Source organism: Macaca nemestrina, chromosome X, assembly GCF_043159975.1.
Source record: "Macaca nemestrina isolate mMacNem1 chromosome X, mMacNem.hap1, whole genome shotgun sequence".
NCBI lineage: Eukaryota > Metazoa > Chordata > Mammalia > Primates > Cercopithecidae > Macaca > Macaca nemestrina.
Genome location: NC_092145.1, coordinates 19,257,284 through 19,329,372, shown reverse-complemented (window position 1 = coordinate 19,329,372; position 72,089 = coordinate 19,257,284). Strand labels below are relative to the sequence as shown.

Genomic DNA, 72,089 nt, shown 5'->3' with positions numbered 1-72,089 from the left:
CAGTAGTGGGAATTTTAATTTTCCAGGGTGTTTATTTGTAATATAATAAGGGCTTCAATGAGCTAAGAGAAGCCATCTGTTTGGAAAATGTTGAACATCAAATTAAATAAGATAGTTAGGCTTATGTACCAGAACCATTAGTTTACCTTCTGTGTGGATTTAAATCACTTGTACCGGGGCTAAATTTTTATGTACAGGTTTGTTATAGGAATTAGAAATGACAGGATTTTATAATTGTATTTACTGTAGTTGTATGTAGTATATACTTAATGTCATCAAGTTTCTGTTATTATTCTGTTTGTTTAATGTACTTTGCAATATACTAGTTTTAAGAAATTAGTCAAAATGATAAATACTTTTATCAGAGTAAATTCTAGTGACACTTCTAACACCATGCTTAAACTAATGAAATATCATAAAAGCATTTAGTTGTGATGTCTCATCGTTTTTACAAGAGTAGGTAAAATTGCTAACCACATATTTTTTAAACAGTATCAGTAAAATTTATGATTGTAACAGAGTGAGTAGTTTTACATAAAAAGTGCAGTTTGTTTTTTATAATGATAAAGTACCTAAAAACCAATACAATTTAAAAGTATTTTTTAGCTTCAAAGTGTATCCTTCTGAACTCATAAATACTAGGAATTAGAGATTTTTCAAGGGTCTCATTGGAATGTTTGTATAATCAGACAACAGTTGCCCTGAAAAACATTAAATCTGGGGATTTCAGATACTGGGGCCATTTTGCCTCTGCCTTTTATTTTATTTTATTCTATTCTATTTTATTTTATTTTATTTTATTTATTTGAGGCAAGAGTCTTGCTCTGTCACACAGGCTGGAGTGCAGTGGTGCAATGTTGGCTCACTGCAACCTACACCTCTGGGGTTCAAGCTATACTCATGCCTCAGTCTTCCCAGTAGCTGGGATTACAGACGTGCACCACCACGCCTGGCTAATTTTTGTATTTTTAGTAGAGACGCGGTTTCACCATGTTGGCCAGGCTGGTCTTGAACTCCTGACCTCAAGTGATCTACCCGCCTCAGCCTCCCAAAGTGCTGGGATTATAGGTGTGAGCCACCGCACATGGCCCCCTGCCCATTATTTTTATTTCAGAAAGTTTTCGGACTGGAACTGTGACTGAAATACAGTTTGTTGTTGTAAAATCCAGTAATTATTAAATATTCAATAAAGTACTGTATGAACAACTCATTTTTTTCTCTCTCCAAGTCTGAAGCAAAATTTACAGTTTGTTGTTACTGCTTCATTGCCTCAGGCAGTTGGATTGGAGACCTGAGAGGCGAGCCGGACCATCCCGGATGCGCCATGAGCGAGTTGTCATCATCAAGAATATGTTTCATCCTATGGATTTTGAGGTAGGAAGTGGTGTGCTTACTGATATAAATGCTGATAGGCTTTCTTTCTCTCAAGGGAGCCTGGAGCTTGCTTGCCCCATCTTTGTTATGTCACCTCCTACGTGTTTGTGCAGTGAGTAGTAAAGGAAGATGGAGCCAAGAAGCTACTTAAGTCTTTTGATTTCCCTTCCCTTTGTTTAGCCCAGTATTGTTTTAAAGTATATCTCAGATAAGACTGTTTAATAACCATACTGCGCCCCAAACAGCAGCTACTTGGTATGAGAAACCATTGAAACATATCATCATTAAAAGATTTATGGGAACTGCTTGTGGATTTTGAGTGCAGGCCAACAAGTATGGGCTGATTTTGGTGGGGAGTACCAGCTTCACAATTGTAAATGCAAACTTCAGCTTGGTACTAAAAGTTACAATGCTTAATGTCCGTGGAAAAGTCCAAGAACAGCAAGTAAAAGTGAATAAGTACATCTGTTATATATCAACTTTTTAAAATGATTTAAAAAGAATAAAGTGAATGGAACTGTCCTTCCTCCCCTCAAAAAAGTGAATAGAGGAGGAGCAAAGAACAAGGAGTTCTAAGGAATATTGTCCTCAAAGTACCTTGTGTTACTTTCTGCCTCTATTCTTATCTCTGTCTACTGGTGTAGACTGATTTTATTGTTAGTGGAGAAACAACTCTTTATTCTCTCCCTGGTTCTGAAATTAGTGATAGCAAGTTATACAGAAAGCAGATTATACAGATAGCAAATTATACAGAGAAAAATGTTCATAATGTAAACTTCCAGGTTTACAAATGATCTAGTTGTCATCAGTGCCCATTCCTGACCCTTTTGTGCATTTAAGCAGTCAAAATGATAATATAATTGTAGCTCCCTTAGCGAGGGCTCCACAACGGACAGTTCAGCTCTATCTCAATGAATAGTGTTGTGATTACTGTGTACCTATGGAGTTTGGGCATCTTTTGAGGTCATTGGAAAGATACGTGTGGTTTATTTATGAGATTGATTGATTGATGTCTCTTCTGACCAGAAATCTGGAAGAATTTTGAAATATAACAGTTTACAGTTGCAGTGATAATGAAATATGGTTTAAAAACACATGCACACCAGTTGCATTTTGAAATACTGTTTTTGCCAGCAATAACTTTAAAATAAACGCATAGAATTACAAAACCATTAGCTGGGCATGGTGGCGCATGCCTATAATCCCAGCTACTCAGAAGGCTGATTCAGGAGAACCACTTGAACCTGGTAGGCGGAGGTTACGGTAAAATTGCGCCACTGCACTCCAGCCTGGGCAACAGAGCGAGACTCCATCTCAAAAAAAAAAGAACCAAAAACAAAACAAAACCAGATCATAGTCATTAAAGCAGCATATAAAATAAATGCATAGATTGATCACAATAGTTAGTCTGCTAAATACAACTCCGAGATTTCTATTATTTATTACATTTTATCCCCCTGCTAAATAAGTGATTTGTTGAACAGAAAATCAAACACCGCATGTTCTCACTCATCGGTGGGAATTGAACAATGAGAACACTTGGACACAGGAAGGGGAACATCACACACCGGGGCCTGTTGTGGGGTCGGGGGAAGGGGGAGGGATAGCATTAGGAGATATGCCTAATGTAAATGACGAGTTGATGGGTGCAGCACAGCAACGTGGCACATGTATACATATGTAACAAACCTGCACGTTGTGCACATGTACGCTAGAACATAAAGTATAATAATAATGAAAAAAATAAGTGATTTATTAGGTGGCATATTTATTTCTGTGACTTGAGGTCTTTGATTCACACATTTCATACTCCTGCCACTCGAGTGTGAATGTAAATGCAAACCTAATTCAAAGTATCTGGAACCTCTGCAAGTAGAAATCTGTTGTGTAATTTTATCTATTCTTGTTTCTGCCTCCTGCCTTGCTCATTGAAATACCTTATTTGAGTCTAAGGATCACCCTGGGCAGACTTAGCTTTTCCTAGCTTAACAAATATTCTTTCCCCAAGACCACATTTACTCTACCTTGACCCCTATATATTCCCTCCAGTGAATATTCTTAAAGATAGAAGTTTCATGCTTGCAAATTCCTGATTTTTTTTTTAATCTTCTTGGTTTAGTATAAACATTACTTTGGAGTTACAGAGCCTTTATGCTACTCTATTTTGTTGCCTTCATAGCATTTATTATTATCTGAAGTAATTTTGACTCGTCTACTAGAATGTGAGCTCCATGACACCCAGTATTTTGTCTACCTTGTTTGCTGCTGTATTCTCAGTACATAGAATTGTGCCTGGCACACAGTTGGCCCTTAATATTTATGTGATGAAGAATTGAAAGAATTATTAAATGAAACCCTTGTTATTTACAAGCCAGAGTCTTTTCATTCATCCGGTGGATAAAACATTTTCTCTTCAGCATCTTTGCAAATGAAAGCAAATTTTCTTTTTAGATGGCTTATGCCACAAAGGATGGTAGGACATTGTTTTGGCAGTGGTGGAATTAGTTCACAAAGAAATGCTTGGTGATGCTATCCTTGTTTGCCCACCTTCATGGTCTCACATGGTCCAACTAGCTTGCCGAAAGCGTGTCAGCAAGAAGAGTGACAATCTTGCTTTTGTTCACTGTCTCTGAGCACCTGAACCTCAGTGTAGACCTGTGCTGTCAGATATGGTAGCCTTGTGTGGTTAAATGTAAATTAATTAAAATGAAATAAAATTCAGTTCATCACTTGTACTAGGCACATGTAGCTAGTAGCTACCATGTTGGATAATGCAGATATACAACATTTTCATCATCACAGAACCTTCTATTGGACAACACTGGTATAGACATTGTATAACTTTTGACAGAAGTGTCCAACAGGAAAACCTGCTTTTATTGCATGTTTTTTTTGGGGGGGAGGTGTTTGATTTGACTGAAGACTCCATATGAGCCTAAAGAACACACAGCAGCGTTGAGCTTTTTACTGGAAAACAAAAACTGAATTGTCAGGTTATCCTGAAGTATCTGAAAGGAGTCAGATTTTGGGTGGAGGGGTATATTTTGATTCCAAACAGTTAGAAGCAACATACCTAAGAATACTGTCTGATATCAGGGTAAATAGTGAAGGCTAGCTAACATTTTTAATGTAACTTCAGAGGGTCTTCAGTATTTAATTCAAATCCATATTTTAAAATGCATTGCCTGGCAAATTTGAATACCAAGACATGAAGAGTCAAAACTCAGATGCATTAGCCGGGCGTGGTAGCACGCACCTGTAATCCCAGCTACTCAGGAGGCTGAGGCACGAGGATCACTCAGGAGGCTGAGGCACGAGGATCACTTGAATCCGGGAGGCAGAGGCTGCAGTGAGCCAAGATCGCGCCACTGCCCCTCCAGCCTGGGCGACAGAGTAAGACTCTGTCTTCAAAATAAAAAAAAAAAAAAAAAAGAAAGCAAAGCAGTGAGACATTGGTATAGAAATAAAGGTGATGCCTACCCCCACCATGGAGTCACACTTCAATTTAAAAGTTGTTACACATGTTGAAACAGTTTTTTTAAAATATAATCCTGATTTTCCTTGGTGAATAAAAGAGAGGTATTAGCAACAGTTTGTCAAATTCTTAAAAAGATTTTCTTGAATATTGACTTTGTACAAAAGTCTGTGCTATTTTCTGTGAGGTATCTGAAACTCAATAAAACAAAGTTCCTGCCTTCTGAAAGCACTCACTCTAATAGGAGTTAACCACACACACACACACACACACACACACACACACCCACACACCCCAAAAGCCATAACTTTTAGTCTCTACTCCTATTCTTCTCAGGTCTGATAATTTTGTATACAGCAGATTGGCTGCTTCTCCAAAACTGGGATTTATAAGTGGGGAAATCCAGAGTTCTGCCAACTGTAGTTTTAGAAGCCTCAGATTTATGCAAATAAGTACGATTTTATATTTTTTATTTTAAATCAGATTTCAGTAACTCCCTGCCAGCTTATTTTTGCTTTTTGAAGAACCTTATGGGAGGAAAGCCACAATTCTCTATAGTTCCTCTAGCTGATGAGAAAAATGAAAGCGTGTAAGAAAGATAGATGCACTTAAATGTTTCCTAGAAAGTATAAGTCACCTTCAATAGAAATTTATAGATAGGATATTTTCATTTATATTTGTATGTAGTTGAAATTCAAGCTGATAATGTAGCTTTTCCTGAGCCCCTTTTATGCATTGGTGCTTTGAGAGAGAGTTGTTAATTCCCAGAGGGAATCTTAAATCATTTTGTTGTTGTAGGGAGATTTCCACCTGAACTCTAGGCTACCAGAAACAGCAGTATTTGAATGTTCTTAATAGAGTCATAGTTACAAGAAAGCAACAGCTAAGAATGTATTTTATTGCATGCTTAATAACAGCTCCTTATTTGTATGGTTCTATTACAGTGTGGTAGGAGACAAGACAAACAGTAATCCTTATAATGTTTACTCTGTGAGTTCAAATAGCATCTTGGAAGCACAAAAATCAATCTTAGGACACTTAGTCAATAAAAGGGATGTATTACTCTCTCTCTCCATTACAATATTTCTGTAAATAGGAATGTATCGAAAACACAAAGCAAAGGGTTCTCATCAGCGTGATGTTGATGCCCATGCAGAACATAGGAATTAGCAGTCTGACTGAATATGCACCACAGGACTTCCGCCTTCTTCTCCTGCTCTGCCACTGTAGGCCCCTTCTGCTGCCTGCCATACTTGTCCATTTCCTTTGTTTAAAGCAGGGCAAACCTATAGGAGTAGCAGTGGATTTAGTAGTCTAATTTTATTTGATTTTGAGTTTTAAAAAAATTTTATAGACTGAAAAACACAGCTCACCTTAAGCGAAACCTTTTTGTGTCTGTTGATTTATCAGAACAAGAAGTTGGATTCTCAGGATTTATAGTTAAAGAAGGGAGCACACCCATTTTCATCATGCGTATTTTTCAGGATGATCCGTTGGTGCTGAATGAGATCAGAGAAGACCTTCGAGTAGAGTGTTCGAAGTTTGGACAAATTAGGAAGCTCCTTCTCTTTGATGTAAGTTCATGGCTTGGACATACAGATCCTGAAGCAGTCATTCCTCCACCTTATAAGTTCTTCCCAGATGTTAGTATACCCCTGGATTTTAGATTAATGTTTTTATAGAGTAGTCCACTATCTTGTGATAATCATCTATTAGCAATAATGAGATGAACATGGATTACAAGCCAAGGATTTGATGGATTTGGTATGCCTTGCTTATTTTCCGTCATCATTACCCTAAAGTACATGATCAGGTGAAAGAGGGTACAAGAAAAATGTTTGAGATCTCTGGTTCCCTATTAGTCACATATTCTCCTCTTTGTGAATTGTTCTCATCCTCCATATTTGGAACAATCAGGGAAAATATTCTCCTGTGTATTTCCTCTTCTCACCCTCTTTTTACTTCCAAAATTGACACCCAGTAATTAAGAGTCACCATTTATTGCTTGTGTATTACAAGCTACTTTACATGTTATCTTACTTAATTCTCAAAACCGTTTGAGGCAGGTTAGCACTGTTATACCCATTTTACAGATGGGGAAGCTAACACTTTAGAAATTGAGCACCTGGCCCAAGGTTGTTCATCTGGTAACTGACAGAGCCAGGATTTAATCCCAGGGCAATATGACTTCAGAGTTTACACTCTTAACAATTATACTGTCCTGCTTCTCATTAGACAGGGATGTCAGTAGAAACATTTCCAAGGACATTGTGCTTGGTTCTTGCTAGGTAAGATTAAGGTAAAGAAGCAGCTGACTGCATGTGACTGGCTGGGATAAAAGGGAAGAAAGACTTCATACATAAAGTCTTTTACTTCAGAGTATCAGAGAGAACACTACTACTTACCTACTTTGTGAAATGTATGTGTTTTATTTTTAATCTTACCGTTCATTCCTTTTTTTTCTTTCTTGTCTTTCTAGAGGCACCCAGATGGTGTGGCCTCTGTGTCCTTTCGGGATCCAGAGGAAGCTGATTATTGTATTCAAACTCTGGATGGAAGATGGTTTGGTGGCCGTCAAATCACTGCCCAGGCATGGGATGGGACTACAGATTATCAGGTAAATTCTGCAGCTTGTCAGGGACACACACATTGTTTCATTACCAACAAATACTGATCCTTCAGATCTAAATTTTGGGTTTGGTTTAACCTATTTAATGTAACAATGCTTCTTTTCTTTTTATTTATTTATATGTTTTAATTTTTTACTCTTCCTCTTTATTATTTACAGTGCTTCTTTTAAATAATATTTTGCATTCAGAAGATAAAGAACTATTTGAGTTTTTCAGTTTATAAGTCTGAAAGTTTGAGGCTTGTTCAGAATAGTGATAAGAAAAGAACACATTCAACCAAATGTTACTCTTCCTTTGTATGCTGTGAAGTATGGACAGAGCTCAAATATTAACTTTTTAAGAGATGAGACATTTCTGCAGTACTGTGATATTTGGCCTTTATTCAAGTGATCTTATTTAAGGTCAACTCTAGTAAATCAAGATGTAAAGTTTTGAAAACTGAAGACAGGGAATTGCTTTCCTAAGAAGAGATGCTTTATAAAATTAAGGTTGTTTCATCAATATTAGATATGTTCAGAAAAGTAACCTTTTGCCTAAAACTTATTTTAATGGCAGTCTCCATTTATCCACAGGTGGAGGAAACCTCAAGAGAAAGGGAGGAAAGGCTGAGAGGATGGGAGGCTTTCCTCAATGCTCCGGAGGCCAACAGAGGCCTTAGGCGTTCAGATTCTGTCTCTGCTTCCGAAAGGGCAGGGCCTTCTAGAGCAAGGCATTTTTCAGAGCACCCCAGCACATCTAAAATGAATGCTCAAGAAACTGCAACTGGAATGGCGTTTGAAGAACCTATAGATGAGAAGAAGTTTGAAAAGACAGAAGATGGGGGAGAATTTGAAGAAGGTGCTTTTGAAAACAATGCTAAAGAAAGTAGCCCCGAAAAAGAAGCCGAAGAAGGCGTCCCTGCAAAAGAATCTGAAGAGGGCTGCCCCCAAAAAGAGTCTGAAGAAGGCAATCCCGTAAGAGGATCTGAAGAGGGTAGTCCTAAAAAAGAGTCTAAAAAGAAGGCACTCAAAAATGATTGTGAAGAGAATGGCCTCGCAAAGGAATCTGAAGATGACCCCAACAAGGAATCTGAAGAGGAGGCTGGCCCCACAAAAGAGTCCGAAGAAGATGACTCAGAGAAAGAGTCTGACGAAGACTGCTCTGAAAAACAGTCTGAAGATGGCTCCGAAAGAGAATTTGAAGAAAATGGTCTCGAGAAAGATTTGGACGAGGAAGGCTCTGAAAAAGAGCTTCATGAAAATGTTCTTGACAACGAGTTAGAGGAAAATGACTCCGAAAACTCTGAATTTGAAGATGACGGCTCTGAAAAAGTGTTAGATGAGGAAGGCTCTGAGAGAGAGTTTGACGAAGATTCAGATGAAAAGGAAGAAGAGGAGGATACATATGAAAAAGTATTTGATGATGAGTCCGATGAGAAAGAGGATGAAGAATATGCAGATGAAAAGGGGCTTGAAGCTGCTGGTAAAAAGGAGGAAGAAGGTGATGCAGATGAAAAGCTGTTTGAAGAGTCAGATGAAAAGGAAGATGAAGATGCAGACGGAAAGGAAGTTGAAGATGCTGACGAAAAGTTGTTCGAAGATGATGATTCCAATGAGAAGTTGTTTGATGAGGAGGAAGATTCCAATGAGAAGTTGTTTGATGATTCTGATGAGAGGGGGACTTTGGGTGGTTTTGGGAGTGTTGAAGAAGGGCCCCTATCCACTGGCAGCAGCTTTATTCTCAGTAGCGATGATGATGATGATATTTAATCCCTTAAACTTGCTTTTTAGGGAGAGTCCTCCATCTACATTTGCCTGTGCTCCAGGGTAATTACTAGTAGTGTTACATGAACATGTGCATAGTGGTAGGATGCCATCAGATTAAAGCATTGAAGTTTTTCATTGTTACCTGTACCTAATGGTTTTAAATATATGTTAATTGATTGTTTAGTTAAAATGTCATAGTTACAATGCAAGTAAACTGGATACTTGTTCTTTTGTCAGATTTGTTAAATGCATGCAGAATAATATTTTTAAAAGCATTGATTGAAGTTTGTGATATTCATCAATAAAAAGTTGGTAATACGCAGAAACTGAAAATTGGACTTGAGGTAAATTGCATTGTAAATTCTTGATACCGCTTTATTTATACTGACGGTTGGCTTTTCTGAGGACTTGAAGAATCCCTTTGTAGTCTCCTTGCTTCCCGCTGGTAGTAGCACATATGTCTCCATTTCCTCTCTATAAACCAGAACATGTTCCTAAACTCAGAAAACAACCCTCTGGATTTGCTTTTTCTGCCCAGCCCTTGCAAATTAACTCTTGTTTGTTTTCTACCCTCTTTCCATTAAAATTGACTCTCAGATGTGCAAAAGTGAATTTCCTGTGGTCTACAGCTCCCATTATTATTAAAAATCTAGAGAACCAGATTAGAATTCTGCCTTGTACTGTTAGCCTCCTTGGGCCCCTTTAGAAGTTAATTCAAGTTAGAGGACCTCTTCCCAGAAAAAAATGGGGAGGTTCATGGATGCCCTGAAGTTGAAGAACTTCATGCATGCTTCAGTTGTTCGTTTTTTTAGAATCTTAGTGCCTAGCACTGTGCAAAGTTGTGTAGTCCCAATAAAATTGTGGGTCTTTCTTGATTATGCTTTCCAAATTCAGTATTGATGAATTTACTTTTGATGTAGCATTAAGAAGCTGTTCTCAGAAATTAGAAGCATTAAAATAAACTGCATTGGTGCTCTTTCATTACAGTATCTGTAAGTGTAACCCTCTAGATAGAGAAGAGTTCCTATACTTCAAGTCTGTTTTTATTTTGAGAATTTTTTAGTTGATGTCTGGGATTTCGTAAAATCTTCAGGATTTTCACCAGGGATAAGTCAGTAAATGGGGTGAAGAAAGTTAAGTATAGAAAAATTGCAAACCAAAATAGTATTTCCTTTAAAGATAAGCCAGAAGCATTTAAACTTGAATTTATTGGAAAATTGGTTTTCTAAATGAAAGGAAAAGAATGCTTTACCTTCCATATACAGTGGTTAGAACGGATTACCCTACAACATAAATTAGCTCTGAGACCATTAGGAGAATTTATTTCATTCTTTACGTTAAAATTTATAATTTTGGAAATCCAGAATCTCTCAAAAGAATATACTATCCATCTAGTCTGTTGTTTTAGATACTAACCATTGCTTAGTAAAGACTCCCTGCCACAATTTTGGGATGGGAAATACATTAAAAATAGAGCAAACTTTCACTATTTGGTGGGTTTTGTCTAAAGTCATTGCCACCCCTGGCAGGTTAACCGTCTTCTGTGTGAACTCAAGTGTGTGTGTGTGTTCACAAGTGTGTGTTAATGGATTTCAGTTATGCGATACTGTCCTGAATATTTTGACTTCAATTTGGTTGATACCACATACACAGGTTCTTTTCATATAAACACACTCGAAGTGAAAATCACAAACAGATGTAAAATGGTAAATAATTTATAAGGTGATATAAACAACAGAAATTAGAGTCATAAAGCACACATAGCTACCTGTTTACTAAGTAATCAGATTGTATTAGTCCTGAAAACTGAATTTAATGTGAGGCAAGAATACATCCTATTATCAAAAGAAAAATGGGAGCGGGGTGGATTTTAAGCCCAGCAATGCTCCACAATCACCTGACAACTACTAAGTTTAATGCTCCTTACAGCTATAATTTACACAAACTATTGGTACATTCTGTCCTAAATGCATAAACCAGAAGTGGCTTCAGGCGTAACTTTGAATGGCTTGAATGCCCTGCTGTCTGAGTCCACAAGTACCTTGTACAAAAGAACAAACATGAAACTTCATGTTAGAAAAAACTATTTCTGGTCTTTGCAATATTAATGAAATACTGAAATTATTACTGCTTTCTATAAAAGAAATGTAATAAGGGCAAAATTGGAGTAACTCAAGTACTTCCTTCTCAAGTAGTAATAGCTCTGGGCTCTTTGTGAAGCCCTGAGGAGCCAAATCCAGTTCATTTGGAAGCCACTACTTCCTTTTCAGAGTATAATCTGCTTTCTTGATGTAAATTATTTGGTCATTTCTGAGGCTTGGCAAGAAGGTAGGGATTAGCTAATATTCTGATTATGCCTTTCTCAATCATGTGAGTGATTTTTTGAAAAGTAAACCAAGTATTTCTATGTAATGCAGAGAAGTGCTCTTAATTAGTTTGAACAAAGCCATGGCCTGGAGAACAGTAGAAGGCTTATAAATTTGCCCTTTGTGAATATTTGTCAATTTTCTTATAGATTTTTCCTTATTGAATCTCTTTCAGATACAAGCTGTATGCCTTTCTTTGGATGGTAACTTCATTTAAAATGAGTTTGCTCAAATGATTTTTGCCTCTTACCACACCTCATTTACATGATGGGCTTTGTGTATATCTTTCTAGTACTTCCCTGATGGAAGAAAAACATGTTAAAATTATTCCCTTCTAAAATCACAAATTGATACTGCAGATAGCCTAAATTCGTGGATGCCAGTTATTACAGGGGACGATTGCTTGAGAAAAAGACTTCATGGTATAAAGTTGACTTTTAGCTATTCAGAGCCCCACAGGTCTATTTTACTTTCCATTTGAAACCAAGAAGATACTGCTCTTATGGTATGCCAGATGTATTACACTCAAATATCACAAACAGGTTGGCTTAGAAACATATTTGAGTTATCTATGAAACTTCAAGTCTGTGCTATTAAGATGCGCTGGTCGTCCCAGGCTAAATAAAGAAAGCTAGGCCAGCAGTGGAGCACAAAGGTGGCTTTTTTTGCTTCCAGTGTTCTACTTTTTGCACCACTTCTTAATGTTAAATAGTAGTGATAGTATTAGAAGAGTCAAGCTCTAAGAACAAAAGACCTTTTGATTTGCCCTTTTCCAGGTTTATAATAGAAATTAGGCTTAAATAATGATAAACCTGCAACATCTTCATGTAAACATTTCTAGACTCAACTATGTGACTTTACAGTTTGAAAATGTGATTATCTTGACCCCTTCTTTCTTTTTTCGTATTTTTACAATACCTTTTAAGTAAACAGCATAAACTTTGTTTTTTAGGCGATTCTTAAGAAATTAGAGAATAGGTTAATAAAAATGTGTACAGCACTTGGATGCTTTTAATGTCACATTTCACTGGGAATATATTGATTATCATATTGAAATACTAGTAGTGTTAGGCTACTGATTTAGGCTACTGATTTACACTTACTATAGAATCTATTTAATGTGGTTCAATTAGCAAGTTATGTATTTGCCTAGTATGTACCCAATAATACGCTAGATGAAATGAGGCAGTGAAGAAGAAAGACAGCATTAGACATGGGCCCTCCTCAACTGGCAGTTGTAATGTCTAGATTGAGACAAGACAGCCCCCCCCAAAAAAAAAACCCCAAAAAACAAAAGCCATCAATCCAGCAATAGTGCTTCTAGAGCCTAGAACAGTACCTGGCACATAGTAGAGGCTCCATAAATATTTGTTAAATGAATTAATTTATCCCATGGATAGACTTACACACTCATTCATTTGACGAGGTTCATCACTACCACCTTGTCATTATTGTTGATTTCAATATCAAGGTAGTTGATTCTATTCTTCCACTAGTCTTTCCACCTCAGCAGCCCAACTCTTCAAACCAGAAATCTAGGAATCGTCTTTGATTTTTTCTCTTTCACCTCCCCATCCCACATTCATTTCCTGTTGGCTCAAACTCCAAATATATCCCAAATCTGAATACTTCCCATCTCTACTCCCACCACATTAGTACGAACCACCATCATCTCTCACCTGCTTGCTTAAAAAAGCCTCCAAGATGGACTCCCCCTTTATATTCTTGTCCTCTTCCAAATAATTTATACAACAGCCACCGAGATTTAAAGAAATCACTGCCCCAAATGCCCTGATGTTTTTCTATCACAATGCTTTAACAGTACTTGAAATCCAAACTCCCTCCTATGGCCTTGCAACAGGGCCCTGAATGATTTTGGCCCTGCCTGCCTCTCCAGACTCATCTCAAAACTTTGCCTAGTCCACCACTCTTCAGTCACACAGGCATTACTTCAGTCTCTCATGCCTACCTCAGGACCTTTGCACATACCTCCACCTGGGATGCTCTTTTCCCAGCCAAGGTGGGTCTTTCTCATCTTTCAGACTGCTGAATTATTACTTACTTAGAAATCCTCACTGTGGTAACCCATCACTCCTCCCCACCCAAATCTCCCTTGATGCTATTACTGATGAACCTTCTCAGAGCAATTATTACACTCTCAGATTATCTTGTTTGTTCACTTGTCTTCCTCTTGCTCCTCCTTCCACCACCCTAGCGGCATGCCAGTTCAAATAGCAGGCCTTTGTCCCAGTCTCTGCTGTAACTCCAGTGCCTGGAATAGTGACTGGCACATAATCGACAACCATTTTTTTTTAAAAGGTTGAGAATAATCATCATGAAAGTGTTGTATTATTTTAGGGGCTCCATGTTTTTAGAAGAATGTGAAGAACTTTGAGTAGGTTAAGGAAAAGGGAACATTCACAGTTATTTCTAACATAAAACCAATGAGATAAAATTTTGAAAACACGAGGCTCACAAGTAGAGTTAGTCACTGAGGACAAAAAATTCTATTATTAAAGATTTTTTCTTCATAGGGAACTGGATTTGAATAATAGCAAAATGTCTTGGCAAGATGTATTAAGCTTTTGGATAGCTAATCACTAGGGCTTCTCAGTGGGGAGCTTATGGAGTTCCTCATTTCTCTTACTAGATGTAAAAATGTCTTTCTTAAATGAATTATGTGAAATTTCTTTTGGAAAACCCCTTGGTTTGATTTCTAAAATGATTTGATTCTCTGATTTCCCTACACTCTTCTTCCCTGCCATCTTATTCTCTCTATCTGCTCTGTAGACAACAAGAAATTTTACCAAAATCATGCTATCTACAAACTTGTTTAGATCCCTTACAGCCTGACATTTATTATCTCTAATCATTAGAAAAGTATCTACATGTTTGATTAAAATGAAGAAATAGGAGCTCAATTCAAATGCAAATGTTTTATTACTGCAGGAGAGTAGGGAGTTGGGTCAATTGGCAATAAGACTATATTTCACTTATTTATTTACCAATATTTCTGTGACAAACTTGGTGTTCACAACACCAAGGTACTGAGCTTCATTCTCCATTCCACTTGGTATTGAAATCACCAAGAATGATGACAAGAACAATGGTGAAGTCAACAAGCCACTTCCAACGAATGACTGGGAGTGCGCATGAATATCCGTGGAGTACAAGAACAGGCCTGCAAATCTTAGAACTGTAGCCTGTTTATACCTGAGTTCTTGGGAGTTTGTTTATGAAGCTTTCAGAAGTGCTAGTTAGACTGTTCATTGATACAATGGATACAGGCTGTGAGCCAGGCATTGTTCTAGGTCTGGGCATACCAGAATCAATAAGGGGGAACTGAGAAAAGATAGACAATATGCATATATTTTTAAAAGATAAATTCAGATGGTAAATGCTGGGAACAAATTCAATCACAATGATGCACTAGAGACAACTTGGGGGGAGAAAATTCTTAAGCTGGGGAGATAGAGTGAAGGTTGCTGAGGAGGTGACATTTAAGCCAATACCCAAATGATGAGAAAGAACTTGCCTGGTGAAGAGCTGGGGGAAAATGATCCTAGGCAGAGAAAACAAATGAAAAGACTCCGAGGCAGGAAGAAGCTTGGTGTGTCCAAGATCCAAAACAGGCCAGTGTGGCTGGAGCAGAGTGAGTGATGGATAGAGTGGTGGAAGATGAGGTTTAAGAGGTAATGCAGGCCAGACTGGGAAGAAGAGGGACTTGAAAGCCACAGAAAGAGGATGGTTTTTATTTGGAGTGTAATGGAAAGCCAACAGAGGGTCTATTTTTAAACAAAGCAGTGATGCAATCTGATTTATGTTTTAAAGGGATCTTTTTAACTGCTGTGTGGAGAATGAGCTAGAAGAAGGAGATTAGAAAGGAGACTATTTCAGAAGTCCAGGCAAGCAAAGATGGTGGCTTCAATGAGGATGGTAGCAATGAAAGTAGAGAGAAGGGATTGGATTCAGGACATATTTTAGAAATAGATATAACATGAGGGGATGAGGATGTTAAGAAGTTTGGATATTACAATAAGTACAGATGTTTCTATTATAATGATACCTCTGAAAGACTTTATAGTATGCAAAAGTGTGTGCTAAAAATAATAGGGCTTATGGGAAATGTAGGGTTAGGGCAAACCCTCAAAACCCATGGAAATTTGTAATAGAGCATTAAGAAGAACAATAGCAATTGCAATAATTGTAAAAATGAAGTTTTCTCTCTGATGACATTTGCACCCCACATCCCAGCCAGTTAACCCATCATAGACTTAATCTCTGGGTCAGCTTCCTTCTCCAAGATGTGAGTCCTAGAGGACATTCACTTCTAATAGAGACCATTTTCATCAAAGTTAAGAAAGTGATCTGGGACATCGCCTCTTTCATTGTTCATGGTTTAACAAGGGGTTTTAAATGTTGACATCATTTAGCATTTATGGCTTTGCAGCATCTTCATCTGTACTTGCAGCCTTATCAGATAGCTTAACATAGAAAAAACTATAGCCAATACTTAAACCATTTAATTAGCCACACTAGTACTAAAGAAAGGTCTCCGTAAATTTCCTTTTTGCTCAAGGTCTCCATATATTACTAAGACCTTCTTTTTAATGGTGTGAAAGTTTGCCACAGATCATCTCAAAATGTTAATGTGCTAGAAAAATGATGTGTAAACCAACACTTCCTGTGTTATACCAATATTATTTCCCTAACGCTTATTAAGTAAAAAGAAAGCCTTTGGACCTGGTAAGCAGAGGAGTAGTATGATCTGATCTGTGCTTCAGAAAGATCATTCTGACCGCTGAGAGGAGGACAAACAGTGAAGGGCTGGTGGGAAAAGTGGCCGCAAGGGGTTGCTGCAGTAGTCCAGTTGAGAGGTGATGGTTAATAGATGGTTAGGCTAGGCTAAGAGTGGAGATGGTGAGAAATGACTGTATTCATTCTGGATATATTTTGGAGGTAGTGGTGATAGTATGTGCTAATGGAGTTAAAGTAGAAAGTAAGGGAGAGAGATTAAGGGAAAGGATTAAGGGTAAGAGATCAAGAATGACTTTCCAGGATTTTGTCCCAGGCAACTGAGTGACTGACGGGTGGTTTTAGTAACTGTGGTAGGGAAGACTGGGGAAAGAATAGGTTTGAGAAGTGGAGCAGCTGAAGGCTTCTGTCTTGGCTATGTGAAGTTTGGGATGTCTATATGACATCTAAGGGAGATGCCAAATAGGCAAGCAGACACACAAGTCTAAAGCTCAAGGATGAAGTCAGAGCTGGAGATATAAACTTGGTGACGGTAGCATGTTGCTCATATTTAAAGCAAGGGACTGAGAAGCTGTCCTCAGGAGAGAATATATAGAGAGAAGAGGAGAGGACTACACCACCCCTCACACACTTGAGCATTTGGAGGTAAGACATAGGAGAAAGGGCCAGAAAAAGAGATTGAGAAGGAGTGCTCAGTGATGCAGGAGAAAATGAGGAGAGGGTGAGTTTCTGGAAGGCTAGAGAAGAAAATATTTCAAGAAGGAATGGTTAAAAAAAAAAAAAAAAAGGAAGGGTCAGCTGTGCCAAATGCTGCTAGAAGGTGAGACTGAGGACAGAAAGCTGGCCATTGCCTTTGTCAAGTGGGAGGTTGTTGGTGATCTTTGTTAAAAGTCATTTCAGATTGAGCATGGTGGCTCATGCTTGTAATCCTAGCACTTTGGGAGGGCAAGGCGAGCAGATCACTTGAGGTCAGGAGTTCAAGACCAGCCTGGCCAACATGGTGAAACCCAGTCTCTACTAAAAATACGAAAAACTAGCCAAGTGTGGTGGCATGTGCCTGTAATCCCAGCTACTCGGGAGGCTGAGGCAAGAGAATCACTTGAACCTGGGAGGCAAAGGTTGTAGTGAGTCAAGCTTGCACCACTGCACTCCATCCTAGGTATCGGAGTGATTCTGTCTCAAAAAAAGAAAAAAAAAAAAGTCATTTCAGCAGAGTGCTGGGGATTCAGCCCAAATGGAGGGAGTGGAGAAGAGAATGGGAGGCAAGGATGTAGAGGCAGCAACCATGGGCACCTATTTTGAGGAGTTTTGTTGTGAAAGAGAATAGAGAATAGGGCAGATTCTGGAAGAGAATGTAAGGTTATGGGAAGGGTTTTTTTTTTTAAATGGGTATTTATTATTGAATCCGGTTGCATAATGATGGGATACTGCAGAATAGAGAAAGGGCTGTGCAAGAGAGGAGAGGACGATCACAGGGTTGGAGCCCTGGAGTAGACTGTTTCCACTGGAGAGATGCAACCAAGTTGCTTTTGGTTGGGCAATTCAATTGATCAATGCAACTAATAGGGTGGCTAACGTCATGTTTAACCTTGTATTGTGTCCAGCAGTTTCTGCATCTCACTCCATCAAGCCATCACACATTCTGTACTTCTGTTCCGTTGCAGAACTGGACTAACTTTTAAGGGGATTCGTGCAGAACTGTCTGCTTAAGTCACCTGTTGAACAGCAGTGGAGACTAGGCACAGCAGAGGTGAGGAGAAGCCCTCATCAATTCAGGAGCATGTGTGAACACACCCTAGGTACTTCTAAAAATACTTTTCAGGAAGAAAATAGACCTTGAAAGGATTTGGAAGTCTTACAAATGTAGGTGATTAAGGGATCTAGTGGAATTTGCATGCTGATGTAGAGGTGACCTCATTTGTACCCAGAGATTCAGAGGCTCTGGTAAAGTGAAGTACCCTCAGGTCAGTGCTTCCTAAACTTTAGCATGCAAAATCCAAGGGGATATTAAAACACTGGGCTCACCCACAGAAGTTTTGACTTAGTAGGTTTGAGGTAGGGCCTGAGATTCTGTATTTCTCACAAGCTCCCAGGTTCTGCTGCTGCTGCAGGGCCAGAGACCACACTTTAAGAGCCATTGGCACAAAGAAGGGACTGATCCCTTCTTGATGGGGAAAGTGAGGAAAAGCTTCATAAGACAGGCAAGTGAGCTGCAAAGATGCATATATGTTGGACAAGCCAAGCACGGGAGGAGAGGAGGCTCTTATTTGTTCACTTTGGTGGCAGCTTAAGCTAAGTTGATCATGTGGTGATCAATGTTGATTGTTAGCAAAACTAATGAACACATCTGCTGTGCTACCAACCATGACCTCACAAGGTTTCCTCTTGTCCCCTTTATTATTATTATTTGTTGTAGGAACACTTAACATCTACTCTTTTAGTGGATAGAACATGAGCTAAATTTTTTCAGCACACACACACAGGTAACTGTGTAGATGTTAACAGATATGTTAATTAGTTTGATTGTGGTTATCATGTCTACCTATATCAAAACAGCAAGTTGTTGGCCCGGTGTGGTGGCTCATGCCTGTAATCCCAGCACTTTGGGAGGCTGGAGCAGCCAGATCACCTGAGGTCAGGAGTTCAAGACCAGCCTGGCCAACATGGTGAAACCCCATCTCTACTTCAAATACAAAAAATTAGCTGGGCGTGGTGGTACGCACCTGTAATCCCAGCTACTCAGGAGGCTGAGGCAGGAGAATTGCTTGAACCTGAGAGGCGGAGGTTGCAGTGAGCCGAGGTCGCGCTATTGCACTCCAGACTGGGGGACAAGAGCAAGACTTCGTCTTAAAAAAAAAAAAAAGCAAAAAAACTAAAAGCAAAAACAAAAAGCAACAACAACAAAACACCAAGTTGTACACCTTTTAAAAAATTTTATTTTAACAGAGATAGCCTATGACTTTCAAGACATCACGAAGAGTCACACCAACTTCTCAATACCAAAAACTAAAGGGAGATGTCCTCCCTGAACAAGGAACTAATAGATTTGATGTTCTAAGTTAGAAAATGAAAATGAAACAAAACTTCAGAGGCCTCCATCTTCTCCTAGCCATTACCAACTCGGGGTTGTAAATACCCTCTTTAAATAAAACTCAAAACTACAACTTAAAAAAAGATCTACCCTTTTAGCAAATTTTAAGTATACAATACAGTATCATTAGCTACGGGCACTACGCTGTATAATAGATCTCCAGAACTTACTTATCTTACATAACTCAAATTGTCTATTCTTTAATCATAAATGCTCAGGTGTTCTTAACCAAAGATTTGCCTTAATCTCTCTTGAGTGTGCAGCTTGGTATTTGCCCATTATTGTGAGGAGTGAAGATTATGAAATACTGATTTTAAGTAATGCAGTCTTAATGGAGATGTTAGTTTTACCAATTAACTATGATGTAAAAAGATTTGAAATATGCTCGGCTAATTCTGTACCGCAAATTTAGATTCTGTGAATCTCAGTTGATTTATAAAGGAGGAAAGAAGGGAGGACAGCCGGGAGCGGTGCCTCACGCCTGTAATCCCAGCACTTTGGGAGGCCGAGGCGGGCGGATCACGAGGACAGGAGATCGAGACCATCCTGGCTAACACGGTGAAACCTTGTCTCTACTAAAAATACAAAAAAAATTAGCCAGGTGTGGTGGCGGGTGCCTGTAGTCCCAGCTACTCGGGAGGCTCAGGCAGGAGAATGGCATGAACCAGGGAGGCGGAACTTGCAGTGAGCCGAGGTCTCGCCACTGCACTGGGCAACAAGGCGAGACTCCGCCTAAAAAAAAAAAAGGGAGGGACACATGTGTTTCATTTCCTACCATAAAATATAATAGATGATTAATAAACATTTCAGAAAAATAGCCACTGTTCCCTTCCTCTTACTCCAGAAAACCCTTGCTTATTTAATAGCTTAAGGGTCTACCCATCCTATGAAGACACAGTTTTACTGTCCCTTGCTATAGACTGATATTCTTTTGTTTGGTTTAGTTAAGTTTAGATTTTAAATTAAGCAAAGACCAGTAGCATTATTAGTGTCTTTGGAGGTTTACACAGATGAACACTGTTCATGCTGAAACATCCTAGTTGACTTGTAGTTATCTTATTACAAATCAGAATTTTTTTTATTAAATGCAAGTTTCTCTTAAAATATCTTTTAATATATTTAAAGAAATGGTATTTCTTTAAAATAGGTTTCATAAAGTGGGTTTGCCACATCATAAATCAAAATTTATGTATTTATGTAAAATTTATGTAAACAAAATTTAATTTATTTTAAATTTTGATAGATTTTGCCAAATTGCCTTCCAGAAATGTTGAACTAATTTACACTCACAAGTGTATGAGAATGTTCTATTCCCATATTTTTGTTAATACTAGGTATTACTGACCTTCCAAGCTTTTGCCAATCTAATAGTTGAAAATGGTATCTTATTTTAATTTGTACTTTCCTGATAAGTAGTTAAGTATTGTTTTAAATGTTTGTTGACTCTGTATTTCTTCCTTTTTGATTTGGTTGTTCATATCTTTTGCTCAGTTTTTTGATTTGGTTGTTCATATCTTTTGCTCAGTTTTTTGACTTGGTTGTTCATATCTTTTGCTCAGTTTTCTATTGGCTTATTTCCCTTTTTTAATGGTTCATAGAAGTTTTTTATAATATGGATAGAAACCATATGGATAGGTACTGCAAGTAGATTCTCTCAGTCTGCCCTTTGTTTTGTAACTTTATTTTGGTTTTAGGTACACGGAAGCTCACCTTGTGTCAATTGGTAAATCTTTCTCTTTATGACACCTGAGCTTCATGTCAGAGTTGGAAAGACGTTCCCCACTTCGATATTATATTTATTGTAATGTATTTCCCATGTATACATTTCTATATATTATTTTAGCAGTTTAATAGTTTAATTTTTAATGTTTACATCTTTAACCTTATGGTATTTCCTTTCATGTGAAGTATGAGAAACAAATTTGGGTGTGGAGAATTAAGAGCTCAGTTTTAGACATATTAAGTTTGAGATGCCTGGGCCAGGAGCAGTGGCTCACGCCTGTAATCCCAGCACTTTGGGAGGCTGAGGCGGGTGGATCACCTGAGGTCGGGAGTTCGAGACCAGCCTGACCAACATGGAGAAACCCCGTCTCTACTAAAAATACAAAATTAGCTGGGTGTGGTGGTGCATGCCTGTAATGCCAGCTACTCGGGAGGCTGAGGCAGGAGAATCGCTTGAACCTGGGAGGCAGAGGCTGTGGTGAGCCATGATCATGCCATTGCACTCCAGCCTGGGCAAAAAGAGCGAAACTCCGTCTCAAAGTAAAAAAAAGTTTGAGATGCCTATTAGAGGAGACGTCTGGGCTGGAGATGTAAATTTGTGAGCCATAGTTACATAGAAGACACTTAAAACTTTGGGCTGGGATTGTCAAAAGAGAGATTACAGAATCAGAGGAGAGATCCCAGAACCAAACAATCCCTGAGTTAATCTGAGATTTAGGGTTTGAGCAAAGGAGACTGAGAAGAAAGAACTAGTGAGGTCAGAGAAAAACAGTACAAGGTGGTGCCATAATGTGAATAAGAGAATGTTTGAAGAAGAAAGGAAAGTGATCAACTCTGTTGAATGCCTCTAAGAGACTGAGTAGGAAGACAAAGAAGTAGGAATGGATTTAGTAACAGTGAGATGACTGGTGACTTTGACAAAAGTAGATACACTGGAAAATGGAAGTTTAATGGAGTGGGATTAGGCATGAACGGAAGTGAGAAGTAGAGATAGTGACCAACCATGGACAAGTTCAAGAAGTTTTACTGTAAAGGGGATCAGAGAAATAAAAATAGAGGTGTGGGAGGGGTGTAAGAAGTGGGAGATACATGGGCATATTTGAATGAAGATGGGAATGATCCAGTAGAGATGGAAAAATTGAGGCAGGAGAGAAAGGGGATAATCGAGTTTTAAGATAGGCCTTAAAACTGATGTTTTTCCCCAATGAATAGCCAGCTGTCTCGATATCATCAGTTGATTAATCTATCTGTTCCTTGGTAATTTGAAACCTCTAAAAATATGAAATTCCCGTATATATTTGTACTCTATAGTCTGTTCCACTGATCTTCCACGACTTGGTCTTCCAAACTGCTAAGACAGTTTTCAAATTATTTCCATTGCTATTTATCTATTTTACTGACTTATTTTATTTCAGCAATTATGTTTTCAATTTGTAAGAACTCTGTCTTATTCTCTGATTACTTCTTTTTCATAGCACACCAATTTTGTCCTATGAATGCAATATTATTTTTGACATCTCTCAAGATGCTAATTAGAATTTTTCAAACATATTTGCTTCTGTGTTCCACATTCACTTTTCCCTCAGAAGTCCACTGTTTTGCCTTGTCATCTTAGTGTTTCTGTATCATGCTGTAGGTTTTTCTTAAATGTCTGGTGACTGGCCATTGATACAGAGGTCTAGATTGCTATATTTTGGTAACTGGTTTGGGGTCCTCAGCAGTTATGGAGGTTACCATTCACCTGACAGACCTCCTCTCTGAATGTGACAGAATTGTGCAGGTGAATGGTTAGAGGTGAGCCAACAGGAGGGCTCCTATTTATGAAATGTGGATAGACACATTTGGGTTGCAGTTTGGGTAGCTAGTAGCTTAGAGGTTGGGAAAGCATCTTATTGGATGTATACTGCTTTAGAGGACTTAACTGCTAGACCTAGATGGCTTTTGTCTCCATGTCCTTATGATGGCCTCTAAATTACCTGGGCAGTCCCACTTCACTCTCCAACCACAAAGTCCATGCTCGGCTCCCTCTCTATGCAAAAGAAGAGCTTTATTTAGAAAGCTATTCTCACTGGCTATAGTCAGGGGTGAATACTACAGCAAGACACTGTGCACAGAGTTGGAACATGGCCCAGGAGCTTGGCAGAACTTCGACTCACTTCTCTGCTTTCTGCTCCATGACTCACTCTAGCTTCTAGCCCCTGCTAACTCTAGCTTTTTCTGGTGCTTCATTTGGAAGATATATGATCATTTCTCCAATGCGCTTCTCCTATTTCTATGTTAGCAGGGCATGGGTTCCACATTATAATTTTTAAACATTTCCTACTGTTTCAGTGAGGTCATATAACATAATGCAGACCCTAGAGGCCAGACTGCCTGGCTTGGACAAGCTATGTTACTTCTCTGTGGCTCTGTTTACTCAATTTTTAAAAAGGGGATAATAATAGAACAATTAAAATGCTTTAATACATGTCAATTGCTTAGTGTAGCACCTAGCCCACTGTGTTTTTCTGGTCTGCTGGTGATACCTTTTCTGGCTTTCTGGCACTGCTCTAGATTGTTTTCTTCTTATTTTTATATTTATTTTGGCATTTTAGTGAGATTTTGGAACGAAGATGAGACTAAATACAGTGGCTTCATTTATCTCCTTGAACTGGAAGCAAGCACTTGTATCTGAAAAAATAATGAAATGAACATTTTAAGTTAGTTTTCTAATATTTTGGACTTGTCCCTCTCTTGATTTACTTAGAGTAGCTCTAAGAAAACTTAGAGATCATCTAACAGAGCACCTTCACTTAAAAAAAAGGGCAAAGGAATGAGAAATAACTTCCCCAAGGTTGAAAATCTATTTAGGAAAAGATCCCAGACTAGAGTCAAGATCTCTCGCCTCGTAGTGCAATTCCCCTACCACTAAAAATAAGTAAATACATAAATAAGTAAATAAATAATGGTTAGCACATGTACCAAGATTAGAAACTCCATTATATCTGTGTGCATCCTATGTCTTTTCTCCTCTTAGAACAGTGCCTCCTACTATGGAAGGAGGCCTCCTACTATGGAAGGAGGGTAAAGCCAATCCTTCCACCTGAACTTTGATCCCATCCTCTCCACCTGCTTTCTCCAGAATTTTATATTATTAATAACACCTTATTTCTGTGGTATATTCAACCTCTTGCTCTCAACTGGATCCTTTCCATTGGCCTTTAATGATGTCAATACCTATACCTTTAAGAAAAAGAAACAAAAACCTCATTTAGCACCTCCTAATCCCATCCCCAGATTCTCTTCTGTCTCTCCACTCTTCCACCTCCAAACTCCTGCAAAGTACTCTCCATATTGTCGGTATCAGCTCTTCCTCTCCACTTCTCTCATCTCACTTGAATCTGCCTTTGGCCTCAACACTCCAGCAAAGACTTCTCACTAACGTCACTTATGACCTCCATGCTGCTAAATGCAACAGACATTTTTAGTAGACTGTTCTACTTTTCAGCAGCACTTGGTACAGGTGATCAGTTCCTCTATCTTCAAATACATTCTTCTTTGGGCTTTAGGATTCTAGCATCCTTCTGGTTTTCTTCCTACCTCCTGGCCCATTCTTTATCTTTAATGTTTGCTGGCTCATCACTTCCATGTGGCCAGTAAATGTTGTCAGCCTACTCACATTCACTGACTCCTTCAATCCTTTCTCTCCACTGCAGCCAGACTGGTGTTTTTCAAAATGCACATCTGATTATGTCATCATTCCCACTCCCACCGCTTCCCCACACTCCTCAGTATATATATCCTTAAACCCCTTTAATAGCTTCATATTGTTATTAGTAATAAGACAAAATTCTTCAACATGGCCTGCAAAGCCCTGCTTGCTCTGGCTCCTGCCTGCCTTCCCAGCTCTTCTCCCACTGGTTCCCTCTCATTGCCTACACTCCAATCACATAGCTTCCTCTGCTCCTGTCACTCAGGTTTGCCACGCCCCTCCTATTACACTCCTCTCTCCCCTCTTTGCTTGGCTAACTCCTCGTCTTATCAGATCTGAGTTCAAGCATTACTTCCACAGAGAGGGTACCCTGTCTTCCCTGATGAAGTCAGGGATCCTTATCACAGGCTCTTCTTTTACCAGGCATTGAGTCCTCACCATTGCAGTTGTACATTTACTTGTGTGAATACTGGAATAATTTTTCTCCCCCTGCCACTTCTCATGTGTCCATTCAACAAATATTTACTGAGTCCTCACTACTTACCAGGCATTATTTTGGAAGGGGTGACAAACTGAAAACAAATAAATGTGCAATATGATACCAAGAGGTGAAAAGTGCTGTGAAGAAACACAAAATGGAGCAACAGGCCAGAGACTTTGAAAGGCTGCTACTTTGGATACGATAGAGAAGGGGAGCTAAACACTGAGTACACATGGACACAAAGAAAGGGACAACAGGCCGGGCGTGGTGACTCACGCCTGTAATCCTAGCACTTTGGGATGCTGAGGTGGGCAGATCACGAGGTCAGGAGTTCGAGACCAACCTAGCCAATATGGTGGAACATTGTCTCTACTAAAAATACAAAAATTAGCTGGGTGTGGTGGCGTGTGCCTGTAGTCCCAGCTACTCGGGAGGCTGAGGCAGAGGAATCACTTGAACCCAGGAGGCGGATGTTGCATTGAGCCGAGACAGAGCAAGACTGTCTCAAAAAACAAAAAACAAACAAAAAAAAAGGGACAGCAGACACCGGGACCTACTTGAGGGTGGAAGGAGGGAGATGATAGAAAAACTACCTATCAGGTACTCTGCTGATTACCTGAGTGGTGAAATAATCTGTACACCGCCGGGCGCGGTGGCTCAAGCCTGTAATCCCAGCACTTTGGGAGGCCGAGACGGGCGGATCACGAGGTCAGGAGATCGAGACCATCCTGGCTAACATGGTGAAACCCCGTCTCTATTAAGAAATACAAAAAACTAGCCGGGCGAGGTGGCGGGCGCCTTTAGTCCCAGCTACTCGGGAGGCTGAGGCCGGAGAATGGCGTAAACCCGGGAGGCGGAGCTTGCAGTGAGCTGAGATCCGGCCACTGCACTCCAGCCTGGGTGACAGAGCGAGACTCCGTCTCAAAAAAAAAAAAAAAAAAAAAAATCTGTACACCAAACCCCCATGACACACAGCTTACCTATATAACAAACCTGCACATGTAGCTAAAGTAAAAGTTTTAAAAGAAAGGATAATTAAAGAAGGAAGACATGACTGAGCAGAGATTTGAATGGAGTGAGAGAACTCATCACAGGGATGCCTGGGGGGCGGGCATTCTGGGAAGAGCAAATAGTGAGGGTAAAGACTAGAGGGTGTTTAGCCTGTTCAAGGAGGAGCCAGGAAGTCAGCGAAGGGGAGTGGAGTGAAGGGGAGAGTGGTAAGAGATAAGAACAGAGATGGAGGCAGGGACCGGGTCAGGGAGGGCCTCGTAGGTCATGCTGTGGGAAGAGAAGCCACTAGAAGCTTTTTCTAACTGATACATAATATTTGTATGTATTTATGGTGTATATGTGATATTTTGCTACATGTATAGACTATGTAATGATCAAGTCAGGATATTTGGGATGTCAGTCACCTTGAGTATTTTTGTTTGTTTGCTTTGGGGGGTGTGTGTGTGTGTGTGTGTGTGTGTGCGTGTGTGTGTTTGAGACAGGATCTTGCTCTGTCACTCAGGCTGGAGTGCAGTGGCATGATCTAGGCTCACTGCAGCCTTGACCACCTGAACTCAAGCGATCCTCCCCAATAGCTGGGACCACAGGCATGTGCCACCACACCCAGCTAAATTTTTTTGTTATTTGTAGAGACGAGGTTTTGCTGTATTGCCCAGGCTTGTCTCAAACTCCTGGGCTCATGCGATCCTCCCACCTCAGCCTCCCAAAGTGCTGGAATTATAGGTGGGAACCACTGCACCCAGCCTCCACCTTGAGTATTTAGGTGTTGGGAACATTTCAAGTCTTCTCTTCTAGCTATTTTGAAATACATAATACATTGTTGCTAACTATAGACACTCTATTCTGCTATCAAACAGTAGAAGGTTTGTTTGAATACAGAAGAATACCTTCTATTTAACTGTAGTTTAGAGCTTCTGTTCTTCCCCCCGCTCCCACCCACACACGCTTCCCAGTGTTTCGTATCTATTCTCTACCCCCATGAGGTCAACTTTTTTCATTATAATCTTTTAAACAAGGAGTGACTGCATTCCGTGTTCTAAAATGGTCACTATGACTGTCTTGGGATGAATGGTTTAGAAAAGGGTAAAGGTGGAAGTCAGGAGTCCAGTTAGGAGGCTGTGGTGGTGATGGTCCGGGGGAAAATGATGAGGGCTTGGACTACAGTGAATGTTGGAGAGGTAGTGAGAAAGGAGAGATTGGAAAGCATCTGGAAGGTAGAACTCTCAGGATTTGTGGATGTGTTCCTCCAACCCCTCCAGTGGGTTTCCTTCTCACTTACAGGAAAAGCCAAAAGCTGTAGCGTGGCCAATGAGGTCCCATGTGACCTGGTCCTCATCTTTTCCCCTCACTCCCTCTCCTCTAGTCACACTGGCCTGCCTTTCTGTGAACAGATTAAGCACGATCTCACCTTTTGAATTTGATGTTCCCTCAGGTATCAGGAAAGCAGGTATCCATGTGGTTTTTTTCCCCCTCAGGGTTCTGCTGAAGTGTCACCTTATCAGAAAATCCTTTTTCTGGCCACCCTCTATAAATTAGCACCTAGCCTATCACTCCCTGTTCTTCTACCCTGCTTAATATCTCTTTATAGTACTTATCACCATCTGGCATTGTACACATAATGTACGTATGTGTATATATACACTAACATATAACATGTGTATGTATTTATTCCATGAGGACAGGTATTTGGTGTGTTTTGTTCACTATAAAACACAACCCCCAGAATAGTGCCTGGCACACAGTTGGCATTCAATAAATATTTGTTGAATTAATATTGATGAAATAGACAAAGAGAGGAGCGAAGAATGGCTCTGGGATTTGGAGCCTGAATAATGGTGCCACTTACTGAGGTAATATTGAGGGGTTTTTAAAATGAGGATTGGGATCCCCTCCTCCAAACCTCCTACCCTGAATTTCTTTGCGTATTGCGGATTGAGAGAAGTCCTTTCTCCCTCTTTGGCCAATGGAAGCCTGTGACAAGTCCAGACTCCTAGGGGTCTGAGCTCTCCTTTTCTTCCCATGGAGAGAGAGGGAAAAACTAGAGATAAACCAAACTGACTCTCAGTTCCTGAGACTGATGTGACATCGGTTTGATCTAAACCCCAAAACTGATGTTTGATTTGTTGTTGACTCTGTGTATGGTTTTGGACAAACAACTGGCCTCCCAGTTTAAGAGACAATCCCACAAAATGCTTTTTTTAGTGCAAAAAGAAAGAAAAAAAAAAAGAGCTACCATTTTCCTCATTCCTGCAGGTGCCCAACCAGGTTGACTTGTTGGAGTACATTTTCTGCATTCTTAATAGATAGCTAGCAGGAAACGCCTTGTACAGTCCCAGCTAGAGGGGCGGAAAGTAACAAGGAGGTGGGGGTACAAATTCTCAGCTCCTGCTTCCGCAAGCACTAAGCTGCTCTGAAGTGAGCCAGGCAGCTCTGGCCATCTTTTCCCAGCCATAGAATCAGGTGATGGTCCAGAATTAAGAGGTAAGAGAATCTGGGGATTTTTTCTGGGGAGGAGGAAAGAAACTTAACTGGGAAGAAATGGGGTAGTCATCAAATACTTTGCTCAATGAGATATAATCTGGTCCCCTTGGGGATTTTGTTCCAAGTTATTGATTTGACAAACCAACCCCTCTGACTTCCCACCCCACCCCAGAGTGCTAGGTACCATTTTGGAGAAGTGCGGTAAGTCCGTCCATGCAGGCAGATTATGGTAGAGTTCTGGCCAAAATGCTGGTTTGGGATTCTGTGCTCACAGATCTTTTTTTTCTTTCTTTCTTTCTTTCTTTCTTTCTTTCTTTCTTTCTTTCTTTCTTTCTTTCTTTCTTTCTTTCGTTCGTTCTTTTTTTTTTCAGAAGTGTGGGCAATATTTGAGGGAGCACTTTCTGTCTTTGTATCTTGTGAGATGGGAAAGTTGCAAACTGCCTGTTGTTTAGTAATTATGCTGTTCTGGCAGTACCACTGGTAAAACTTGACCTTGGGGTTTTGTCTACTACGAGTGGCTTTTGCTATAAGCCAGGCATTGATATGGGAACATCTTCTCTGGGAGACAGCCACCCTTTCTTTAGCCTCACTGACATCCCCTTCAATCCAACTGTGCAGCATCTCTTTCTCCTAAGCAAGACACACCCCAGCAATTAATTCATGAATGAAGAGACCTCTTATGGAGGGCTCATTTGAGGATGAAGCTTCTCATGTTTCTCCAGAGGTAGAGTGAGATGCAGTTCTTCATAGGACTATGCCAATGACAGTTCTCAGAATTTTAATATTCCTCAAATACAGTTTCTCTCCACTGTGGTCCAAGCGCAGCCCAGGGAGTTGCTTGTGAGTCGATCCAGAGAAGTAGCCTATGGCTTTCCTTTTGATTGTGTGAGGTGTGGTTGGGGAGGAAAAGAAGGGCATAGGTAGTACTTATTCAGTGAATACTGAATTTATTATTCAGGATGCCCAATTTCCCACGGACTGAGCTCTCCAAGGTGAAGGGGCTGAAACACCACCTCTGACTTTCTCCATCTCTAATATTTCCTGACTGTAGCCAGTTGGCCCGGGTCATCTGTGGATTCTACCCAAGGAGATTAAGCACGTGCTTCAGGGCCCTAATGTCCTTAGGGTCCTACCAGCTCCTTCCCATGTGGCTTCAAGGGGAGTTAGCAAAGAGAGATTGCAAGCTGTGTCAAGCCTGAACCTTGAGCAGTGGCCACTGGAAATTCTGAGAATGAGAGGGTGAATCCTCCAAAGGTCCTCACTGGCCCCTCCAGCAGCAGGCAGAGGCTTCAAGGAGAAGCCCCGAGGGAGCAGACGGAGTTGGGAGTTGCTGCCTGCGTTATCTGAAGGAAACCAGATGACTGGTTTAGGGTTCTGGCATGAGGCCCCCTAGGGATTAGGAGATAGATGGAAAGACTGAGGCCCATAGAGGAGAAGGTATTATTAAATCCAATGGATAGTCAATAAGGGATGGTGAAGGTAGGACAGACATTAACGCCAGAAAGACCTGGGTTGAAATCCCAGCTCTGCCACTCCCTAGTTGTGTAGCCTAGGCAGTCTATTTCACCTTCTTTAAGCCCCAGATTGCTCATCTGTAAAATGGGGATAACAATACCTAATTTGAGGATTATGGAGATTGGAGAAGATAGATGTGTAGTTTCTGGCACAGAGTAGGTGTTCTGTAAACTGTAGCTTTAAAAAAGTACTGCCTCCATGCTTCTCATTGCTTTATAATTCATAACACCTTGGTTTTTATTTCTATCCCTTCAAGTATCAGAATAGATCATGTACTTTTTTTTAAATAAAGGAATAATTTACCTACAGTGAAATGCATATGTCTTACGTGTAAAATTTGATGAGTTTTAACAAATTTATCCATTCATGTAGTAACCATCTCCCTCATCAAGATGCAGAACCTTTCCAACACCCCTGAGGGCTCCCTCATGCCCTTTCCTAGTCAATCGCTCAATCTCTACCCCACAGGCAACCACAGTTCTGAATTTCATCACCGCAGATTATTTGTGCTTGTTTCATGTATGTGAAATTGTACAATATGTGACCTTTAGTGTCTGGATTCTTTCACTCAACATGTTTTTGAGATTCATACATGCTGTTGTGTAGATTGGTAGTTTGTTTGTTCTTTGCTGAGTAACATTCCATTGTATAAATATGTCACAGATAGTTTATATATTCTCCTGGTGATAAACATGTGGGTATTTTCCATTTTTGGTTACTATGAAGAAAGCTGCTGTGAACATTCATGTACATGTCTTTGTGTGGACATAGTTTTTGTTTCTCTTGGCTATGTGTACCTAGAAGTGAGATTGCTGGGTCACACGATAAGAATATGTTTAACTTTATAAGAATCTACCAGTTTTTCAAAGCGTTTGTTCGCATGTTTTTGGAAAGTAAGGGTGCAATGGATTCGTTTTTGAGCTAGTACCTGTTTATGCTTAGCATGACTGTCAACCAGGGGAAACACTGGTTTCTTAACACCTACATTATGCTAGGTGCTAGGAATAAAGAAATGAATATGAAATTTTGTTCTCAAGGTCTCATAAACTAGAGAGAGAAAGAGACAGTCTATTAAACTCTAGTCATTTTCAATAAATTTACAAGAATGAATAGATCAAATCCATCTTTAGCCAGAGCACATGGCAAGTCAGATTCGTTGGTCAGAGGTAAAGAAGCATCCTGACAGGCTACTTCCCTAGTAAAGGAAGGCCACAGCATGTCTTGAAGGCCCACTGCATGCCAGGACCTGACCTGGATGCAAATAGACAGCCTCTGCCCACAAGGAACTCTCAGGGTAGGATATGATGATACCAATGATGGAACCCAAGTTTAGGGTAATTCAATACACAGCTATTGAGCATCTACTCTATTCCAGGCCCTGTTCTAGATACAAAAGATGTGCTGGGGAACAGAGCTGACAACCTTACAACCTTTCAGGAGGTTTCCACCAATGGTGACAACATTGGTGTAAAAATGTTTTTTTGTACTTCTGCATTTTGTTCAGAATATATCTGTTGGAGGCCTTATAGATGGTGTTGTTTGTAATTGCTAGTTTCTAAGATGGAATGCGGGTAGGCGCAGGACACAGGCTTACATAGATTAAGGCATCAGGGGAGTAGGAGAATTTGATGTGTTTACTTTGTGTGCAAGTGGTCAAGATAGAAAGCAATGCCTACTATTGAAATTGTCAAGCACCCACTGGATTGCCTGGTCAAGCTTTCCATGGGAGCCCATGCCTACAGGCAGTTCTGGGCCAACCTTGGCTCATTCGTTTAGGAGAAAGGCGCTTCCCCAGGAGGCAAGTTACTCTGCTATTTGGCCTCAGTGTCCTCCCACCTCCCCATTTCCTGATGCTCTCTTTAGTCAGGTTGTCTGATCATTCTCATTTGTAAGAGAAGGCTCCTTCTCAGCACTTCATGGAGATTTGTTGTGTTGTCCCTTGAAGACTGATTAGACAAGGCTTCCCAACAGCATTGTCATTGACCTTTAGAAGCTATGTGGCTCCCTGAGGCCCCAGTGAGCATGTGTACTTGGTGGGAGCAAATCGCTTGCCCCCGAGGATACTGCTCACCCAAACCACAGCCAAGCCACTTGGTAAAATAGTGCCAGTGACATTTTGCCTTTGGTCCACAGCTATCACCTGTGTCACTCACTCACAATGGAAGAAATGAAGAAGACTGACATCCGGATGCCCAAAGGCAAGCAGAAGCCTATAAAGACAGAATGGAATTCCCGGTGTGTCCTTTTCACCTACTTCCAAGGGGACATCAGCAGTGTTGTGGATGAGCACTTCTCCAGAGCTCTGAGCAATATCAAGAGCCCCCAGGAACTGACCCCCTCGAGTCAGAGTGAAGGTGTGATGCTGAAGAACGGTGAGCATGTCGGGAGGGAGGAAGTTGGGATTCCCTATCAAGGCTGCCACGGACACACCAGTTCTTTGATGTACTTGACACACTTGAACACATATATGTTTGCTAAAGGCAAGTTGCTCTGACTAGTGAGAAGCCACACCCCTTCCTAGAAGTTTAACGTCAAAATGGGGCTGCCATCTACTGCTCCAACCTCACCTCCCCAGCACTGTCCTCCAGAAACCGGCTTCCTTCTGTCCTTCATGTTCGCTCTGATTTCTTTCTGGCCTTTGCACAAACTGTTCCTTTTCTGCAAAACTCTTCCTTCCCTTCTCCTAATTAACCCACATTCATCCTAAGATCACTTCTTTAGGGCAGCTTTCCCTGACCACCCACACCCCCAAGCATTCAAATATCCTATTACAGATTCTCCTGCCATTCTTTAAGCACTTGTCACAGTTGCAGTTTTCACACCTGTATAATTATTTGACTATTGCATACTCCTCCATTAAATGAAAGTTCTGTGAGGGCAAGGACCATTGCTGATTTTGCTCAATATCGTGTTTCCAGCATCTAGAAACAGTGACTGTGATATACGGGACAACCAACAAGGATTTGTTGAATGAGTAAATGAACATACAAATATGCAAATTTGTGAGCACTTTATCTAGGTACAAAGAACCTTGAAATTTCCATAAAATACTAAAACATAGATTAGAATCTTGCTGAATAAGCCATTAGAACAGAAGTATGTTGCGATAGTTTTTAAATGTTGATAATATTAGCATTTTATATAATTTATTTCTATAAATGGAGTGTTCCCAGTTGTAGACAGGTGGTTTTGAAAAGTTTTGAAATCAAAGCTAGCTGGGCGTGATGGTTCACACCTGTAATTCCAGCACTTTGGGAGGCCAAGGCAGGAGGATCACTTGAGGTCAGGAGTTTGAGACCAACCTGGCCAACATAGTGAGACCCTGTCTCTACAAAAAAATTTAAAGAAATTATTCAGGTGTGGTGGTTCATACCTGTATCTTCAGCTACTAAGAAGGGTGATGCAGGAGAATCACTTGAGCCTGGGAGGTTGAGGCTGCAGTGGGCCAGGATTGCACAACTGTACTCCAGCCTGAGTGACAAAGCAAGACCCTGTCTCAAAAGAAAAAAAAAAATTAAAGCTACTGGAAAAAAAAAATGAAGTTTAATGTAAAAATGGGTGCTGTTTAATCAAATTAGTTCACCTATTTTATTATTTCCTCAGTGATGTTAAATGCTGGGTTTACTGCTCAGCACACAATGAAGCTCCAAGCTATTTACTGTTATCATTATCAGTATTTTTCTTCTTGTTCTGTTTTTTAGAGACAGGTTCTCACTCTGTTGCCCAGGCTGGAATGTGGTGGCGCGATCACAACTCACTGCAGCCATGAATGCCTGGGCTCATGAAATTTTCCCGCCTTAGCCTCGCAAATAGCTAGAATTACAGGTATGCGCCACCACACCCAGCTAATTTTTTAAATTTTTTTTTGTAGAGACAGGATCTCGCTATGTTGCCCAGGCAGGTCTCAGATTCCTGACCTCGAGCAATCCTCCCACTTCAGCCTTCCAAAGTGCTGGTATTACAGGTGTGAACCACCACACCCAGCTAGTATTATTATCACTATTATTATTACTATGGCCTGATGCGGCAGTAACACCAATGCATCCATGAAAAGAAAACACATGTCCCATGTAGGTGCTCCCAGCCTCTTCTCAACTAATAGTGGATGGTTTGGTGAGCAAGGGCAGGGGCCAGAGGGAAGCAGATGAATAATCTTGCCACATCCCTTTCCCACCTTTCACAGGGCCAGGTGTGTCTATTTGGTAATTGTTAAGAAATAAACAGTCGTACATCTCAAAGCAGTTACTTGAAGAGAACTAAGTCAAAATGTGCACAACAAAATATCCAGGTTTGAAGGAAGCCTTAAACATCACACTAGCAGGGGCTGTAGTATGACTTTCATGGGCCCTGGACACTTTTGTCTTCATGGACCTCCTTCCTCCTCAAAAACATTAAAAGTTACATTTTTTGACTGCATTGGTATAAAGATGAATATAATCCAAGCTGGGTTCGTGTTTTAAATATATTCAGTATCATTGTCATATTCATTTTTTCTTCTAATTTTAAAACATTTTTGTGGGCCCCTAAAACTATTAATGGGCCCTAGGCACTGTACCTCCTGTGCCTAATGGAGAAGTCACCTTTGCCAGCTGGATGCGACTCAAAATGGATCCCTTTACCTTTTTGAAAAGTGAGCAAATAGATCAGGGTCTGGTGGATTTCAAGATCTCTTTATTGGTGTTGCTGACTGCACATGTTGAATGACTTGCTCCCATTGGAAGACATACGTACCTCCAAGTGAGGGCCTTTGTGTAAAGTGGACAAGTGGGGCCTCTGCCTGTAGGCAAAGAGCTCCCCTGTTTCCAGATGCCATCATTCTGGCTTTGCTTTTTGGGACTGGAGAGGGAGTTGATGTGTACCTGATGTATTCATCTTTGCAGAATTTACTTCTCTCTTAGAAATTACTTTTGCAGTCAATCAATGCGGTTTTCTCACAGAATCTTGTGCGTTAAATAAACATGTGGAAGGGCAGGAGGTAGCAGCAGATACTAAAGGAAATGATGTGGACCTTGCTGTTAAAATGGGCAGGAGGGGGTGGGTGGGGAGTGAGGAGGTGATGTCTAAGAGTGTGCTGAATAATCACAGCAGGAGCAAGAATGACCGTGGTCTTGACTCACATGGGGGATTGACATGTGGTAAGAGCTGAGAAATGTGGTGTGTGGGAATCAGAAGATCTAACTGGCTCCTTGAAAGTATCAAAATCCCAGGCAGTTAATACACAGGCAAGTATACTGACTGGCTATTTGACTCTGATTTATTTCTGAACACATTGGCTTGGATTCATTATAATCATTCCCTTGTAAGCACCACCAAGCCATGGTCTCACTTCCTCTATTCTACTTGCCTGGTAAAACCCAAGCTGGGATAAAACCAGCTCTTGGCCTATTGCACCATTTCTTTGCTTCATTTTGCAGCAAAACTCAAAAGTGGTATTTATGTGTACTCTGTCCTTTCCTCCCATGCTCTCTAGACTCCATTCCCCTCATGCTTTCAACCTCATCACTCCTTGAAATCGCTCTTATCAAGGTTACCCCGTGACCTCCACTTTCCAAATCCAGTGGTCCCTATCTGTCCTCATCTGATTTGACCTATCACAACATTTGCTGCAGAAGATTGCTCTCTCCTCGTGAAAATACCTACTTCGCTTACAGTCAGCCCATAACATTATGCTTTCTTGGTTTTCTTCCTGCCTCCCTGGTTACTATTTCTTCTCAGTCTCCTTTGCTATATGTCCTTCTCTCTCCAACTTCTAAACATTTCAGGGCCCCAGTACTCAGGTCCCAGACAACTCCTTTCTCTATCTATACTTACTCTCTTGGTCCTAAATGCCATCTATATGTTGATCAATTCCAAATGCATATCTGCAACCCAGAATGGATTTCAGACCTGCCTCTCTAACTGCCTACTTGATCTTCACTTAACATGTCTAATAGGAAACTCAAACAAAATAGCTTCCAAACTGAATAAACTCTTAATTTCCCCCTCAACCTGCTCTGCCCACAGTCTTTCCCATCTCAATAAATGGGAGCTCCATCCTTCCAATTCCTTGAAGTCATGCTTAACACCTCTCTGTCTCACACCCCACATCCAATCCTTTTGGAAATTGTGTAAGTTCTATCTTCAAAATATCCAAGATCTGACTGCGTCCCCTCACCTCCGCTATCACCTGGGTCCTAGAAGCTATCATCGCCCCCCACTGAATTGCTGCAGTCCCCTCCTAATTGGTCTCACTGCTTCTTCCTTTCCTCTCCTTCAGTCTATTCTTAGGAGGGCAGTCAGAATGGTAGCATTAAAATGAAAGTCACACCCTAGCACTCTTCTGTTTAAAACCCTCTGACAGCTTCCCATGTCACTTGGAATCATATCCAAAGTCTATAATGGGGCCCTGCCTCATCTGGGCCCCCGTTGTCTTTCTGATCTCATATCTTACCACTTTCTGCCTCACCCGCTCCAGTCGAGGCTCCTTGGTATTCATAAACTATGCCAGCGACAATCCTGCCTCAGGCCTGCCCTTTGCACATGGTCTCTCCTATCCCTGGAATGCTCTTTCCCCAGATACCTGCATGGCTTCACCTTTCTCCATTCAAGTCTCCACCTGGATGTCACCACTTCAAACAATCCTTGTCTGAGCAATCTATTTAAAAAATGAAAGCCCCCACCGTCTCATGTCTGTCTTCTTACCCTGCTTCATTTTTCTTCTTAGCATTTGTCACTTGACAAATGCTAAGAAGAAATATATATAAATACACATTATATGTTGTATTTCTTTTCTCGACTCCTCTCTCCCCTTACCCTCTGAGCTCCGTGGCAGTAGGGAGTCAATCTGTTAACTGCTGCTTTGTAAGTACCTAGTACAATGCCTGACACATGGAGGCACTCAATACATACGGCTTGAATGAATGAAATTATGATTTTGATCACAAGGTGTTGATCCTACAGATGGGAGTCACCGTAGAGAGGGGGTATGGTGTGGTATACAGCTTTAGAACCACTCAGCGTGGGCCCAAGCCAGCTCCATCACTTACTAACAGTGTGATCTCCAGACATATCACTTTACCGCTCTGTGCCTCAGTTTCCTCATCTCTAAAATGGAATATTATTGAATTATAGGACAGTGCTTGCAAGGATTCAAGGAGATAATGCATGTCAAGTGGCACATAGTAAGTGTAATGTAGTCCAAGGCTTGAGTTGAGTTTTTGAACAACTAAGATAGATATGAGGACCTGTGTTCAAAACACCAGGTTCACAGAGCAGCAGGCCTCTCCCATAAGCCTCCAGGTTTTCAGGGGGTTCTGTTGCATGGCTGCCATAGAGTTTCCTGTGCCTTCTGACTTCACCTTGTATCCTTCTGTGAAGCCCCTGCCCGCTAAGGGAAGTTGGGCATGGCCCTGTTTCTTGCCCTAGCCAGCCTTCACAGGCCAGATAGAGAGGTGGCTTGCTTCTCCATCTTCCTTCTTGGTTGTTACATTTTCCCTATAAGAACCCCACAAATCCCTTGACTGTGGAGATGTTGTCTCCCTCACAGAGTGTGGTGTGGGCTAGGCAAATATTTGTCCACTGATTGAGCAAATGAAGGAAAAACTGCCTCCCTCAAAGCCTCTCTTATCACCACTAGGAGTCAAGTTTCTCATAAGCTCTGCTGCCTCAGGGGAGGGCCCCATGAAAGGCTTCCAGTCCCACAGAGGTTCTCACTGGAGGTGTTATATGACATACATATGGCTTTGAAAATGGTGGGAAATCTTTCAAGTGGCCTTTCATTACTGACTGTTAGTATCCTCTCAACCCCTACAGGCCAGCACCAGGCCGTCCAGCCCAGCTAGGCCATTCCAAGGAGAACAGGCTCCCATTCATGGGCTCCCGTGGCCAACTCGCCCACATTCTAAGGGCTGTCTGTTGAGCCAAATGTGCAAAGCCCAAACACAGAGACCCGTGTGGCTAGGAAATGCCGTCGAATTTCCTAGCTTCTCTTCGCCAATCAATGTTATGTTTTTGTTTACTTATGTATAATTTATACTGGCTGTACTTCAGAAAAGAAAACACAAATTGAAGGTATCTTTGAATTATCTCCCTATTAAAAGGACATTGGGAATTTTAGAATCAGTAACTAGAGAAGCTTCAGTAACTATAGTTTGTAGGGGGCATGGTCCTGGTACGTATGCTACCCTGTGTTCTTCCTGTCCTGTCCCCAGCCCCAGTCCTGAGGCCAGCCTCAGGCCTGGCAACATTGCTCCAGGGCTGCTGAGAGAAGGTGAGAGGGTATATACGTGGGCACTCAGAGGTCTTTTATAGCCAGTCTCAAAGGATCCAGCCTCCTTCTCTCTCCCCTCCCATCTGCTATAATCAGTGAGGGTAGGGAAGAAATGCTGGCTTAAAAAAAAAAAAGTGTAAATATCTATGTGAGAAATAGTCATGCTAGTTGTTTATGGCCCTTGTGAATATTGACAGTTTCCTGTCTTCCATTCTCGTAAGGAAAAGGAATCTATCTGCACAAACATATATGGAGCTCCCAGCAAATACCAGACACCACACTAAAATTAGTGCATTTTACTTCAGTCCACAAAATCTACTGTGATTTATAAAGTGCAAAGACAAGCAAATTGAACCTATGGTGTTAGAACACAGGATATGGTTACCTTTTGGGGGTGTTGTGACTGAAAGGGGGTACAGTGTGCTTCTGGGGTGGTAGTCAGGTTCTGTTACTCTAGCTGGGTGCTCATTACCCAGTTTATGAAAATTCCCCCAGCTGCACACTTCCATTTGTGCATTTTTCTGCATGTTGGTTGTGCTTCACAAATCCGTTTTGCAATGGATATTATTATCCTTATTTTACAGAGCAGGAAACTGCAGCCCAGAGAAGGTAAGTGCCTAGAGATGGGTCACACAGCCAGTGAGTGATAAAGATTGAAACCCAAGTCCATCGATCTCCAGAGTCAGTCTCTTGACTACCCCATTTTCTTGCCTTTGTACACTCTGACAATGCCCCAGCAAGAGGATTTAATACCTATAAGGACTATCGCTAATAATGTGTATAATGGCTAACACTTTTTGAACACTGTCTGTTGCTAGGGTCTGTCACGTGGATTATCTCATTGAATCTTCACACCAACTCTACTGGTTAACTCTATGTCCATTTTCCTGATGAGGAAACTGAGGCTCAGACAGTCGAGTGACTTGCCCAAGATCTCACAGCTAATATGGGGAGTCTATAGTATTTGCCGGCAGATGGAATTGATTTCAGATCTTAGCCACTCAATATTTCAAATACTAGCTCATATTCTGTATTTGATCTCTATTTTCAGTTGGGAAAAGGAACCTGGATATTCATCCAAAGACTAGGCACCCCAGGGAGGCAGCTCTGAAAGAGGGGGAGGAACTGAGAGGCCCCCCTGGTGCCCTGGAACAGGACAATCTCCTTGAAGCTGTCCTTCCACCTCCGGTGTTATTTTGACCTCAGTTAATGCAAACAATATGCTTTTTGTACCTGGGGGTGAATGAATGAAGTGCAAGTGCCACCAGCAAAGAGAGCAGAGAGGGAAAGTCAATGTATACAGATCATGCAGGTCAAAGGTTGGACTTTCATAGTGCAAAATGTGCATGTGTTCAGAGGACTCTTGGTTTCAACTTCATCATAAGATGAGATTTGTAGCCCACGCGTGGTGGCTCACCCCTGTAATCCCAGCACTTTGGGAGGGCCAGGCATTCAAAACCAGCCTGGGCAACACAGAGAGACCCCGTCTCTACAAAAAAATTTAAAAATTGTATAGGTGCGGTGGCTCACACCTGTATTTCCAGCTACTCAGGAGGCTGAGGCCAAGGCAGGAGGATCGCTTGAGCCTGGGGAAACTGAGGCTGCAGTGAGCTATGATCTTGTCAGTACACTCCAGCCTGGGAGACAGTGAGACCCTGTCAAAAAAAAACCCGCAGAATTTGCATTAAAAGATGCAGAAAGAGGGAGAAGAGAAGGAAGGAAAGAAGAAAGGATAGACAGAAGGAAATCAGGCAATCATGGATTAGTCATTCACAGCTGTGACTTGTGTTTTGGGCGCTTCATGGGTCAAGTGGTTTAAGTTTTTGCTTAAAACATAATTTTTACTATTTACAAACATAAAATATACAAAATATACTCATTTTTGGAAATTTAGAAAACATAGATAAGCATTCAGGAAACAAAAACCACATGTGCATCCATGTACGTGTACTAATTTTTACAACATGACATCATTTTGCACCTAATGGGTTGTAACTTGCTTTTTAAAAAAATTCAACAATGTCATATCCACTTCTCCATGCCATTAAATGTTCTACTACAACATCATTTTAATGGTTCAAGAGTATCGTTTTATAGATGTACCAAATTTATTAAAATTTTTGAATATTTAGGTTGTTGCTAATTTTTCGCTATATTATACAAAGCACTTTGAACATCCTTGTAGGTTCATTTTTACATGCATCATTGACTATATCCTTAAAATAAATTGCTACAAGTGGAATGCTTGGGTCAAAGAGTATACAAAAATTTTAGGGTTTTGATATATACCGACAAATTTCCTCCTAGAAGTGTTATGCCAATCTGCCAGACCTCCAACCCAAGGAATATGTGAAAGTACCCAGCTCATTGCATTCTTTGCAATATTGGGGAGGCATAGTTGGTAGGAGCATGAGGTTTGGAATCAGACACCTCTACCATTTGCTAGCTGTGTGGCCTTAGACAAGTCACTTTAACCATTCTGGGTCTCGATTTTCTCATCTGGGTTGCTGTGGTGATCATGTGAGATCATGTATGCAGAGTGCTAAGTAAAGTGCCTGGCCCACAGTGCGTACTCTATAAACAAAAACTATTCTATATTTACAAATTGTTCCTGCCCATCTCTGATGTGTTATTCCCTGGGAATGGCCACAGACTGAGCAAAGACTTCTGAAATCCCTCTTTTATAACCAGTATCTGCTCCAGCCTCCAAACCGGCCCTGAAGTGCTGCTGCTGCCTCTGCTGCTGTTATGGGCCCCTTGGCTCAGTCCTTTCTGCCCCTCCCTTCTCCAGCACTAGGTGACTGTTGGCAGGGAGGATTCTCAGGCCTCATACAATAATGACCGTCTTGCTTTTTTTCATGTTGATTATGCTGAGTGTTGCAAACCAGTAAAGAAACCCAGAGTGGGTTTCTAAACTGAAATGATTAATAATAACAGCAGCAACAGCTACCACTTATTGAGTGCCAAATGTGTACCAGGTACTGTGCTAAACCTTTTACGTGGATTGTCTCATTCAATCGCATAACGGTCTCAGAGGTGGGAAGGGACTTGCTCAGTGTCACACAGCTAGGAAGTGGCAGATCTGGGATTGGATTCCAAGCCTCTCCGACTTCAAAGTCTGTGCTTTTAACCACTTTCATCCTGCTCTCTTCGATTTAGAAAGGTTCAGTGGGGAAGGGGGTATGTGTGGGGTGTGTGTGTGTGTGTGCGCATGTTTGTGTTTATGAGTGTGTACATGTTTGCAATTGTGCATATATATGTGTGTTTGTGTGTAAACATGCGTGTACACTCATTAGAATAATACTTTTTCAGGGCCACTATGTGCTAGGCACTGTGCAAGTTCTTGGGGACATAATGGTGAACAAAAGAGAAATGATCTCAGCTCTCGCCAAGCTTACTAAATGATAAAGAAGACCAATAGTGAATGAATGAATGTAAGAATTAAGAAATAAATAAATTACTATATTACTGCCATGAAGGAAATAGGGTGCAGTCACAGAAAGTAACAGGGTCACGAACTTTAGATTGGAGGTTGAGGGAAGGCCTTTCTGAAAGGGCGACATTTAAGTTTGTATGTTGAAAAACTAATCTGGAATAGGAAGCCAGGGCCTCCATGCAAGGACAAAGTGGAGGGAAGGTACTCTGGAATGGAGGCAAATTCATAAATGCCTGAAGATGTTTTCTAGAGTGTTCTGGAGATCCCAAAAGTGTATATGGGTGGAAATGTGTGGTGCCTCTAGGTATGCTTGGAAGGCAGGGGGAATGGCCTGCCAGTTTCACCCAAAAAGGGCAGTGTAGGAAATGGAGACCAGCTCTCTCTGGATAGGTCTTGTCTCAGGATCAACAGCATCAGTAATTCTAGAGGGATGAATGGGACTAAGAGGTAGGGTCTAGATGCCCAGGGTTGAAGTAAGTGGAGTGGAAGCCATTTGTATTCCTGCTGAAAGAAAAATCCTAGCCTGCCCCATGTATCCCTGCGTCAGGGTGTTGCTCAGCTGCTCTCCACTCATTCGTGTGGTCAGGGGTTTGCGAAGGCAGCAAATTCTGCCCTGGGGCTCCCTCTCTCACTTCTAGAGGTAACTAATAGGGAGCACATGGATTAAAAAAAGTCACCAGGGTCACTTCTAGTAGCAGCAGCAGCCTTGAGTCAGTGCACGTTTGTAGTTTAAGAGGACTTTACCCATCCACAGGGTAGGTGGGAGTGGCTGCTGGAGCAGTTGGCCCAAGAGGCCCGAGAAAGAGAGGCCCACTCAAATCCAGGGTCTCCACTCCGTGGGCCACTGACTTCCAAGCCTAATCTGGAATGATGGGTTTCCCCAGGCCACCCAAGGCCCTCTGATGGGTCACTGTGAACTTGGGGTTAAGACACCCGGTGCATGCCCACAAGCTCCCATCTAAACTGTGCTCTGGGGCACCCAGTGACCATATAGGACTTTGGACTGTGGCACACCAACCCACTTCCCTTAACATTTCAGAGAATTCTAGAAAGGAAGCAGTTAAGGGAAATAGTCAAAACATTCTGGGGCTCTGCTTTCCACATTTCAAGCATTCAGCCCCTAAGTCATATGTATGAGATCTGTAAGGCCTGTTCAGATGGAAACTACCTAGTTGTCAGGGGCTACGCTTTGTTTCTAATTTGTGCTTAGGACATGAAGTACCCTCATTCAATATGAAACACAGACTGTGATTACACCAAATTAGCTTAATCACTCTCTTTGTGCACTGAATTGCTTCTGGCCTGGAGATACCAATTTTCAGAAGTAGCATTCACCCTCACCAAAACAAATCTTAATATATTGTCTTGCCTTTGGTTTCATAAGAAGGGCCAACCATCCCCCATCACTCACTGTGAATGGTGTGAGATGCTGGGGAGAATGTCTGTGCCGTGAGGACTTGGATTTCTGTTCCTATCCTTTGTGTTACACTGAGTGATGGCACTCCAGTAACACTGTGCAGGCCTCTCAGAATTTTTTATCTTGTACACAATCCAGTCAAACTAAACATTCAAGAGAGCTAGGAGAGGTTTGTATGGGAAATAGGACCAGTGTCCCAGACAGCCTCTCCAGCTGGCCAATCTTCCTTTGTCTCCACACCCACCCTCTCTCCATTATCTTGGATAGATGATAGGCTCCAGGGTTTAAGAACTGTCTGGAAGAGCTCTTTCCCTCCTCCCTTCTTGCCTGAGTAGGTGTTGAGAATGGGGAAAACATTCATCCTTGTCCTGAGCTATCCTGGACATTTGAGATCTCAGATTCGGCGGCTATCATAGGCACAATAAGAATAGTGTGTATGGAACCAAAGGACACTCCATCCCTCTTAACCAATCCACATGAACTTTGCAAGAAGAATCTAAGTCACCTCTTGACCCTCAGAATTCTGCTTTTGCAAAATGGGGTCCAAGCAACTACTTCCCTCCCCATTACTTATCGCTCCAGCTCACTTCCCTACTTGGCTAATCTGTTTTTGCTACCTTGGCTCAGTCTCTTAACATCCCTGTGCCTCATATTACTCTGGAAAATGTGGTTTTAACTCCTAGAGTTGTGTGAGTGACCAGCACAGTTCTGTGGAGTCCCCCTATTTAGTGTATTTAAAACACCAGCTATAAAATAAAGCTAGATGATAGCAGCAACCAAACACAAATCAAGCACGTTTACTTCTAGAAAAGTATCCTTAAGGAGCGAATTGGATCCAGGAGCAAAGGTATCTATACAAAGATGCTCATTGTAATGCTGTTAACATAATAGAAAACAATGGAAATAACCAAGCAGTGCACAAATATGACATTTGTTAGTTATATTACTGCTTTACCATGGACTACTTACTGTACAGCACTTTAAAAAGCTGGGGTTTGGCCCTTCTTCCTTCCTTCCTTCCTTCCTTCCTTCCTTCCTTCCTTCTTTCCCTCCCTCCCTTCTTTCTCTTTCTTTCTTTTCTTTCTTTCTCTCTGTCTCTTCCTTTCTTTCCTTTCTTTCCCTTCTTTCCCTTCTTTTCTTTCTTTCTTTCTTTCTTTTCTTTCTTTCTTTCTCTCTCTCTCTCTCTCTCTCTCTTTCTTTCTCTCTTTTTCTTTTTTTCTTTCTTACTGAGTCTCACTCTGTTGCCCAGACTGGAGTACAGTGGTGCAATCTCGGCTCACTGCAGCATCTGCCTCCTGGGCACAAGCAACTCTCCTGCCTTAGTCTCCCAAGTAGCTGGGACTACAGGTGTGTACTACCACACCCAGCTAAGTTTTGTATTTTTAGTAGAGTTGTAGTTTCACCATATTGGCCAGGCTGGTCTTGAACTCCTGGCTTCAAGTGATCCGCCCACCTCAGCCTCCCAAAGAGCTGGGATTACAGGCATGAGCCACAATGCCTGGCCTATTCATTTCTATAGGAGGCTTTTCATGATATTTTAATGAAACAAAAATGGCTTGAATAACAATATATGTTGAGAAAACAATGCATACATGAATAGAAACCAGTCCTAGAAACAGTACACCTACAGAGGACAATGGCTGTTTCTGGATATTATCATTAGGATGATTTTATTTTAGCTTTTCTTATTTCCTTCAAGTTAAAAATAAATAGAGTATTTATTTTAAAAAATCTACATCCATTTTGAAAACAATAAACACCTAACATGTCTTCTAAATCTTTCCTTCTCAGATGACAGCATGTCTCCAAATCAGTGGCGTTACTCTTCTCCGTGGACAAAGCCACAGCCAGAAGTACCTGTCACAAACCGTGCCGCCAACTGCAACTTGCATGTGCCTAGTCCCATGGCTGTGAATCAGTTCTCACCATCCCTGGCTAGGAGGGCCTCTGTTCGGCCTGGGGAGCTGTGGCATTTCTCCTCCCTGGCCGGCACCAGCTCCTTAGAGCCTGGCTACTCTCATGCTTTCCCTGCTCGGCACCTGGTTCCAGAGCCCCAGCCTGATGGGAAACGTGAGCCTCTCCTAAGTCTCCTCCAGCAAGACAGATGCCTAGCCCGTCCTCAGGAACCTGCCGCCAGGGAGAATGGCAACCCTGGCCAGGCAGCTGGAAGCACAGGGTTGCTCTTCAACATGCCTCCCGGCTCAGTTCACTGTAAGGAAATGCCTACAGATACTTGGAGGGGTGCCCCTGATTGGTTGTGGTTGAGAGTGAGTTGGCATGAGATCAGGTGCCAAGACTAATTGCTGCCACTCTGGACATAGGGCTGCTGAGGGATGGAATGTTCTGCTTAAATGTTCCATATATCTTCACTAGGCTTCATTGACATTCACAGTTTAATAGCTAAAGGGTTACATAGATAGCTAGCCAGATGGACTTGGCCCGAAGTACTCACCCTAGCCCGTCAACTTGGCCTTACCTTAGAAAAATGATGGGCTGCTGTCTAATACCGTAGGGTCCTATGTTTACCTCATTGGGAGCAATTAAATAAGCCATTTGCAAAACAGAACTCTGTGATGTACCTTGTAGCCTCCAAACAGGTTGGCAACTTGCAGTGATGTCAGGCTCCAGGCAAACAACAAGGGCAAGCTATACCAACCATCTGCTGCACACATTAAAATTCAAAGCGACTGTAGAGGCAGCCTCATTGCTGCTTGGAGACCTAACAGTGGCTGGCTGTCCTCGGCTTGCTCCTGCACTCTGGGATCCTCCTGCTTGGTATCCCTTGAGTTCCTACTCCCTGACCACCACCCCTCCCCTGAACTAAAAACACCCTTAAGGCTCACTCACTTTTTCATTCACTCATTCACCCAGCAAATATTTAATTAGCGCCTACCAGATGCAAAATATCCATCAGAAAACAAGGCTCCCTTCTTTGTAAAAGAACGGGGAAGAATTGGCATTAATTATACTTCCACCAAAAAATCAACCTACTCTGTTGCAAGATTTGCCTTTCATATGAAACACTTATAAATATATATATTTTATAGTTTCATGGAACCAAGTCTGCAACCTCTGTCATTCTGTACTTTGGACGAATTTTCTTTTGCAGCTTCCTTGTCCATACATAGTGTGGTTCTAGTGTTCCATGCCTGAAAGAAATTACTAGAAGCTGTCTTTACACTGAACTAAGCATATAGTAAACAAAGGGCCTGTTCAGCATAGCCTACCTAAGTCAGGCACTGTGTTCTATTCTAATGTGGCAAACAAATTTCCCATTAAAATACCACTCTGTCATTTCCAGAATTTGATTAGGAATGTACTTAAGGAGTAAATCATAGAAGTGTCATGCTTGGGAAACCTGTGAAATTTCCTACCCCTCTACTCTTTTTCAAAAGTCCTTTCCTATTGGATTCACAGGGAAAATTAGGCCAACTGTGCTTGTGTATATGCTGTGCATACACACAGCAGAGCCCTGTTTCAACAGTTGGTTAGAACACAGATGGCTGAAATCATCACCTTCCAAACATAGCAACTCTTTACAGTTCAAATCCGATTCAGCAAATATTTAGTGAGCATCTACTGTAAGCCAGGCACATCATGGTGAAACTATAATGCAGGCAATTGTCCTATTCCTGAAATCTCAAGACACGTTCACCAACAAATGGTTATCACCAAAGTCTTCATGCTCTACTCATGTTGACATCAGTTGTATTAATTGGTGACTGGCAGTCCAGGATCTGTTGAGGAAGTCAGTGACCCTTAATCAGGAACACTGCCTTGGAAGATGGTGGACCTTAAAAACAGAAGCTTCTCTGTTTTTGTAGCATCTGATAAGAGAGAATATGCCAGATATTCATAAACTTAGGACCAGGCAATGTGAGGCCCCTGGGATGCTACTGGGCACTTTCTAACCTAGTCCTAGAAATTTCAGTTCCAATAATGTTTTTTTCTTCTTTTCTAGATAAGAAACTGTATATGTCTCGTGGATCTGCCAGTACCAGCCTTCCAAATGAAAGTAGGTATCTGGTCCAGCCTTTGATGGTGTGTGTCTGTATCCTGAGAACGAACTTGAGGAATAAGGCTTCTGTCTACTACTGGAGACACTGATAGTGTAAAACCCAGAGTCTTCGGTAATGGACGGGAGCCTTATTTCTATCACTCAGTGTTTTCATAGATAGAATTTGTTTCATTTTAGCCTCAAAAAAGAGTGTATGCGCTTCTTATCTTGTAAAATTTTATTTTGCTATAGAAGTAACTGCCCTTAGTTTCTTTTTTCTTTTCTTTCTTTTTTTTTTTTTTTAACCTGAGCTGGACTTAACTGAAGTAGCCAAGGTGACTCAGAAAAATTAAGAAATTCATGAGGATGAGGATTTGCTTGCTGTGTCCCAGATGTTCAGTTGTCAGCCTAGTACACAGGGCCATCCCAGGACTCTGCAGTCAGGGAAAATGTCAACTAAGGCGTGAGGGCAGGACTCTGAGCTCCACACTCAATTTGAAAGTGGTGTCAGTAGGAACTTACAAAAGAGGACAATCTGGGTGGAATGACATGAGGATCTTCATGACCTGGGTTCAGGGTTCAAATGTCAGCTTTATTATTTACTTGCTTCAGGAACCTGGTCACATGTCTTAACCGCTTCATGCCTCAGTTGCTTCATTTGTCAAATAAGCATAAAATAGTGCCCACCTCATAGGGTGAGGTGTGAGGAGTAAATGAAATAATGTATACCAATGCTTAGAATAATGGCTGGCACATTATTCTAAGCATTGGCATACATTAAACCATCAAGAAGTCTTTTTTGGAGGGCATCCTGTGTGCCCCAAGCTGTGCTCTGTGTGCTGTGTTTAAGAGAGGACTCAAGCTGGATGTGGTGCCTCACACATGTAATCCCAGCACTTTGTGAGGCCAAGACGGGAGGACCACTTGAGCCCAGGAGTTAGAGACCAGCCTGGGCAACATAGCAAGACCCCCATCTCCATAAAATATAAAAATAGAGAGGATCCAAAGGAAAAGCCACTACCACAACCCCTGATCTCAGGCATTTGACAGTCTGGTGTGAAGTAGGGGTGAGGGCAATCTATAGACCCCACTAGAATGTCAACCCCATAAGGACAGAGACTTTGAGAGGTATACCACTGTATCCCTAGCACCTGGCACAGACGTATACAAATTTGTTGAATAAATGAATGAGTGAATGCTGGAAACAATAAAAGAGCATTTAACAAGGAAACAGTAAGAAAATGTAGTAATGCAGTAAAAATTATTCCAATGTAGTAAAAATTATTCTGTTTGATGCCCTTGTGTAAGAGACAAACAAACAAAACAAAAACCAACCCTGGTGATTCATTGGCCATGCCTCCGTGAGGAGATTCATTTAGAGCTGGTTCAAAAGCCTTAGCATGGCCAAGGCAGACATCACGTAAGTCCCTGCTCAAGGAAATGAGCTCTGCTGGCCTCCTAACTTATGAAAGGCAAGGATTGTGGTGTTTCTTGAGTACTTGTTAATAGTTTCTACATTTATTTATTGTGAGTCTCAGAATTACTGATAACTTGATGCTTACAATTGTTCATAGACTAAAACTAACAGCAACAACAACATGTACTGGGTGTTGACCATGAGCCACATACCACATACTCCATCTTGCTTAGTCCCCACCATGACCTTGTGAGGTGTATATGAATATGTCCTAGGTGCTTTACTCAACTGATATTCAGCAAATAGTGATTGAATGAATGAATATCCCCATTTTATAGATGAGGAAACTGGATCTCAAAAAGGTGAAAGGACTTACCTTAAGTCACAGCAGCAAGTGGCAGATGCAGTATTATCTCTTTGCTCTCACAGTGTCATAAAATTATCAAAAACAATTCCAAGTTAAATGAAGTGTACAACAGTGAAAATTAGTCACTGGTGAGATTATTTTACCACAAATGAGTTCACTGTCTATCTGGGGCAAGGGTACTATCCTAAAATAAAGGAAGGGGGATGCAGAAGGCTCAGAAAGCAAGCAAAAGAGCAAAGAAAAATATGCCTTAGGGAAAGGGGGTAGGGGACGATCTTCTCTTGCAGAGAGTAGTTGAGGAAAGGTGGCTATGCCAACAGGCCCAAGTCCGTCCTTCTACCACTGTGGCCCCAGGCAGAGGGAGGTAGCATGGAGCTGAGAGGAAGAGAAGGGACTTCCTAGGGCTCCAAGAAAAAGGACAATGGAACCCAGCAAAGCCCATGCTCTTAAGCATGACACCAGTCTTCCAATCTTGCCTGATGGTACGAACCACCTGGGGAGCTTGTTCATTGCCCAGATCCTGCTCCCTCACTTCCTGGGGGAGTAGATTTGGCATGAGACTCAGTTGGCTCTTCATGTTTTATTCTTTTTTTTTTTTTTTTTTTTTTTTTGAGACAGAGTTTTGCTTTTATGGCCCAGGCTGGAGTGCAATGGTTCAATTTCGGCTCACTGCAACCTCTGCCTCCCAGGTTCAAGCAATTCTCCTGCCTCAGTCTCCCAAGTATCTGGGATTACAGGCTCCTGCCACCATGCCTGGCTAATTTTTTGTATTTTTAGTAGAAACGGGGTTTCACCATGTTGGTCAGGCTGGTCTTGAACTCCTGAACTCAGGTGATCTGCCCAACTTGGCCTCCCAAAGTGCTGGGATTACAGGCATGAGCCACCTCACCTAGCCTCATGTCTTATTCTTTATATAATTTATATTAACCTCATTTCGAAGTGAACTACATGAACCTTTCAGTGGAGATTTAGGTTGTTCTGAAAGATTTCCTATGTGAGGCTCCAGAAAAATATTTGTCAAGGAAGGGAGGCAGAGTCTCCTCCTGCCCCTCCAACATGGCCCTAGTCCCCTCATGTGGGCTGTCATGCATCTATGAAGCAAGTGCATATGGAGCAGAAGAGTCATCAGAGCCTGAAGGGTAGTCAGAGAGACCTTGGAGAAAGACATTCTGGAGGTGACTCTCACAAATGTTGGTCAAAAGTTTTAGTGAATTTGATTTTATCTTTTGGTCAGTAGAAATAGATGCTGGTTATGTATTGCTTCAATGGCTACAAATCATAACAACAGTTGATATTGCTGATTGCCAGACACAGGACTATAATATACATTGGAGATATAACAGTGAATAAAATTGTCTTGGTCCCTGCCCTCATAGAGTTAATAGTTTCGTGGGGAAGACATGCCCACCCCCAAAGGGAAAATACAAAATATTTGCAAGTTATGATAAGTGGAGTGAGGAAAACACATGAAGTGTTGAAATAGGGGGAAATGGGGGCCAACTTTAGATAAAGTGTTCAAGGGAGGCCTTTCTGAGGAAGTGACGTATGATCAGGGACCTGAATGAAGTGAGAGAGCCAGCTCTGGGAAGAATTAGGGTGGAGATAGAGGGAGGTGGAGGAAACTGTCCCTGCAAAAGCCCGAGATGTGTGTGAAGAATGGAAAAAAGAAAAGACCAGGGTGACAGGAGTGGAGTGAGAAAAGAGAGAGTGTGGTATGAGACAAAGCTGGAGAGGTAGGCAGGGGCCAGGTGGTGCAGGGGCCTTATGGGTAACATTGGGAATTGAGATTTCATATTCTAAGTGACTTTGTGAGCCATGGAAGGATTTTACGTGTGATCTAATTTGCATCTGATAAGATCACAAAAGCTGTTCTGTAGAGGACACATTGGAGAGGGAAGAATGAAAACAAAGAGGCAAGAAGCATGAGAGGATGATAGCCTGGATTAGGTGGCAACAGCAGAGATAGGGGTATTTGAGATCTATTTGGGAAGGTTAGCTCTTAGGACTTGGTAATGGATTAAATAGGAATGGCAAAGAAAGGGGGAAGAATCCAGGTTATCTCCTAGGATTCCTGTTTGAGCAAATGGATAGGAGAACACAACTGTTTTGACCATGTCAAGTCTGAGGTGCCTGTAAGACATCCAAGTGGATATACCTTTTAAACAGTTGTATATGTAAGTGAAGAAAGTCTGGGTAAACATTTGGGATGTATATTAGTCCTGTGCATAAGTGGTATTTAAGGCCATTGGATGTGATCACCTAGGCAGAGGATGTAGACATACAAGAGAGGAGAGCCACAGAAAGAGGCCTGGAGGGTGCCAATATTTAGAGACTGGGGACATGAGGAACCATTGTAGGAGACTAAAAAGATGTAGCCAATGTGATAAGAGAAGAACCAGGGCAGTGTGGTATATAACAGAAGCTAAAAGAGGAGAATGTTTCAAAACAGAAGGAGTGATCTACTGTGTTAAAGGCTGTGGAAAGATCAAATAAAAGAAGGTCAAATAAGGAGAAATTCCCTTTGGATGTGGCATCAGAGATTTTTGTAGCCTTGTTAAGAGCAGTTTTCATTATGTGATGTAGACAGAAGCCAGATTGAAGTGGGTTGAAGAGTGAACCGGAGATGAGAAAGTGGAAATAGTAAATTCAAGGAGCTTCTTAGAGAAATTTAACATTGAAATGATAAAGAGAGAAAAGGTATTAGCTAAAGAGGCTAATGGGGTTTGAGAAGGTCTTTTTTTAAAAAGGCAAATATTAGAGCCTCTTTGCATGATAATGGGAATGATCCAATATAGGAGGATGAAGATAACTTGAGGGGTGAAATCATTGAGAAGACAGAAGGGACATGTAGAAGCATTGACCTTTCATAAGAACAGGGACTGTTCTGTCATTGAAAGTATACAAAAGAAAGCTAATAAGGACACAGACAAAAACTGATTTTCAGGCTTGCTTGTGAGGACACTAAAAAGTACTAATCTAATGATTTCTATTTTCTCAATCAACTGTGGAGCAAGACAGCAAGAGTGTGGGATATTTAAAGAGAGTGAGAAAGTTTGAAAAAGTCTTCTTGGGCATTGGGAAAGCAAGCCTGATAGTAAACAAACATAAGTAGGATTTCTGGGTGGTGATCTGAAGTCCAAGCTCATGAATTTGAAGTGTGAACTCTCAGCTGGGTTGTGCAATTTTCATCAGTGATGTTAGGTTAGTGTAATGTACAGAGAAGGCAAATGGGGACGCTCATCTAGGGGTGAGGTTGTGGCAAGAGAGCATGAAGGATAGAGAATAAGGAAAAGGAGTCGAGGGTGTTTGCAAGTTAGTGATTATAACAACAGAACGTGGTGTCTAAGCTGCACAGAGAAGGAAATGGAGGCAGATGGACATTGACAGGATGTCAATGGAAATGGAGGTTGATGGATTGGAGGTTATGTGAAAACACGGTGATAAGACTACTTAAGCCAGTGACATGGGAGGTGGCTAGAGAGTAGATGTTTGAAATTGAGATCACAAGGGTCCCCTGTGTGGATGATAAGAAAGTCTAGGGTGTGACCATGGGAATGGGTGGTTGAGGTAGAGTGAAGCACAAGGTTATTAGAAATGAAGAGAGTGACAAAAATCATGGCAGCGAAGCAAAATAAGAACCAATAGCTACTGGCAACACAGGTTCTGCTTTTATCTTCATTCACAGATGGGAAAGTTAAGGCTTAAGAGGTTAAGTGACTCGTCCAAAGTCAAAGTGAGTGCCAGAGTCAGTTTTCAGTGACTTCAATTTCCTTAGTCTTACCCACCAAGCTAAGGTGCAGTTTGACCATGCAATAATTTGACTCTACCACATATAGACACATTGCCTTTTTAACAAAATAATAGTAAACATTTATCGAGCATTTGTGTGCCAGTCACTGTTCTAACCCCTTTATATGTATTTAACTCACTTAATCCTCACTAGAATCTTAGGAGGTAGCTTTTATTAATATCCCCATTTGACATGAGTAAAGTGGAGGACAGATAGGCTAGGTAACTTGCCCAAGGTCACACAGATAGGCAGTGGTAAGCCGGGACTCAAACCTGGGTTCACAAGACCCCAGAGTCAGCTCATGCTTATTCTGTTTTTCAGGAAGCCAGTCTCCAGAGATAAGAAAATATCTGTTCTTTTATTGAACTTCAGTTTGAAGAGAATTCTTTTTTCCAACGTGCTTATGATTTTCTACTATGAATCTACAGGGTCTAGAGACATCACTGTCTTTTTCTTGGTTTTCTTTTCTCTTTCTAGGTGTTGAATCAGGAGCAAGTATATGCCCTTCCTAAAATTGTGCACATCTCTTCTTTGGCACCTATGCCCTATGGCAAGGCTTTTCAAACTTAAGTGAATTCTCAGCATATATAAATGATTAAGGGCGCTGTTCTGAGATGGGAGCATAGAGGCCCACCTGCTTGTTCTTCTCACTCCTCACTGCACCCATGACCCTATTACTTAGAAATCAGACTCCTCTCATGCTCCCCCAGCAGGGTCCTTCTAATCAAGACTGATCACAAAATATCCTATGGGGTCGTCCCACTTTTCCAACTGAATGGAGATCACAGGAACAGCTTGAAGCTTTCCAGCCTGAGCCAGAGCCAGACTGTGACCAACTTCACTCTTGCCTCTACCAAAAGCAAAATGAAAATAGGGTGGGAAAGACCCAATGAGAATAGGTTGAGGCTGTGGGTTTCCTACATTTTCAGTCTGAAAAGAAGCTGAAAAGTCTCAGTCTTGTCCTGATGAATTACATACTTTCACTTGAAAACTTTGGTTTCTCAGTCCTAACAAAGTGACGCCCAAATGCAATTGTTGAGAAATCTGAGAACTTACTTATTGGGAATTGAGTAAACTGCTCATCACAAGTTGGGCCTGTGGCTGGAACAGAACTTATTCTGCATCCAGAGCATTTTTTGGATGCAGTTCCATGAGTTTCTGCCTTCCCTTCCTCTGAGGTTGAAGACTCTGGTATCTGACATCCCACAGGTGTTCATCTGCACCCTGGAGGAGACTCACAGCCTTCCACAGGGGCCTAACTGGCTTTCATTAACCATGTAACTTCTCCTTTAGCTCTTTCAGAGTTAGAGACACCTGGGAAATACTCGCTTACACCACCAAACCACTGGGGCCACCCACATCGATACCTGCAGCATCTTTAGTCAAGTTGGAGGAGAAAGACAACACTTGGTCTAAGACACGGCAGCAGGACATCCCTGCAGATTGTTCCAGATAAAAATGAAAGCTGCTCAAACCCACTTGCCTCCCCAATCTGTTAAACAGCTTCGTGTTTAGTATGAGCTCAGTACTTGCCCTGTGAAAATCCCAGAAGCCCCCGCTATCAATGTTCCCCAGCCACACCCTGCTTGCTCCTGTGTAACAGCTCAGCTGATGAATAATAATAAAACTGTACTTTTTTGGATGGTGCTATTCTGGGTTCTAATTTCTTTCACATCCGTCATTTCATTCAAATTTTCCAGCAACCCTAATATTGGTATTATTATCTTCATTTAATATACGTGGACACTGAGGCTTAGAGAAGCTAAATGACCTGCCTAAGATCACATGGCCAGTAGCAGAGCCAACACTGAAATCCAGGCCTCTGAACTCAGTGCTCTTTTCTCACCACTGCAATATTTAATATCAGGATATTAAGTTAATATCAGGATGGCTCTTAGATATTTTCCCCTCCCATCTGCTATATAAATAAAGAGAACAAATCTTCCAGTGTATTACATATGTTTCCTAGATTCAGTAAGAGGAAAAAAGGCTTAAGGAGTACATTTTCTTTCAAAGTTATTTACTTTCAAAATCCATGTTCTTCTTTAGGTGATGGCTGGAAAAATTCAGGGTGGAGGCTGATTCTAGAGTACTTGTAGCACATAATTATAGAAGTGTGTGTTTATCTTGGCTGACTCTAGAAAGATTCATCTGTGTTAGAAGATAATACCATCAGAAGTGAACTCTTAACATACAGTTTAGGGAAAAGAAAAAATGATTCCAATAGAGTTGGCATATTATGTAGGTTGGGTGATCTGATAACATTTCCCTGCAAACCTCTGGAAGCTCTCTCTTGAATAAAACTGAAAGCAGTAACAATTTTTCTACTTTAATAAAGAGGAAAGAAAAGACTCCCTGTTCCTAAGAGACAAATGGTCGCTTCTCTGATATAAGCAGGTAAATTCCTGCTCACATCAACTGATACTAATCACAGACTCAGATTTCTGGCTTTTCATATCTATCTTGTTTTTCCTTTCCCACCTTACTTACAAAGAGCTAACAGGAAAATTATTTCTTTGTCTCACTTTGGCATTTTACTCTTGCAATTAAAAAAATACTCCCTCCTTTTGCATACAAGGTGTATACCACCCTTTACACACAAAGGTGGGGTAATTGACCTCTATGTGTTTTCTTTGTGGCTTCATCTACATGCTAGTTGATAATCTTGTGAGATGCTAACTTGGGCAGAGAGTAGGGGAGGTGGGATTTTTTTTTTCCACCAGGTCAATCAAGGTCTTGAAACTGTGGAAAGTCAGGGCCCCATAGGGCTAGAGCCCATAAACCTCATTCACATCTTTCTCTATGTTTTGAGAAATTTACAAGTGGCCTGATTGGCTTTGACTTAGCAGCTGCCTCTGACCTCCATAGCCTCCTCCTATCACACCCCCAACATGCACGCATTCCTGACTTTACAATCTGGAAGAATTGAAACTGCTTCAAATGGACTGGACACTCACATACTCAAATGATGCCTGTCTCTGAAAAAGCAAAAAGGAGGCAATTCCCTTTTTCTGTTAGCAAAGATTATCTTTTAAAAATCTCAGCTAAGACTGTTGTTTGCAGATCCAATTGAGACTTGTGTTTAAGAACATTTCCATTCTATAAATCAATCATCACGTACAACACTGAAAATAAAATCACTCCTCCACAAATAAATGCTAACTAGAATATAAGTTATTTTTCTCCTATGTAAACAATAAACATTGACCTTTCCCTAATTATTTCCCTAGCTTAACGTAATTAATTGAAAATAATTTTGTAACCCATTTGTTTATACAATGGTTTCTTTCAATTCTTTTAATGTGTAAGATTTTAAAATAGCATGTTACTATGAATTTTTATGGATTAGTGATTATAGAAATGAACTAGGCTACAGCATTCTCATAAGGATTACAGTTTTATCACTATTTTTATTTTTATTTGTTGTGGGCACATAGTGGATGTATATATTTATGAGTTACATGAGATATTTTGATACAGGCATGCAATGCATAATAATAACATTAGGGTAAATGGGGTATCCATTACCTCAAGCATTTATCCTTTGTGTTACAAACAATCCTATTACACTCTTTTAGTTATGTTAAATTATTTTTGACTATAGTCACCTTGTTGTGCTAGCAAATACTGGGTTTTTCTCATTCTTTCTAACTATTTTGTGTACTCATTAACCATCCCCATTCCCTCCCACCCACCACCAACTCTCCACTATCCTTCCCAGGCTCTGGTAACCATCCTTCTATTCTCTGACTCCATGAGTTCAATTGTTTTGATTTTTAAATTCCACAAATAAGTGAGAACATATGACGTATGTCTTTCTGTGCCTGGCTCATTTCACTTAACATAATAATCTCCAGTTCCACCCATATTGCTGTAAATGACAGGATCTCATTCTTTTTATGGCCGAATAGTACTCTATTGTGTATATATATATACATTTTCTTTATCCGTTCATCTGTTGATGGACACTTAGGTTGCTTCCAAATATTGACTATTGTGACTAGTGCTACAATAAACATGGGAGTGCAGATATCTCATCGATAGACTGATTCCTTTTCTGTGGGGTATATACCCAGAAGTGGGAATGCTGGATTTTATGGTAGCTCCATTTTTAGTTTATTGAGGAACCACCAAACTGTTATCCATAGCAATTGTACTGATTTACATTCCTGCCAACAGTGTATGAGGGTTCCCTTTTCTCCACATCCTCACCAGCATTTGTTACCTGACTTTTTGATAAAAACCATTTTAACTGGAGTGAGATGATATCTCATTGTAGTTTTGATTTGCATTTCTCTGATGATCAATGTTGAGCACCTTTTCATATACCTGTTTGCCATTTGTATTTCTTCTTTTGATAAATGTCTATTCAGGTCTTTTGCCCATTTTTAATCAGCTTATTAGATTTTTTCCTATACAGTCGTTTGAACTCCTTGTATATTCTGGTTATTAATCCCTTATCAGATGGTGGTTTGGAAACATTTTCTCCCATTCTGTGTGTTGCCACTTCACTTTGTTGATTGTTTCCTTTGTTATGCAGATGCTTTTAAATTTAATATGATCATATTTGTCCATTTTTGCTTTGGTTGGCTGTGCTTATGGGGTATTACTTAAGAAACGTCTCAGAGAGTTTCCCCAATGTTTTCTTTAGTAGTTCCATAGTTTGAGGTCTTAGATTTAAGTCTTTATTTTGATTTGATTTTTGTATATGGGTTGGGGGGTCTAGTTTCATTCTTTTGCATATGGATATCCAGTTTTCCCAGCACCATGTATTGAAGAGACTGTCCTTTCCCCAGTGTAAGTTCTTAGCACCTTTGTAAAAACTAAGTTCACTGTAGATGTAGAGATGATCTCTGGGTTCTCTATTCTGTACCGTTGGTCTATGTGTCTGTTTTTATCTCAGTATCATGCCATTTTTTTGTTACTATAACTCTGTAGTATAATTTAAAGTCAGGTAATGTGATTTTTCCAGTTTTGTTCTTTTTGCTTAGGATAGCTTTGGCTATTCTGGATCTTTTGTGGTTCCATATAAATTTTAGGATTGTCTTTTCTATTTCTGAGAAGAATGTCCTTAGTATTTTTATAGGGATTGCATTGAATCTGTAGATTGCTTTGGGTAGTATGGACATTTTAACAATATTGATTCTTCCAATCCATAAACATGGAATATCTTTCCATTTTTTGTGTGTCTTCTTCAACTTCTTGCATCAGTGTTTTATAGCTTTCATTGGAGAGATCTTTCAATTCTTTGGTTAATTCCTAGGTATTTTATTTTATTTGTACCTATTGTAAATGGGATTACTTTCTTGATTTCTTTTTCATATTGTTTGCTGTTGGCATATAGAAATGCTACTGATTTTTGTATGTTGATATTATATCCTACAACTTTACTGAATATGCTTATCAGTTTTAATAGTTTTTTGGTGGAGTCTTTAGGTTTTTCCAAATATAAGATCATACCATCTGCAAACAAAGATAGTTTGACTTCTTTCTTTCCAATTTGGATGTTCTTTACTTCTTTCTCTTATTTGATTGCTCTAGCTAGGACTTACAGTACCATGTTGAAGAACACTGGTGAAAGTGGACACTCTTGTCATGTTCCTTCCTAAAGGAAAGGCTTTCAGTTTTTCCCCATTTGGTATTATACTATCTATGGATCTGTCATATATGACGTTATTGTGTCAAGTTATGTTCCTTCTATACCCAACATTTTAGGGTTTTACCATGAAGGGATGCTAAATTTCATCAAATGCTTTCTCAGCATTTGAAATGATTGTATGGTTTTTGTCCTTCATTCTGTTGATGTGAGATATTACATTAATCGATTTGTATGCATTGAACCATTCTTGCATCCCTGGGATAAATCCCACTTGCTCATGATGAAAGATTTTCTAACGTGTTGTTGAATTTGGTTTGATAGTATTTTGTTTAGAATTTTTGCATCAGTATTCATCAGTGATATTGGCCTGTAGTTTTCTTTTTTGTTGTGTCTTTGTTTGGTTTTGGTATCAGGGTAACACTGATCTCACAGAATAAGTTTGTAAGTATTCCGTCCTCCTCTATTGGAATAGTTTGCGTATAATTGGTATTAGCTCTTTTTTAAGTGTTTGGTCAAATTTAGCAGTGAAACCATCAGGTTCCAGGCTTTTCTTTGCTGGGAAACTTTTTATTATGGCTTCAGTCTCAGTACTTGCTATTGGTCTGCTAAGGTTTTGGATTTTTTCCTGGTTCAATCTTAGTAGATTGTATGTGTCTAGGAATTTATACATTTCTTCTAGATTTTCCTGTTTAGTAATAGATAGTTGCTTATAGTAGCCACTAATGATCCTTTGAATTTCTGCAGTATCATTTGTAATGTCTCCTTGTTCATGTCTGATTTTATTTATTTAGGTCTTACTTCTTGTTTTCTTAGTCTGGCTAAGGGTTTATCAATTTTGTTTATCTTCTCAAAAAGTTGACTTTTTGTTTCTTTGGTCTTTTGTATTATTTTCTCCATTTCAAATTCCTTTATTTCTGCTCTGATCTTTATTGTTTATTTTCTTCTACTAATTTGGGTTTGGTTTGCTCTTGCTTTTCTAGTTCTTTAAGATGCACCTTTAGGTTATTTGAAGTTTTTCTTCTTTTTTGATGTAGGCACTTACAGCTATAAGCTTTCCTCTTAGTAGTACTTCTACTGGATCTCATTGGTTTTGTTATTTTGTGTTTCCATCATCATTTGTTTCAAGAATTTTAAAATTTCCTTCTTAAGTTCCTCATTTGCCATTTTGTTATTTGTTTTCTGGCTGTTTTGTGGCTTTCTCTCCCTTCTTTCCTTCCTTCTTGTCTTCCTTTCCATGAAAGGTGATTTTCTCTGGTGCTATGATTTAGTTTCTTGCTTTGATTTTTTGTGTATCTCTTGTATGTTTTTTGATTTGAGGTTACCATGAGGCTTGCAAATGGTATCTTATAACCCTTTATTTTAAGCTAATAACAACATTGTTTGCGTAAACACACAAACAAGCAAAACGAAAACTAATAAAAACTCTACACCTTAACTTCGTCCCCCCTGTTCCCCTGACCTTTAAACATTTTGTTGTTTCTATTTATATCTTATTGTATGGTCTATGTTTTGAAATATTGTTTTAGTTATTATTTTTGTTTGGTTCATTTTTTAGTCTTTCTACTTAAGCTAAGAGTAGTTTGCACACCACAATTACAGTGTTACCATACTCTGTGTTTTTCTGTGTACTATTACCAGTGACTTTTGTACCTTCAGATTTCTTATTGCTCATTAATGTCTTTTACTTTCTGGTTGAAGTACTCCCTTTAGCATTTCTTGTAGGACAGGTCTGGTGTTGATGAAATTCCTCAGGTTTTGTTTGCCTGGGAAAGTATTTCTCCTTCGTGTTTGAAGGATATTTTCACTGAATATCCGATTCTAGGGTAAAGGTTTTTTCCTTCAGCACTTTAAATATGCCATACTACTCTCTCCAGGCCTGTGAAGTTTCCACTGAAAAGTCTGCTGCCAGACATATTTTGGAGCTCCATTGTATATTATTTTCTTCTTTTCTCTTGCTGCTTTTAGGATCCTCTCTTTATCCTTTACCTTTGGGAGTTTGATTACTATATGCCTTGAGGTAGTCTTCTTTGTGTTAAATCTGCTTGGTGTTCTACAATCTTCTTGTATTTGAATATTGTTACCTTTCTTGAGGTTTGGGAAGTTCTCTGTTATTATTCCTTTAAATAAACTTTCTACCCCATCTCCCTTTCTACCTCCTCTTTAAGGCCAATAACTCTTAGATTCGCCCTTTTGGGGCAATTTCCTAGAACTTGTAAGTATGCTTTATTGTTTTTTATTCTTTTTTCTATCTGATTGTGTATTTTCAAAAAGCCTGTCTTCAAGTGCATTAATTCTTTCTTCTGATTGATCAGTTCTGCTATTAAAAGATTCTGATGCATTCTTCAGTATGCCAATTACATTTTTCCACTCCAAAATTTCTGCTTGATTCTTTTTAATTATTTTAATCTCTTTGTTAACTTGTCTGATAGAATTCTGAATTCCTTCTCTGTGTTATCTTTAATTTCTTTGAGCTTTCTCAAAACAGCTATTTTGAATTATCTGTCTGAAAGGTCACATATCTCTGTTTCTGTAGGATTGATCCCTGGCACCTTATTTAGTTCATTTGGTGAGGTCATGTTTTCGTGGATGGTCTTGGTACTTGTAGATATTCATCTGTGTCTGGGCATTGAAGAGTTAGGCACTTATTGTAGTCTTAACAGTATGGACTTGTTTATATCCATCTGTCTTGGGAAGGCTTTCCAGGTATTATACCACAATTGGTATTGTGTTATGTATGATCTTGGTGTTGTGATCTGGGCCATATCTGCATTGGGGACAACTTAAGACCAGTAACACTGTGGTTCTTGCAGACTCATAGAGGTATCACCTTGATGATCTTGGATAAAATCCAGAAGAATTGTCTGGATTACCAGGCAGAGACTCTTGTTCTCTTTCCTTACTTTCTCTCAAACAAATGGAGTCTCTCTGGTTCTGAGCTGGCTGAGGCTGGAGGTGGAATGACACAAGAACCTCCGTGGCCACCGCCATTGGGACGGCACTAGTTCAGACCTGTAGCCAGTGCTGCACTGGGTCTTGCCCAAGGCCTGCTGTAACTACTACCTGGCTACTGCCTATGTTCACTCAAAGCCCTGGGGCTCTACAGTCAGCAGGTAGAGAAGCTAGCCAGGCTTGTATCCTTCCCTTCAAGGTAGTAAGTTTCCCTAGGCCCTTGGCAGGTCCAGAGGTGCCATCTGGGAACCAGGAACTTGAATCACAAACCTTAAAAGTCTCCCTGGTGTTCTATTGTACTGTGGCTAAGCTGGTACTTGCACTATGAGATGTAGTCCTTCCCACTCTTCCCTCCCCTTTCTACATGCAAAGGACCCACACCCCATGGCTGCCACCAGCACAGGCCCATGGGGAATACTGCCAGGTTACCACCGATGTCCTCTTAAGGCCCAAAGGCTCTTCAGTCATCTTGTGGTAAATGCTTCCTGGCCTGGGACTCATTCTTCAGGACAATGGGCTCTCCTCTGGCCCAGGGCAGGTCCTGTAATGCCGCCCAAGAGCTAAGGCATAGAATTAGGGACCCCAAGATCTCACTTGGCGCTCTATGCCCTTGTGGCTGAGCTGTTACCTAAGGTTCAGGACAAAGTCTCCTATACTTTTCCCTCTGCTTTTCTGAAGCAGAAGGACTCTTACAACATAGCCACCACAGCTTGGAATGTGCTGAGTCTCATCTGAGGCCAGCTAGTTTCAGAGTGTCACCCAAGGCCATGGCATCCTACCTGGGTATTGCTGCTGATTATTCAGGGCCCAAGGACATTTTAGTCAGCAGGTGATTGGTCCTGCCAGGACTGGGTCCTTCCCTTCAAGGCAGTGGGTTCTCTTCTGGCCCAGGGTGTATCTAGAAATGCTGTCTGGGAGCTAGGGCCTGAAAAGAGAGCCTCACGACACTGAGTGGTGCTCTAGCCTGCTGTGGCTGAGTTGGTATCCAAAATGCAAGACAAAGCCCTCTTTACTCTTCCCTCTTCTCTCAAGTGGAAGGAACGTGTCTCTTATGGAACCATGGGCTATGCAGCCTGGGGTTAGGAGAGGAGTAATGCCAGCACTACCTTAGCCACCCCAGGTGGTGTTTCAGTAGATCATGTGTCCTTCACATCCACTGGATTTGAGCCCAGTTCAGCACTAGGACTTGCCTAGGAGTTGCAGTCCTTTTGGCCTAGGCTGCCTTTCAAATTTATTTAGGGTTCCAGAGCCCTTGAGCCTATGGTGGCGAGGCTTGCCAGAACTCAAGTTCCAGTTGCTGGGATAGGTGATTGTCCTCCAACTAGGGCTGGTTAAATACACCCTCCATGGGCAGTTGTCAGTTGACTTCAGTCTGGTTTTGCTTTCTGCTGTGACAGGGCAGCACAGAGCTCAATCCAATGTCTCACAATCCCCATGCTCTTCCTCTCTCAAGTGCACAGATTCTCTCTCCACACCACACAGCTGCTCCATGGGGATGGGGAAGGGGTAGCATCAGCGATTCAAGACTGTCTTCCTTACCGTCTTCCAGTGCCTTTTTCAGTGATATAAAGTTAAAACCAGGTACGGTGAGTGCTCGCTTCATTTTCGGTTCTTATGAAGATTTGCATGTGTGTGCATATAGATAGCTGTTAAATTGGTGTCCTTGCAGGGGGTGGGAACGATTGGTGGAGCCTTCTATTCAGCCATCTTCCTCCTCCCTCTATCACTATTTTTTTTTCTGTTTTTATTTAGATTCAGTGGGTACATGTCCAGGTTTGTTACATGGGTATATTGCATGATTTTGCTCAAGTAGTGAACATAGCCCCTGATAGGTAGTTTTTCAACCCTTGTCCCTCTTCCTCCTTTCCCTTCTTTGGAATACTCAGTTTTTATTGTTCCTACCTTTGTGTCTGTGTGTAGCCAATATTTAGTTTCCAGTTATAAGTGAGAACATGCCATATTTGGTTTTCTGTTCCTGAGTTAATTTGCTTGGGATAATGGTTTCCAGCTGCATTCATGTTGCTGCATAAGACATGATTTCATTACTTTTTATGACTGTGTAGTATTCCATGGTTTATATGTACCACATTTTCTTTATCTAATCCACTGCTGATGGGTACCTGGATTGATTTCATGTCTTTGGTATTGTTAATAGTGTTTGGATGAACATATGGGTGCATGTGTCTTTTTGGTAAAACGATTTGTTTTCCTTTGGGTGTGTATCCAGTACTGGGATTGCTGGGTCGAATGGTAGTTCAACCCTTGGTTCTTTGAGAAATCTCCAAACTGCTCTCCACAGTGGCTGACCTAATTTACATTCCCACAAACAGTAAAGACATACACAAACAGTGTATGTCTTTATGTATTTATAAATTAAGTCTTAAAGATCTACTCAGGTACATTTAGTTACATTATTCATCATTTTAATGATTCTGTATGCTTAGAAGTCAATGAGCCTATTTATTATATTTACAGCAGTTATATTTACCTTTTAGTTGAAAGCTGTGACCTTCCACTAATCTTTAAAGATGAGAAGCCTTTTCCTAATGCTACTGCGAACCTGGACTGAGAGTTAGGACAGCTGGGTTCTGGCTCTGGCTCTTCCACTAGCTAGCTGTGTCATCTTGAATCAGTCACAGCCCCTCTTCCCTGCTTCTCCAAGTCTCAGTTTCTGTATGTGTAAAATAAGTTGATCCCTAAAGGTCATTTTCAACTATGTGAGCCTGTATTTTGAAATAAATGTTGTAGCTATGACAAAACCTATCAACAGTTGCCATATTGTGTCTCAAAGAAGAAGACGGGGTCTGGATAACTGAAGAGCAGAAGAGAGAACTGTGGCAGCCATGGAGGGTGCTGCCAGGAACTCCCTTCAAGAAAGAATTTGCCATTCAGTTGCAAGAATTGTGGTTAGTTGAGTACTTCCACCTATTAGCACCTTAGGATCTGTTTCAGCTATGCTCTTTGTGGGTGTTCCCAGCCAATGGTTGAGCATTACACGGGTACTAGGGCCTGGCCATTTCTGCCCCAATGTAGGACTCCTCTAAGGGGCAATATTTGTTCCAGAGCCCCTACTAAGTTGGCTGAACTTTTGTCAGATCTGCATCTTGGTCTGAGTCTCTCCCTGCTCAATTCTTCTTCCTTTTCTCTTTGGCAGGTGTTACTTACCAGGCCCCATAAATCCCTCACACCTTTAACTCCTCAGCTCCTGCTTTCTGGAGGACCCACTGATACAAGGATATAGCAGCATTTTAAGTGAAAATATAAAGGGAGAATTCCCAAGACTTATTGAATAGATGGTGATTAGATTAGTCTGGTTTAAGCGGAGTATTTGGGTTGATGAACAGTTGAAAATTAAGCTGGCAAGATAGATTAAGGTCAGATTGATGGGTTGAATGACACTGTCACTTAGGAGGTAGAGTTAAGACTGGTGCCAGATTGGAGCCCTGGGCCAGCTCCAGACACATCTTTAATCACCTACCAAGATCATCTTCCAGGCCAGCAAGTGACTGTCTCCATATCAAGAGATGGTTACTTTTGCAGACCTATGTGGTCTATATCAGTGGTTCCCCAAATCCCCACTAGACACATCAGTATCACCTGGGGAGCTTGTTGAAAATACATGCCCCCTGGTTCTTCCCTAGACTACTGAATCAGCATCTCTGTGACCACCCCCTACTCCTGCCACTAGTCACACGTGCAACCAGGTATGTCAGTTTTCTAACCTGCTGTAACAAATTACCACAACCTTGGTGGCTTAAAGCAACACATATTTATTATCTTACAATTCTGGAGATCAGAAATCCTTCTACATGAATCTCACTGAGCTAAAATCAAGGTGACCTCAAGGCTGCATTTCTTCTGGAGCCTCTAGGGAGGATTTGTTTCATTACCTTTTCCAGCTTCTAGAGGCTGCCCACATTCCTTGTCTCATGGCCTCCGGCCTCCATCTTCAAAGCCAGAAATGTGCATCTCTTTGATCATTCTTCCATAATCACACCTTCCTAGGACTCACTTATTTTGCCTTCCTTGTCCATTTTTTAAAAATCCTTGTAATTACATTGGGCCCCAGGTGATCCTTCTGTTTTAAAGTCAGCAACCTTAATTCCATTTGCACTCTTGGTTCCTCTTGCTATGTAACATAAACATATTCACAGGTTTTGGGGGGATTAGGATATAGAAATCATTTGGGCTATTCTGTCTACCATATCAGGTTTGGAAACCAGCAATCTATGTGATATAAATGTTTCTCCCCAAGGCTATCATATCTGAAGACCTTTGTTCAGCCAATCTGCATAAATGTATTGACAACCTTTTCCTTTAAATGAAGTGACTACTCTTAAAAGTACACATGCCCTTTGAGCTGACAACTTCACCTCTACGGATGTATCTAAAGAAAATAAATTTGACAAATGCACAAAGATTTAAATACACTGATGCTGAACACTGCAGTGTTTATAATAGTGAAAAATCAAGAACAACGTGAATGTCTAACGGCAGGGCATTCATTAAACAAACTACGTTTCATCCCTTCGATATAATATACAGCCATTAAAAATGATGCTATAGATCTATATTTATTCATTAAAATGCAGATTAAGTATAAAAAGTTATATACACATATACTGCACACACACATGCCCTTTAAGCTCATTGTAAAATATACATATATAATTTGAATAGGTATAATTATTTATTACAGCATTGTTAGTAGTAGCAAAAAACACTGTAAATGACCCCAATTTTTATCAAAAACAAATTGTCTAAATAAATTATGATACCTCTATACAACTGAACACTATGGAGCAGGTAAAAAAATCAGGTAGATTTGTATACACTGATATGGAAAAACATCTAAGATATATCATTAATTGAGAAAAGCAAGTTATGAAAGTCTATATAGTATTACTGCATTTGTGTTTTTTTAAAGGGAGATGTTAATGTGTGTGTGTTTGTGTGTGTGTGGAGTTGTTGTTTTGTGCAATGCTGCACAATTCCAAGGGAGACCATTCACATTCTATCACATGATAGTCTGTGTGATAAAGACTTTATGAAACACAGGGTGTATGTATGCATATGCATGCATGTACATATGTTTATGTGTGTATACATACACACCATATGTGTATACAGTATGTGTGTATAGGAAACTCATAGCTAATTCCAAAAAGTCTGTTCACAGTGGTTTCCTTCGGGGAATGTGATTGGGGAGACTGTGTGTGTGTATGTGTGTGTGTGTTTGTGTGGTGGTATTGGTCAGGAAAATTTTACTTTCACATTATATCCTTCTGTGCTGTTTAAATTTTTTTACAAGCCTGTGTGACTTTTATGAAAAAATAAAAAAAAATATATAGAGATAGATAGATATAGATATAGATATAGATATAGATATAGATATAGATATTTTTTTTGAGACAGAGTCTTGCTCTGTCACCCAGGCTGGAGTGAAGTGGCACGATCTCAGCTTACTGCAACCTCCGTCTCCTGGGTTCAAGAGATTCTCATCTCAGCCTCTGCAGTAGTTGGGATTACAGGCGCCCACCACCACGCCCAGCTAATTTTGTGTAGTTTCAGTAGAGACGGGGTTTCTTTCGTCATGTTGCTCAGGCTGGTCTCAAACTCCTGAGCTCAGGCAATCTACCCGCCTCAGCCTCCCAAAGTGTTAGGATTAACAGGTGGGAGCCACTGCTCCCAGAAGAGAAAATCATTTAAATATGTATCTTATTCAGAAAATTTTTAGAAAAATGAGCAGTGGCCATCTCTAAGTAGTTGTAATAATTGTGAGGCAGTAAAATATGCTCTGCTCTCTCCAAGTTTCTCTGATAACCCAGACCACTTCATTTGTCCTGTCCTGTTCCTTTTGTAAGACTGGAAGAGAATCATACGCTCCTGGGGGCAGCTACACCCTCAAGAGATTACCTAGGCCAAGCTGCTTCCTTCCTACAGATAAATTATTTAAATGATCCAGGAAAAGTCATTGCCTATCAGGAAAATGTCAATAACTTTCTTTGGGAAATACTAATCAAATACTAATTACCTGTATTCAGTGATTATTTTCTTTCTTGATTAGTTATAACTTTTGTAGAAATAAACTTGAATTTAAAAAATTTATTGAGTGTCCATTATTAAGTTATTTTCACATACATTGTCACAATTTAAACCTCACAGTGACCCTGTGCAATTGGCTGATGAGGAAACTGAGGGCCAGGCCTCAAGGAGATGTGTATATACTGCTAAACTGGGGAGAGAAGATGGAACCAACATTTATTTAGCACCTACTATATACCAGTTAAAGTATAAAACTTACTTCATTTTCTCTTAATAGCATATAGAAGTTATTGCTCCCATCTTGCTGATGAGGAAACCGAAGTTGTGAGAGGCTCAGTAATTTCCCCCAAGGTCACACAGCTTGAAACTTTGCAGAGCCAGAATTCCAAGCCAGCTCTTTCCTACACTCCCTACCCCGTTTTTTTTTTTTTTTTTTTTTTTAAGACAGGTTCTTGTTCTGTCACCCCAGGTTGGAGTGCAGTGGTGCAATCATGGCTCACTGCAGCCTCAATCTCCTGGGCTCAAGTGATCCTCCTGCCTCAGCCTCCGAGTAGCTGGTTCCAATAGGTGCACGCTACTATGCCCAGCTATTTAAAAAAAAAAATTCTGTAGAGACAAGGTCTCACTATATTGCACAGGCTCGTCTAGAACTCCTGGACTCAAGCAATCCTCCTACCTCTGCCTCCTAAAATGTTGGGATTACAGACGTGAGCCACTGCGCCTGGCCCAGCTTTTCCTCTTCTGAGAAAAGTGTTCTCCCCATTAGCTTGCTGGGATATCTCTGCAACTTTCCCCTGATGGGTCTTGAATCCCCTTGATATAATCCTGCAATCTTAAAAAAAAAATCAGTTTTTAAATTTCACAGATTACAGAATCCTGCATTTGAGGATCTCAAAATGATGGTTACAAAAATAAACTCAACTCTGAGATTTAGTTAACAAAAGATAAGAGCATTACTATTTCAAAATCATTTTTTGTCCCTGAGGTGGTGGGCAGGGAAAAGGAAAAAGCTGTTTATTTTTGTGGTAATTACTGCTTTGGGTAAAAATACTGACCCGTATAGGAATGCCTGTGAGTGATCCCTTGATATAATCATCAGAGTAGGGAAAGGAAAATGAGGAGCTGCTGTTTAGTAAATATAGAGTTTCGATTTTGCAAGATGAAAACGTTCTGGAGATCTGTTGCATAATAATGTGAATATCCTTAACACTACTCAACTTGACACTTAAAAATAGTTAAGATTGTAAAATGTATTTTTTTTAATTTTTTTTTTTTTTTTTTTTTAGAAACAGGGTCTTTTCTGTCACCCAGGCTAGAGTGCAGTGATGTGATCATGGCTTACTACAGCCTTGAACTCCTGGGCTCAAGCCATCTTCCTGCCTCAGCCTCCTGAGTTGCTGAGACTACAGGCATGTGTTACCACATCTGGCTAATTTTTTATTTTTCTGTAAAGATGGGGTCTCACTATGTTGCCCAGACTGGTCTCAAATTCCTGGACTCAAGTGAACCTCCACCTTGGTTTCCCATAGCGATGGAATTACAGGCATGATTTTTTTTTTTTTAAAGACTAGTCAAGTGCAGTAGTGAGAAGGGGTGGGAGGAAGAAGAACAAGTTCGATCTGTAACTGTGAACAATCAATTGAGATAACCCACTACCTTCGGACGAGCCAAAATGGTAAATTTTATGTTATGTGTTTGTTACCTCAATTTAAAATTAAAAACAAAATCTATTAGAGATTTCTGGGAACTTTTAAACAATGTCCAAGAAAAAGAAAAACGAGAAAGAGAGGTGATAAGCATGTTATTTTCTTCACTTTAACAGTCTAAGTTTATTGCTTGCCCTTACCCTTGTAATAAATGAAGATCTAGAATCTTCAAATTTCAGACCTAAATCTATGTCAAGGTGAGGAATCAAGACACAGAGCTCATGGTTATAGCGAAGAGTAAGGGAGCTGACTATTTCTTTGCACCTATAATCTATATGTGAAACAATCCACAATGACCTGAGCCCTCAAGGATTCTCTTAAAGAATTATTAACTTAAAAAATATTTACATGTCAGCTATATTTTGCCGTACCACTAGATGGTACAAAAACCTAGTTTTCTGGTAATGATTTGCTCACGTTGTGAAGGCAATGGCAGAGTATTTAATTTGAAATACTCTGAATATGTTCTTTGTGATATTGGAAAGTATAACACATTGGAGTAACACCTGGAAAAAATAGCATTACACTCTCATTTTCTGTTAGATTGCTTCCAGCTTGCTAATGACAGAAAAGGCACATTCAGGAAGATAGTTTATACATGTCTTTTAAATTTCCCAACCCTTTGACTGGGATTTTGTGTCTCAGATCTAGTTTTGATGGTGATATGTCTACTCTGTCTGGCTTAATCTCAGTAACTTCTAGAATCATTAAAATTATCATAGAAACATCTCCAATTTTAGGTCAGAAGTGCTTCATACTAGGCTTAGCATAGTATCTTTCACAGAGCAGTCACTCAATAAATGTGGAATTGCCTTTAATGGCTATGTATATTTCACCATTGAACCTGACATTATTGGAATGTGAGGCCATAGATAATGAGAGTAATAGTAATGGTTTAAACACCTACAGCACTTTATAATTCAGAGCTTTGAATCCCTGATTTTCATGTAAGTGGAACAGGTTGCCTATATCCGTTAATTACGTGGATCAGATGTACATGTGGAGGTCTCCTGACCTGGAAATGGTGGCTATTCTGGTAATAACGACAAAGTAGGGTAACAACGTACTTATACTCATCTAGGTTGACCACCCGTCCTGGTTTGCATGGGACTACCCTGTTTTTAGCATTAAAAGTCCCATGTCCCAGGAAATTCCTCATTCCCAGGCAAACCAGGACAGTTGGTCACATTATATCACTTTACGTTCATGATCTCATTAGCATTCACAATAACCTTATCAGGGAGGGATTTTATTATTTTTATTTTACTGATGAGAGACTGGAGGGTCAGAGGGGTGAGGTCACCTGTGTAAGGTCACGCAGCTAGAAAGTAGTGGAGTCTCGACTTTAGCCCTTGTTGGACTGAATCCAAAGTCAACATTCTTTCCACTCTCCTGTAGCTGCAGAGAGCCAAAACAGGCGACCTCAGTCAGTGGGGACTGAATTACTGAAGTTCTCCTATTGGAAAGGACATTCTTCAACTTGTCCAGAGAATGACAGAGAGAATTCAAGACCAGTTGGGAGAAGTTCAAATTGGGATAGCTCCCTTGGCCCAGAGCCGAAAGCTGTGGTTTAGTGCAGTCATTCTGGACAACGGGTTGATTAAAACCTTCAAATATGAACAAATTTTGCAGAGTTCTCCCTAGGTAGAGAAGCAAATCCCAATGACCCATTAAATTCATTAGCAAAGAGCTAAATTCCCCGAGGACTTGGAGCAGCTCCTCCGAGTACAGTTTCTAGATAACTTACCAAGCAGGGTGGTCAACTCCACCCAGAGTGGAAATTCAGAATCACAGTTATGGTTTGAGCTAATTGATGTCGATTTTTCCCAAATGACCCACAAAGACTGTTTTCTGATCTTTCAAGTTCATTAAGTCCAGGCTCCTATTATAGATTCAAAGATTCAGGAGGAAATGCAGGGTTGGAAGCTCCAGGATGGAACTTTCAGGAAGCACCTGGACAGAAATAGCGAAAGATGAACATGATAAAATAAAGAGGGCACAGAAGCAGCAATGCCTTCCCAAACCAGTGAAAGAGCATAGAAAATTACATTCAAGAGGTGCCCTGGTGGGATATTCTGAAGTGTGCAATAAGCACATCATTTGAACCTCATTAGTTTCCCAGAAGCACAGCTGGGAATGTCTCAACTCTCCATTAATGCAATTTAGCACGTCCTACCTAAGTGCTCTGCCCCCTGGCAGGTGGAGCAGACTTCACTATTAACATGCCTGTTCATATCACTGACATTAAGTTTCATTTCATCCTCAAAAGCCAAAGGACGACCTGTCTTCAAGATTCCGTTAGCTAATCCCATAACATATAATCATGCAGAACGTTTCAGAAATTCAGGTGTGCTTTCCTGCTTATAAGCCAACACACTTTGTGACACAAATAATAACAAATAATCAACAGATATTTTAACCAGGCAGAAATCCATCCAGTGGATTATTCAGCCTTGGTTATTATTATCTGTTACCTGAAGCTGATGGAGTTGGTAATTCTGAATAAACTGAAGAGCATCATTGTCACCCACTTCCTAAAGGAAAGTACTAGCTTTCAGAAGGACAATGCCCATGTCTGAGCCATCTCTGTATTTTATCATGCCTAGCACAGCAACCTAGTTCAGTAAATTTTTTCCCCAAAAATAAATGAATGAAAATAACATTGTGTCACTGACCAGTTGATATTACTCTTGGCCAAAAACTAAAACAAATAAACTTTACAGATTCTTTTTGGACCTTCTCAAGACTAGAATAGCTAACCTCCTCTGATCTCCCATGGCT

General features: G+C 40.7%; 2 protein-coding genes across 2 annotated transcripts in view; both read left to right on the top strand.

Moving 5' to 3' along the window:
- Window positions 1-9,557, top strand: part of LOC105481373 (HIV-1 Tat specific factor 1) — a 15,357-nt gene extending 5,800 nt beyond the window's left edge. The window contains exons 7-10 of the mRNA XM_011740906.3: window positions 1,275-1,374; window positions 6,334-6,423; window positions 7,329-7,466; window positions 8,052-9,557. Of these exons, the coding sequence (XP_011739208.2) occupies window positions 1,275-1,374; window positions 6,334-6,423; window positions 7,329-7,466; window positions 8,052-9,227 (1,504 nt within the window). The 3' untranslated portion in view covers window positions 9,228-9,557. The remainder of the gene's footprint in view (window positions 1-1,274; window positions 1,375-6,333; window positions 6,424-7,328; window positions 7,467-8,051) is intronic.
- A 19,158-nt stretch (window positions 9,558-28,715) lies between these two features.
- On the top strand, window positions 28,716-54,631 carry LOC105481372 (vestigial like family member 1). The gene is made up of 5 exons (XM_011740904.2): window positions 28,716-28,822; window positions 32,471-32,709; window positions 45,230-45,649; window positions 47,400-47,453; window positions 54,303-54,631. The coding sequence occupies exons 2-5, from the start codon at window positions 32,496-32,498 to the stop codon at window positions 54,389-54,391; spliced, it is 777 nt and encodes a 258-aa protein (XP_011739206.1). The 5' UTR covers window positions 28,716-28,822; window positions 32,471-32,495; the 3' UTR covers window positions 54,392-54,631.
- The last annotated feature ends 17,458 nt before the right edge of the window (window positions 54,632-72,089 follow it).

Bases quoted from the DNA above. Each gene is read 5' to 3' on its own strand.
- LOC105481372 (XM_011740904.2), top strand. From the start codon at position 32,496: ATGGAAGAAATGAAGAAGACTGACATCCGGATGCCCAAAGGCAAGCAG. The intron at 45,650-47,399 runs GTAAGGAAATGC...CTTCTTTTCTAG, and splicing joins GCCTCCCGGCTCAGTTCACT to ATAAGAAACTGTATATGTCT. The intron at 47,454-54,302 runs GTAGGTATCTGG...CTTCTCCTTTAG, and splicing joins TACCAGCCTTCCAAATGAAA to CTCTTTCAGAGTTAGAGACA.